The sequence below is a fragment of the Varanus komodoensis genome, unplaced genomic scaffold (assembly GCF_004798865.1).
Source record: "Varanus komodoensis strain SLA01 unplaced genomic scaffold, ASM479886v1 scaffold1, whole genome shotgun sequence".
Classification (NCBI taxonomy): domain Eukaryota; kingdom Metazoa; phylum Chordata; class Lepidosauria; order Squamata; family Varanidae; genus Varanus; species Varanus komodoensis.
Genome location: NW_025335268.1, coordinates 51656604 through 51728692, shown reverse-complemented (window position 1 = coordinate 51728692; position 72089 = coordinate 51656604). Strand labels below are relative to the sequence as shown.

The following is a 72089-nucleotide window of genomic DNA, read 5'->3' as shown; positions in this document are numbered from 1 at the left end:
CAGGCCACTGTAAGGTGATGCGATATTTTCTCCCATCTTCACAGCACCAAGCTCATTTGGATAGTCTTTTCAACTATTGCAGTAGCGATTTTGCAATAAGGAGGTTGGTGGCTATTTTGCATTGTAGTGACTGTTATATAAATCTCCAAGTCAGCGATCCGTCTCTTGCCCACTGGATGTGTTCTCTGAAAATCTGACAGTACTAATATAACCAACTATGTGTGTAAATCCCTTTCATCCTGTTCTCCCAAATGTGTTGCTGGAAGGCCAGGAACTAAGAATATTGAAGCGAAGATCAGCACAGAAATCCTGACATTATTAAAAAGAAGCAAGTCCTGCCCACATAGATAACAAGGGGATTTTGAACTATGCCATAATCTGTAAGCAAATGGGACTTGATGGGCAGCTAAGAAAGCCAATGTTCAGTGACCTCTCAAAGTGCACGGAGACCTTTTTCCATAACTAATAACGAGAATCCTGTGCACTTTAGCTCTCCTGGATAATAGCCAGCATTCTTCCAAGGAAGGTGCCGGTCAGCAAAACGTCTGTGCATGTAAGTGCATCATGCCAGGAGTTTTAATCTTAGAAAAGCACTAAAAGTCTCGTGCATCGCTTCTTTCCAACACATTTTACAAAATACCAGTAGTGCTGCGCTTGTATAGAATTGACATAAGTGAAAGAAGTGGCATGAGCTGGGCAAAGATTCTTGAGGCAAATACTCTGGAAAGCATTTTAATAAGAAATAGCATCTTTACAGTATCCTAACTAAGCAGGCCCAACATTTGTTTTCACTTCATTAACCTCCTTTTTGTGCGTGTGCCCCATGAAAAATCACAAACAATAAACTTGCCATTGCCAATGTCTGGTAACCATTAAGCGGCAGTAGTTCCGTTTCATAACTCTATAGCCAGTTAGCCTTAGAATAAAAGTGTACAGTTGACCACAAAAATTAGCTTTGTCCTCATAAAATCTTACCAAAAATGTTGATGGAGGAAAATATTTGACTGAAAACATTTTGCACTGAACTGGTTTTGTTTAGCGCCTCATCACAGTCTGCCTATGTAAGAGCACTTTAGGTTTATTTGGTGCCTTTCTCAGGGGTGAATAATCCTAAGACACACAAAAGTAGCACTACATGACTTGGAAAACCAAGCATTACTCCAGCTGCTTGGCCAAGTATGATAATGGCAACGTTCCCCTTGATAATAGGGAGAGTTCAGATCCAGCGAGACTCAGGGCTTCTCCAGATGAGGCGTTTACTCGGCTCTCATGAGTCCTCACTCATGGATACTTTGCAGGTACTTTGCATGGGTCTATCCCATACTTTTGCAACTGTTTCTGTGGCATGTTTTTAGATTGAGGAAAGTCTGGTATTATCTGGAAATCACATATGAAAGTCTGCTATGTTTTCACACATCTGAAATACCACACCGTCAGCTTGTGGTTGTGCACTGGAACATAAAGAAAGGCGGAGGGAGAAAAGACAGAGGTGGGGGAGCATGTACAAAGAAACTAGTCTTGATCCTGCAAAGAATCCAGCCACAGAAGCCTCGGTAAATAAGTGGGTTAAAAGCTCATGCGCAAAGGACCTGCTACTCTCTTCTCCACTGGAAAAAAAATGCTTATTGAAAGGACAATCTTAGAAAATGAATTACCTCTTGGGAACATTCTATCCCGGGTAGACAGCATGGCGCCAATAAGCATCAATGCTCCCCTGGACACTTTCCATGGTACCTACCAAGGTGCCTCTTCACCATTTCATCCTCATCAAAATCCATTCTCATACCAGCAGCTGGGAAATAGGTTTCTGTTGAAGCTGAAAACAGTGGATTCCGAGAGGTTTTCGGTATGTTCAGCCTGAGCCCCACCTTTGTCCTGTTTTCAGGCTTATGAGCAGGTTACTTGTCCTTTGCCACACATCCCATGGCAGCCCAGGAGAGTTTCCCAAATATGCACAGAGGTCCACACAGTTTGCCTACCAGTGCTCTAGACAGATGCATGTTCTGGAGTCTGGCCTGCTGATACATAAAAATGATGTACTGCTAATTTTGTGCATGACAAACATGGGGACAATATTTATTTATCATCTATTTAAAAGCTTTTCTATACAGCACATGCAGCTCTTATGGTAGTTTTGTTATGGCCTTCAAATTCTTAGGCTTATCAATTCTCATTTAAAAAGTCAAATTCTAGCTGTCAAGCAGAGAAACAAAGGCACATTCAGTTCTAGAGTCTCAAGATTTTTTAAAGAATACATGCAATAAGATTTTCCAAAGGTTAACTCCTGTTTAATGGAAGGGTAGAATGTTCAGTGTGTCGAATCAACTGTTCAATCATTCTTGGTAGTGATGCACTGGCATATCAATAGGCACATTACCTACTGTTCTCTACCTTACGGTAAGGAAATGTAAGGAATCTGCTGTTGGGTTTCAGGCTAGAAATTCCCTATTCTAGGCCATCTGGAAATAGACCTGGATCTACTTTGCCTTCAGAAATCTGTACTATTCAGAAACTGTGATACATTCACAGAAAAATCTGTTCAGTTAATGCATGTGTCTGAAAAAGTATGCAAAGAAAAGTGCATGCATGATAAGAATGTATGAAAACAAACTTTGGTCAATGGGTGGATGTTTACAAAAATGCATATAATCTGAAGAATGCACACAAAAATGCAGATTAGAAGTGGGAGAAGAGGACTTGGGATGCATTCAGTGTGGGGCTGTCCCCATGCTTGGTTTGGAAGCTGTAGCTAATCCAGAATGCAGCATCTGAGTGCTCTGTTGGACACCAAGTTGTGTCACATTATGCCTAAGAAGTGCCCTGGTTGCTACTGAGCCCTGTGGAAGGCTTCTTGTTGGCACAGAAAACCCTCAAGGACTTGGGAATGCTATACCCAGCTGTCCCTATACATCCAGCTGACACTTCTGATCTTCAGAGAAGGTCTTGTTGTTCATTCTGCAACGAAGAGGATATCATCATGCAACATCTCAGATGTGGCCTTCTCAATAGTGATGCCCATCCTGCCCCATGTGGTTCAGGAGGTAGAAAACTCCTCCTGGACACACAATTGTTCAAGCGGGCTCTCCCTAGCTTTTAATCAATCACTGATACTGCCCTTGTTCCATTTTATTGTTTTTCATTGCTCTTCCTGTTACTGCAGCTACAATTGTTTTTAGTATTGCTCAGTAAATTAAATTATAATTTACACAGTGGTTTCAATAGTTACATGTAAACTGTTCAGGGATTTTATTATATTTAGTAATATCTAAGTATTGATGGAGCAATTGATTGATAGATCATACCTCTAGGAAATTCTAGATAAATCCACTGATCCCTATGCCATGGTATATTTTGACTGTGTTCCCAGGAGCTAGTCTAGAGGGCTGTTCCTTCTAAAATCATAGCTGCAAATCTACTTCTGTTGGAACCTATAGTAGGCCAACATTGTAGCTTCTAGCCTGCCTTTATACAGCTGTGGAAGGCCTGATTTTAATGGAACCCTGCCCACACAGAGGAAGGGGAGAGTAACAGTTCTGTCCCTAGCTGTGAATTCACTTCTGCCCCCATGGGTTCATGAAAAAGGTCCCCACTGATGTATACCTGGGAGGGTGGTGGTGAGAGAGCATAAGTAAAATGTTTATCATATTATATTCCACAAGAAAAGCCTGAAACTAGGACACTAAAGCTAGAAAGAGTAGCATAACTCTCCAGTGTTAGTATTTGGGACCTGTCGGCATAGTTGCAAAGCCGAGTGCAACTCATTTAAAATGGAAGAGTAGCAATGGGGATCCAATTGGTCTGGAAACTGCAAGCCACTTCCTCTTTCAGCAAGACTTATTTTCCAACTGTTGGAGCCTGACAAGGAGAAATCTACCTGGAGTAAAGGAACTGCAGGAAGGGGGGAGAAAAGTGACCCATGGAAGAAGGGGTCAGCATCCACCTGCCATCCACTTCTGGCTTTTGAGTGGACCATCTCCTTTACTGTACATGGTATGGCAAACCTTGTATTGAGATTGGGAACACCACAGTGAAGGCTAAGCTTCTGGTAGGCTTCCCGGAGGTATATGGCCAGGAACAACGTGATTAGGCACCAGTCAAGTGTCAACAGATCCAACAACAGGAACCCCCTGGACTTGCTCTTCCTCTTCTCCATTGCAACCTCTTTCTCACCTGCCTCTTGCTCTGCTGCTGGTGGTGCTTGTGAGGGTGAGGAGCAGCGGACACCATTGCCAGCTTGCTCATGAGCTCCATAGCTATGATGTGAAGAAAGATGTGGAGCAACAGCAGCAGGTGACCATGGTGGTAAGAAGGTAGACTCACTGAGGAGGGGGGACCATTGAGGTTGTCTTGCCAAAGGGCCCTCAGAAATCTGGAACCAGCATTTGGTCAGCCACTTTGGAAAACAGGATACTTATTACATGGACCTTTGCTCTGATCTGGCAAGACTCTTCTAAATGAACAATCTGGCTTCTATCACATCTAGTTAGCGTCAAATGGTCAAAACTGAGAACATGTAGTTTCATGTCAGTGCACATAAGAAGTGAAGCCAGAAGTGGGATACGTCTATGAGGGTTCTGCATACCTTCTCAAGACTTTGACTGGGGAGAGTTTAGCCAATAATTGCTGAGGAAGGATGTACTAGAGAGGTTTATGAGGCAATGAAAGACAGATGCTTGCTCAGCAATGCTAGTGAGGGCCAAAATAGTCCTAACTTTGAATCTTTGTACAAGCTCTATTTTTCAGTTTTCTATGGTAGGTACAGCAGGTGTTTCAGAACAGGATTCTAAGTGGGGCCTCTAAGAACCAGCTCAGCCCCTCCTTGTCCCTACCATAGAGTAAAAATGGACAAGAAGATGAAGCTGCTAAACATAGATAAGGATTGATGCCTGTTGCATTTTAAATGCCAAAGCACAGAACAGAATGGGAAGGACCTCAAAGGAGAGGCTTTCTTTCACTGAGAGACTGGATGCTCCTGGTCTGTGTCACACTTGCTGTGCCATCCATGTTAGTCCTGCTCCACCAGTCCATCTGAATCATCAGCAGAAAGATCAGTGCAGACCGATGCAGCTAGAAGGTGCCAGATGAGGCAATACAGTTTGCTGGTATTTGCAAACTCTTCCACTGGGAAACAACCTGGAAGCCTGCTGCTCCAAAGCAATCATGGGCTGATGGGATATGCAGACTTTAACTGCTGCTTAGTTATTGTTGCAGCACCAAGAAGCAATAGCAGAAATCATGGTGGTGGCATAAAGTGGATTTATATCCACTTTTTAGTTTTATATTCTTCATTCTGTTATCTTTATTACAGTCTTCTCTGAATTTACATTACCATGGAAGGCAAATCTGGCCCATTAAGTTCAAGTGGGCTGAATAAAAAATAATAAAAACATGGGAGTACTCAAAGAAGATGGCACTGGTCAGATTACTAAGCAAGCAAGCCACTCATATTTGTATTCATCCATCATTTTTATACCACATTACATTTTATAGATATATTCATAATTGGAACCAAACGGCTAATCATTCATTCCCAGCATCACGAACTTTCAGTTCAGAAACAATATCTACTTCAGAAGAATGCTACCAACGCTTTGCGGATATATGACAATTACAATAGCACAGTAATATTCTTCTCAAGTAATAATAGATCTTTCCTTAGAAGAATGTTAGCTAGACACAGTGCTTTATGTCTGGTAATGTTTGTGACAAAATTGTGGTTGTTGATATCACAGCATAATAATTCCTTGATTTTGCAGATACCATGTTCAGTTTTAGAAGTTGCAGGCAGTGGAATCAAATACCATTATACTTCATTTCCATTTTGTTATGGAGGGTGGAGAACCTGAAGCTTGTAATAAAGGTAGGACCTCATAAAGTGGATGGTTCTTCCCAGTGAAAGTTCCTAATACTAGTACACATTCAAAGAGCTCTACATGTGCAGATTATGACCACAGTGAAGAAACTGAAAGAACTCATCTGTTTTGTTTTCTTCAAGTGCCAATAATCTAAGAATTCAGAGTTAAATGTCTGGCTGGAAGGGCTTAAAAATACTTAAGCCTGAAGAGTCATCACAACTAAATCCTGGCAATCAACCTACCTTTTGGTCTGTCTGTCATATCCTGGAATTGACCTGTGAGTTAGGGACATGCTAGCCTTTACACCAGCGCTCCCCAACTTAGTGCCTTCTAGATGATTTGGACTTCAGCTACCATCAGCCTGAGCCAACATGGCCAATTCTGCTGGAAGCTTTAGCCCAAAGCATCTACAGGGCACCAGATTATGGAAGTCTGCATGCACTCTCTCCCCCTTACTTTACACACACAGGTGTGTGTGCACTCCCTCACACACACTTTTGGCTTTGTACTAGCTAGCTACAGCACGGGCAGCAGTACAAGACAGGCTCCACACCATAATTCTGTCTGCAGGTTCTTCTCCCAAGGATAAACATGTTATAACTAAGCCACTGCCCACACACTTGTGGCATGCAGATGGGCTAGCCCAGAAGAGAGATGAAGCAACTTCCTCTTCTGGGACAGGCAACATTGGCCAGTTACTAGACCATGTCACCAATACGATGGCCTCAGATTGCTTCCCACTGAGTCATAGGCCGTGATGCTGTGCCGTCGTAACAAGGGATGGGTGGATGGATGGATTCATCAGGCTCAAAGCTTACTGAGATTCTTCCTTTTCCACCACCAAGTTACTGCCACCCCAGTTCCATGCTTGGTTTGTTTTTCTGCACAGAAATGTTTTTTGCACATCCTAATGGAAGCTCAGAAAGGAATAATTCTCAGCTGCAATCTGGAGGCACAGATTGGGTGAATTAGTAAAACACACACACGCACACCCTTGATGGAATGAATTCATTAACCACCCCTAGTTATGATGACACACAGTTGGGCAGCAACCTTGTAAATGAACAGAAATGTAGGGCTTATCCAAGTCATGAATTTATGCGTTACTATCAAAGTTGCTCCCACGGTGTGATCTAAGCATACATAACAGGCCCCCTTGCCAAAGCTAAGCAGATTTGAGTCTAGTCAGTGCCAGGATGGACCTGAGACCCCCACACATGCCATCTTGAGCTCCAGTCTGCCGAGTCACTGAGTTATTTGACAGCATGCCTCTAGTGGTGCCACAGGGATCTATGACCCAACTGGAGTCCACCCAGAGAAGAGCCTTCAATGTAGCCGCTCCATTTCTACCGAACTTCTGAAGGCCAGGCAGTCACTAACATTGTACTGTTTTTGGTTCCTCCTAAAAGCACTTCTGTTTCAGGAAGCTTGCCTGATCTAACAAGTCATGATTGTATTGCTATGGTGCTAGTGGCTGTGTTTCTAACACATTGTTTTACCCCTTTGTTTGTTTTATGTTTTATTGTTCAGTACTTCAAAGGCTTCCCTGGCCGCCTAGGGACTCTGCTTTGTGCCAAGGCGTGGGTCACTGTGGCAGGAAAGAGAAGGCCGTCTGGTGGTGCTTGTGCAGTTCTCCACAAGTGAGCATCCTGGACCCAATTAGTGGGGAGGGGGCTGGAAGCAGCTAGAGAGGCTTTCCCCCCAGTCTGCACTGCACCTACAGAAAGGAGCTCAGCCTCTCTCCCTGGATTTGCCCCATTTGAGCATGGGCTCACTGCTGTGGACATCAGCCAGCTGCCAGTTGGAATCCTACCTGGCTGCCTCACAGGGTTTTGGCCTTTTCCACAGCAGTGTAAGTTAGGAAGAAGTCAATGGCTGAGGTAAATTGTCCCGGCTTTTCTGGGTAGATGGCAGTGGCAGGGATCCAAAGCACAGGGGAAGGAGGTCAGGCCAGCAGGCTGCATCCCAGCTCAGGGCTGTATTCCTATGGGAGCAAGGAACCAAGCCAATGGTACACACTGGGACAAGACTATTTGTGCTCCAGAGAAACTGCTCCTTGTGGAAGGGACACCCAGCATACAGGCTTGGGTTCAGATAAGGTGGGCCGCCCGATTAAAGGATCCTTCCATAGACCATGTCAAACTCTAAGCTGTAACCTATAAAGTTGTACCCAAATTAAAACCCAGTACTGTCTCTGCATATTTTATGGTTGATTTTCCTGAAGGCCCTCAGACATGTGAAGTTACAAAAGGAACTAATATTCTCTTCTGCAATTAAATGAAGGATCCCTTAAATCCACAGCTACGAAAGCCTCTATTCAACCTCTAGTCTGTACGCAGCTGTCATTGAAATCTGGGTGTGTCTGGATTTTTTTAAAGGTATGCTCCTGATTGGTAGCTTCAATGTGGATGCTATCTCTTATGATTTGCAAAGAAAGTGTCATTCAAATAGAAAGGGAACTGCTTTCCTTATGATGGGATCTCTCTAAAAATCCTTATGGTATGCAACAGGATCTTACAAAGAATTAAAGCCATCACAACAAGAAAAACATTTGGTCTGAATAATTTTAATATCTAACAGGGCCACTGTGCCAGTGGGAACAACCACTACACAATGGGAAACTGTTTCTTTGCACAAGTGAAATTACCTGAAACTAGTACTTCTAGAAGAAGGCAAGTCAGCAGAAATTGCAGAAGGAAGCCCAGCTGACTTGTAACATTCCAGCAGCTGAAGATGTTCGCCAAAATATATTAGGCATTTTATTGCGCGCATGCACACGCGCACGCGCGCGCGCTCTCTCTCTCTCTCTCATATATATATATATATATATATATGTTGAAACTTTGCCTTTTCGCCCATTCTTAAAAAAACAATTTAGACAACTCTGGAAGGGAAATCATTAATACAAGCTGTTGTGCAAGTACTTAACAGATTAATTAATCCCAGTGAGTGCTTTGGGTTGCTCAAGGGACAAGATAAACATAGCAAGCTGCATTGCTTACGGAAACATTGCATAGCATGTGTCAGATGGGCAGAGTGTGTGTGCGTGTGTGTGTGGGGGGGGGAAGAGAGATTTAAAATATTAATACACCTCCTTTTATTACAAACTCACATGGCACTGTACAAAGTTCATTAAGGTATCAAAACGGAATATAAAAGATAAAAACAGAAACATATGTTAAGCTAAGTGTTTAGGGAAATGTAAACAGATGAGCTCTTAACAGACATGGAAACTCCACCAAGGGTTGCTGCCAGTCACACTGCAGCAGGGAGAGAATTCTGAATGTCACAACAGAAAAGGCCCTCCTGCTGGGTGTCATCAGATGTCCTTGTGTAGGCAATGGAACAACCAAGAAGCTCTGGTTGTTTAACAGAAGTTAACAGCACCCCCCAGAATAGGCAGGTGGCAATCCAAAGAAGCAGGCTCTGGGAGATCATATAGGTACCTGATGGCACCAAGCTTTCTGATGAGGTTCATAAAAAAAATACAAGAAATTAAATTACTGCTATTGCTTGCAATTATAGCTTTTGTAAGCTATACAAATAAACTGGCAAACGAGAGAGAGCTTTATATACCATTTGCAATGTAATACCTCTTTGCGGTTTTATCCTTCAAACAGCTCTGAAACAGAACCACAAATGGGAACTAAAACCATAAGGTGATCCTGCTGCATGGGCAGAGAGCAGCAGTGCAGGCTCCTGGTTTTGGAGAGTCCTTGGGAAAGGTCCTTGTGCTCTGGTCCTGGTACCTGATGCCATGGTTCCGCATCCTCTTTCTCAGCAGGGGCATCTACTGTGCTTCCTTTCCACAATCACCAGGACCAGAGCACAAGGCAGGAAAGTGGCAAGAGTAAAGAGAAGGACCAAGTCCTGGGGGCTTCTGTTCAGGGGCCCCTGCTGAGGGATGCTCAAGGGACCACAGCAAGTGCCCTTCAGACCAGCCCTGGGAGAAAAGGCATTTGATTTTTTAAAACAACAACATGGAATGGCGTGAATGGCTGCCTTGGTGTTTCTGAAAGGTATTTTTAATAGACTGCTGTGGGCCTAAAAGAAATCAATAGAGGAAAAAGTTAAACTAATTGTACTTTTATAGTATCCTTGTATAAAAGGAAAGATATCTAGTTAATGGATTTAACCATATTCAAACCTGAATAAGGGCCAACATCTGGTGTTTATTGGATTATTTTGAAATTGATCCCATTTGGAGAAAATACATATAAACGAGCATGGAGCTGAAAATGCACTTAACTTTGCAACTGATGAATCTCTGAATAAGATCCTAAATGTCTTTTGTGTGCTGTTTAAAGATTGGGCTTCAGATATGGCACATGGATAATTTGCTCTAACCTAAAATGTCGATACATGTTATGCAATCAGACAAAAGCACAAACGCCCTACCTTTTAGATTAACAATCAGTTTTTTCTCAGCATCAGGTCTTGTTAAATTGGCAACATTGAAAAGTACTTAATGGCTAACAGCACTTAGAACCTTATCAATAGTGAAAAATATACTGGCTTTTATTTGGACAGCAGGACAAAACAGAAGTTGCCAGTATAAGGGAGACAATTTTTTAAGAATGTAATTTTCTTCTTTATGGTTTTTGTTTTGTTGAAACTTACAATAAAAATCAATTTGCAAAAAAGTGAGATCTTCAAATGCTTCCCTAAAACAGCACCATAAAAAACCTTAAATTGGCTGCATGTTAATTTCAATTAAGCACATATTCATAAAGCCCAGTATCTAATGAGCATCTCAGGTATATTTAATCTCTCCATCATCCCAACCCAGCCATACAAAATCTAATCAAGTATTTGAACTTGAGAATTATATCATGCACATATATATATTCAAGTTTGATTCCCATCTCTCAATGCTCAGAGGATATATTGCATTGCAGTGTTTATGCTTGTTCTAGTCTTTCAAGGCCTTTATATACTTCCTTTCATAAACATCTATCTTGGTATGGTTTACAGTGAAGTTTAAAATCAAAACAATATAATATACAGTTTAAAAATTCTGGCAAGGGTGATCTCTTGCTTCCTTGGAGGCTCAAGGGAGAAAGAAAGACAAACATGGTGCACTCCTTTTTGGCACTGAACCTGCCACTGCAGGTTTGGGACCCACCCACAGAGGGCATGTAGCCCACAGTGTATTACCCCTCAGTGCAGCCTAAACAGAAGAAAGAGAGAGAGACAGAGAACCATTTCTCCCCTGCCACCATGTCTAGAGATAGATACATGCCCCACACCAAGCAGCCACCAAGAAAGAGGACACACCACCATCTACATCTGGGATAATGCAAGATGCCAGGTTCTACCACATCCTGGAGAGCAACTGCTCTTTTGGACATTCTGGGTAGACAGGTGTGTGGAGCCTGCCCTAAATCTAGTTATGGTGAATGGAAGTTGTAGTCCAAATCACCTGTAGGTGGTCTGTTGGAGAAGACTGCACTTCCTGCATCTCACTGGTCCCTCAAAAGCTGCTCATGAAGTTTGGGGGAACCGCTGGAACACTGTAGCACAGGAGGCTGCAACAGATGGAAGGGATGGCAAAAATGCTCCAGTTTGTGCAAAGAGAAGCACTTTCATGTTGCCTGGCCTTCTCTGCTATGGTGCCTTCCAAGCACATGGCTGCAATATCCTGGGGGTTGTAGTCCAACATACCTGGAGGGCACCAGAGTTAAGAAGGCTGAGGAAGTCCAACACCATCACCAGATACAACTGCTTGAGTGGACCACATCTCATACTTCAACTAAACCACATGTTCTGCAACTGAACAATTGGTTGGTAGAGCAAAGAGACCAAAAAGAAAAAGAAATAAACAAATCTTGGTGAGTCTCTCTCAACAATAATTTAGGATTTTCCAGACATAAAATCTCGACTAGCAATATTCTAGTCTTAAGGAGAGAAAGTCAGGGAGGAATAAGTTGGATTAGAGTAGTTTCCATTGCACAGAGCCAATTCTGAATATTTGTGGGATAAGAACCATTGGTAGATAAACCAAGATGTAAACTGGGAAGGGTCAGGAAATCTTTCTTGGCCATCAAGAAACAGTCAAGAGCAGGAATAGATGAAACGCATTGAAATTCCATTGCTGATTCCAGGTTTTTATGCCACAAGCAACAGTTTTCTGTGGAAAATCCATCGCTTTAGCCAGCTCACTACAGGTTTCAATTGTTCACAGCTTTCTGAGTAAACTTTCTTTGGGCATTTTTTTTTTTTTTTTGGCCTACAGTTGTAATGCATCACAAATGGGGTATATTCACAGAATCCCATGCATGTCTATTCAGAAGTAATTATCAGTGAGTTCAGTGCATCCCAGGTAAGTGTCAATAGAATAGCAAATACTGTGCAAAAAGGGACTGCACAAAGAATAGCAAAATGCAAAATGTTCGTGCAAAATGTAAAAATACTGTGAGAATAGAGTTATCAGAAGAAAACAATGCTCTGAGATGGTAAAATTAATCCCTTGTTCAGCATGAATCAAAAAGGTAATAAGGATTTGGGGAAGGCACCTTATAATTTGAAAACAATAGCCTGGTTTAAGAGAACCACAAATTTCAGTTTGAATTCTGCTGTCACCAGTCACAAATCCACAGCTGTCCTAGTCAGTATGATTAAAAATATGCTAATTTATGGCAGTGTCAGAAAAAATTATGATTGCCATACAATTAATCATCTTTGTACACCAACTTAATTCCTGTTTATGTTTAAATCAGACATTAAACCTGTTTCTCACATTATCCCACACTGCCACTCTGTGGCGAAGTTTTTGCAAAGCACCCAGTGAGTGTATGTGCACCACTTGCTGTGACACTTGGGCAGGAGGGGCTGTTGCACTCAGATCCTGCTTGAGGGATCCCCAGGGCAGCCGGGTGGCCACTGCGCAAACAGAAAGCTGAGCTAGAAGGTCTGGTCCAGCAGGGCGAAAATCAAATAGGAAAGAAAGTCCCACAGAGCTTCCATAGCAAACTGTAATAGCCCTGAGGGAAATATAAATGCAAGTAAGCACATCTCAGGAGTGTTATTATTTTGCATTTATATCCCACCTTTCTTCCTCTTGCAAGGCACCCAAGGTGGCTGACTAGGTCCATCTCCTCTCCATTTCAGTGTCATATCAGCAGGTAGGTTAGGCAGAGAGGCAGTGACTGGGCCAAAGCCACCCTGGAGGGCTTCATGGCTGAGTGAGGACTAGAACCCAGATCTCCCAGGTCCCCAGTCAAGCACTCTTAAGGACTACTCCACACCGGCTCTCTCCACTCTGCGTAGTGACCTATATTCAGATATACATAGGAAAAATCTCTCACTTTAAGAAAAGGAGGCTTTCACGCTGAATAAAAGGAACACTAGAAGAATAGCATGAGAACTTCAAGAGAAAGAAACAAGGATAACACAAGCTAAAATACAGGACTAGGCAGTTTGTTCAAGGGGGTGGACTCAAGACTTAGACAAACTTAAATTTAGTCCCACTGAAATCACTGGGATTCACATGCGTCGTGACTATGTGACTGTGTCTGCACTGAACACAATAAAGTTGCATTAAAGTCTCATTTTCTCAGTACTTATGACAAACATGGGATTGCAGATTGGCAGCCTGGCAGCAAGATTTAGCTCAAGCTGCACTCAGCCTTCTCATGCTGAGCTGAAAGCTGCCAGAAGAGCCGAGAACCTCCAGGGAAGCTGCATTAACAATTTGATTCCTGCACGAGTGCATTGGGATTAAGCAAAAACAAGAACAAGACCCTGGCATTGAACAGTATGTCTAAAATAACCGCCTTTTGTGGACTTGTACCATCCCAATAAGATGTGCAGGCTTTCAAATATCACCTACACTTTGAACACTTTCTTCAAAATAGGTGCATCTCCTTGCTAGAAAGCAAGTAACATGTAAATCAGACCTTTACATCAGGGCACCGGCAAATGCGTTCATTAAGTCTGGGCTGAGCGTTTCCTTTTTTCGAGGAGGAGGAGCAAAGGGCAGGTGCTGGAGACAGCCTGCATCTCCTTCCCAAGCCCCAGGTGGGACTTGGGAAGGGTGCAGGTGGGACCTTCCCCGGCTCCAGGGTGGCAGCAGCCCGCAGGAGCACGACATTCGGTTTGCCTGTCTTGGGAAGAAGGCGAGCAGCACCCCACAGCACCCCTGGCCCCACCCCATCTCAGCAGCAAAAGGAGAAGCAGGGCAGGCGGGATAAGGAGCAACTGGGCCAGTGCCTGTCCGTGCCACCATTCTAAACCCCATCACAATTTGGGAAGGGAGAGTGACAGCCTCCAGCTCAGCCCAGAGGTGGTGTGGCATCCACAGGCACCATGCCATCTGAGCATGGGGGGGGGGGCATGAGCCAGGGGGGCATGGTCATTTGGGATTCCTCCCAGGGAGACCCAGCTGAATGCACCCCTTCCTGTTGTTCAGCTGTGGTGAGTCGTACGTAGCTGAGCAGGATGAGAGCTGCCTGTGCCCTTTGTGCAGTCATCCGTTGCAGCTGCCCTTGCCCCTTCCTGCTCAACCCTTCCCTTTTCACCCCACACTCCATGTTCCCCATCTGTTGGAGGAGGAGGAGGAGGAGCAGGAGAGCTGGGCAAGGACGCTGATGTCAGTGGCTGAAAGTTGGGACAGGGTTGGGACAAGCCTGTCATCCTGTCCTCTGAAGTGCTCCTGCACTATCCCCTGATATACTGCAAGAGGACTGAGGGGGAAGGCGATGAGGAAGGAGGGCAGAAGACTGCGGAGGAGGCATTCCGCCCCCCTCCCCACATACACACACACAGGGCCTGATCATCTGTCAGGCACAGGAGAATTTTACCCGCAGTGTAAGGATGAAATTCCCAGGGAGGTTGATGTGTCATGTGATTCCACCCACTGTAACATTCCTCTTTCGAAATCACTCTAACTGCTCTGAAGATCATAAGAAAGCAACCAACAGAGAGATATAAATGGTACAAGAATAGCATAAGAATTGCACTGAAATCCATCAAAGCAATTTGAATGGAGAGTATTCTAGATAACACACCACCAGCAGACTTTCACATTAGCTTACTAAATATTTATGTCACTATATATTTGATAGCTCATCTTTGAGTGGAAATTATCTATGTTAAGCCTTTCTATTTACCAACCAGAACTATTACATTTGTTACTACCAAAAATTATTTTCTTTGACATTAAATGTTTCTTTCACCACAACTGGGAACATTGATATGACACTGGCTCCACCTATGGGTTGAATGAACAGCCTGTTGAGAATTTTGTAACATTACTTCACATCAAGGCTGAATATTGTAGGAGTTTCACAATCAAATAACAAGCACAGCCAGTGTTCTTCTTCAAAAACAGCTAATTGCCTCTTCGTATTACCCTTGAGCAAGATAATATGTCCAACTATACATTAACAGTGCAAATCCTACAATCCTAACTATGTGAACAGCTGCTAGAGAAAGGTTGGTGCTGTTGTACAGAGCTTGTGATCCACCAGCAGCATAACAGAAGCTTAGCAATAGCAATGGAAGCAAACACCGATGTAACAAGACCAACAGACACAATCAGTTCCCTCTGCTTACTCTAACAATCGGATATATTCTATTGTGCTATACAGAGGGCACCAACCAATGAAGCAAGGGGATGGCTAAACAACCCCATGATACTACCCAGCTCAATACATATACTCAGTGCTTTTTTTGTAAGAAAAATGGTGCCGGAACTCATGAAATTATTTACCTTTCGCAAGTACTCAATCACTGTACACACACCCACACACATCAGTTGTGTAACGAAACATAACAGCCGCCGCCCACAGTAAGCACTCAGCACGTGACCACACGACCAATCACAAGCCGAGCAGCACCATCACAACCAGCGCGGACAAAGTACGCATGCATCGGATTTGACACACAAGCAGCCCGCATGCACCATTTTAATGATTTTGCCGCTGACCTGCTATACTCAACAGGGCAATTCAAATCCACATGGACCAAACATCAAATTTTCAAAAGTTACTTCTAAAACTTGAAAAATCTGTTGAAAAAAGGTGCCCGAACTCCATTCCGGTGCGTCTATGACAAAAAAAAGCACTGCATATACACACAGAAGGCACAAGTGAGTGACCAGCAAGAAAATAACACACTCACTAGTCCAGAACTCACAGCACAGAAGACAACAATTGATACCTATACTCAACTACGTCATTATATGTTTTCCGGTGCCAGGTCAAGACCTTTTTATTTAATCAATATTTTAATGTTTTAATACTGAATTTTATTGTTGTATTTTATTAATTTGCAGCCAGAGTGGATTGTCAATTTATCTATGTTGTAAGCCATCCAGAGATGCAAGTAATTGGACAGCATACAAATTTTATAAATAAATAAATAAATAAAAACTGTACAACACCTCATTGGAAATAGTCTGCAAATGCATAGACAAGGCCAGCTTGCCAACAACCATCTTTTTACCAAGCCAAAAAATGGGCAACCCCACATATAAAAGGAAAAGCTGCAATTTAGGTAATCCGTTTTTAAAGTTTTATCAAAGACATTGCACTATAGATGGCATGTTTTCTGAATTTGGCGGTCGTTTGGGGCAGGGAGCTATAGACTGCGTAAAATGACCCTACACTTGCAAGCTCCCGTCACACGATCATGATCTCTTTTCCCCATAAACAAGCAAAAGGCAAAGACAACATCCAGGCTACTTCCAGACAAGGCTTTTCTCTCACTTGCCATTGTCCCGCATTCATGGATTTTTATAGGGGACAAGAAGACAGTGACTGGTTTTGGATGTTATGACAACTTGTCCCAGAACAATCCCCCCCCCCAAAAAAAATTGTTGCCATGGGGTTGTCAAGTCATCTGATCTCTTATTTCATTGTAGGTAAGAAGAAATCAGCTACAGAGCTGCTAAGCTAGAGTGGCAATCCACCCCTCCACTCCCCGGCCTTCTGTTTGGGAGAAATTCTTCTGACTGAAATAGTGTGAGTCTGCAGCCTTGAGCCAGTTGGTGCAATACTTTGCAGGGAGCAAGCAAGGTAAGCACCTCTGGTGTCAAGAAAATGATTTATTTGGTTGTGGGGGTAGGGACCTGGAACCACCTCAGCTGCTTAGTTCCCTTGCTAATAATCCACAACATGGAATTTGCTCTTCTCACTGTGACTGCACACAGGGCGTGCTTCTAGATAAATTTTTTGCAAGCAATTGCCCAGCCCAGAATTTTACAAGTCATTGACTGGAAATCCTCCCTTCCCCCACCTCCCCACTGATTATCTTTCTCTTACACAGAAAATCCATTAAGGAAAAGAACCTATGCTCCTAAAGATTGTGTGTGTGTGTGTGTGTGGGTGGGAGGGCGGGGGTCTAACTTGGATTCCAGTTCCAAGGTTGGAAAAAGGGCTGTGGCCTTGGAGCCAGGAATCAGAGCTCTGCCCCCACCATGGACCATGACCCTGGAGAGGAGTTAAAGGGGAAGAAAGGAACCTGAAACAGAAAGGGTATTGTGAAGTCACTCTGGCTTTCCCTCTAAAACACCATCACTATATGGCTAAAACTGGTCATCTAATGATAATGTGCTGCACTAAATAAGCTTAAGATTTCAAATGTGAAGGCTCACACTCATTTCCATATGAGTATTTATTTATTCAATTTATATTCTGCAATAACTAGTCCAAAGACTCTCTAATCAGATTACAATTTTAGATAAATTAATATCGTAATTTAAAGCACATAAAAACAACATACAGAATATGCAGTTGAGGGGTCACTTTATAGATTATACCCTATAGATGCAATATTATTAACATTTAGAAAGTAAAAACAAAGTCATGGTATTCTCCAGTCAGCGTGCTCAAAGTTATAATCTTTCCACTTTTTTATTGCATTATATTTTTATCCCACCTTTTACTTATTGTGAGGATCTCTGCACAGCTTACATTATCCTCCTCCTCTAATTTTATCCTCCCAAAAGCCCTGAGGTAGCTTAAGCTGAGACTCAGTAACTGGGCCAAAGGTATCCAGTGTACTTCACGGCTGAGTAGGAGCTAGAAACTAGATCTCCCAGTTGGTCCCCATCCAACATTACTAATGCATCTTCCACCAATTTTCACTTTTAATCCAGCTTTCCTTATGATATATTTTGTGTACAGAATCAACAGATAGGGAGATAAAACACTCTTGTCTGAAGGCTTTGCCATTTTGTTTCTCCATATTCTAGTATAACAGTAGCTTCTCGTCCACAGTTCAGGCTACCCACCAAGTCTATGGCACACTCATTTCTTTCTTGTGATCTACACAGTTAAAACATAGACATTCTTCTGAAGTTCTTTGAGGTGCTCCAGTAGCCAGAGTATATTTGCAAGACAATTTTGAGTGCCTCTTTCTGTTTGGAAATCTGCTTGAACATCCCTTGCTTCATACAGGGTAACATTCTTGCAACATCTTAAGTATCACTCTGCTTGAATGGGAAATTAGTACAATGATCCTATAGCTGCAGCACTTCTTAGCATTTCCTTTCCTGGGGACTGGAATATATATTAAATGTTTCGAGTCTGGGGCCATTGTTTGCTTGCCCTGTTTGTTTTCATAGTCTTGTTAGGATTTAGACTAAGTCTCTGCAGCTTGGAATAGTTCTGCTTGTGGCCTGCCTATCTAGTCTAGGTTCTTCATTTTCTTCAAGTGTTTTCACAGCAGCTTTCACTTCACTTTCTAATATTGTGGGTTCTTCCTCATAGATTTCCTCTTTGAAGGAGACTGTCTTCCCTTTATCTCTTCTGTACAGTTAATCTGCATATTCTTTCCACCTTCTCTTTATTTTATCCTAGTTAGTATGCTCCTCTCTTGGTCTTTCTGTTTGATTTCTTGGATCTTCTGGATTTCTTTTGGTGCTTCCTCTTTCGTTGTTCTATTTGTTTGCACTGGTCCTTGCAACATTTCTTTTTATCTCTGTGAAAGTTGACAAAAAGCTGAACTGAGGATTCTGACCCTACTTCTGTCACTTTTTGCTTTAGCTTCTCATCTGCTTTTAGCAAACATAAGTGTTTCTTCTGTCATCCATCTAAATCTTTTCTTTCTTTTTGCTACAGGAGTTATCTTCTTGCATTCTTCCCTAATAATGTTTCTGGTTCATGGTCAATTGAGCTCCATGATGCAAATATATTGTTTATATGGATTTCAAATTCCTCAGGAAGGGTATTTAAGCTGTATTTTGGCACTATGCTTCTGTTACTGATCTTTTTCAACTCCATGCTGATTTTTAATATTAAGGGGTCATGGTTGCTACAACAAACGGGCTCCTGGACTTGTTTTGGCAGCAGGAACACAGCTTCTGAATTTCTTACTTCTGATTATGTGCTCTGTTTGATTTATGTGTTAGCCATTTGGTGATGTCTCTGAGCACAGTCGTCTGCCCTGTTGTCTGGAGTATATATTTGTAAAAGATTGTTTCCTTGACTTGTTCTCCTGCTTTGTTTCTGTTCCCAGACCAAATTCTCCCACAAGACTGTATTCTACTTTGTTTCCTACTTTTGCATTTCAGTCACATATTATGAGCAGTAAGTCTTAGTTTTAGTATGTCAATTTTCCCATGGATGCTTGAATAAAACTTCCCATTTCTTCTTCAGCATCTGTTGGTGGAATATAGACTTGAATTATGGTTATGATGATACGATGATAAATTTTCCAAGAAGTCTGTTTGATATTATTTCACTGGACTTGTCATTGATATATCTTGCCTCACTATAAGAAAGCCACTCTGTTTCTTCTGATGTTGTCCTTTCCAGAGTAAAACACTTAAAATGTCCCATTCCGGCCCACTTTATTCTGCTTTTTATTCCAAGGTCCAGCTATTCTATTGCAAAACAGTTTCCAGTTTGCTTTGATTCATACTTCTCGTGTTCTACGTTCCAGTTGTATGTATTGTGCAGCTCAGACTTTCTTTTTGCTTCTGTGCATGTCAGCCACTAGACTTCCTTTCAGATTTGATCTAGGCATATCATTAACAACAGCATTATTTGTATTTCTCGTTTGCTCTTCCTTAGGAGCTGACTGAATGCCCATCTTCTGGCATTATCACTTGCTTCATTTTGGATTGTTTCATCTTTTACCTAGTGTCAAGCTAAGAAATATTCATAAATTGCCTTCATCTGTGCTAACCAGCATTAGCTTGAAGCTCATTGCTGTTGGTTACTGTCTGCCAGTGTTGCCTTCAACTACTGCTGCTGCCCAGTAGCTGCCCTTCCCAGTTTCTCTGCCCCCATCATGATTAGAGACATCCGTTTTCTTATGCAGATGTGACTGTTACTCCTGAAGAGGGTGGATGCATCTTAATCTGCCCTCTCAGCCCTGACCGTCATGTCTTGGCTGACTCTGTTAGGAGACCAGCCTAGTGAGAGACTCTGGCCTCCTGGCAGCATTGCTCTTGGCTTCTCTGGCACTATCAAACCACCTCTCTCCCCCAGCACATCCCAGAGGGGTGGGAGGTAGTTCTCAACACCTCCTATTCCTGACTTTCTTTTCTGTCTACAAAAGCATCATAACAAAATCAAGAGGTAATGGAATAAACAAGAGAGTAAAACATTTTGGAAGAATATAAATAATAGTTCAGGCAATGCACATTCTACCTGCAGGAAAGCATATGCTAAGCTGATCTGTTTAAAGCCTTCCTTGAGTGGTGGGCTCCAGTTCTGGCCAGAGTGTTCTCACTGATCAATGAAACAGGTCAGATCCCGCCTGGCTGAAAGGTGATTGTTGTAGCACCCATCCACAAAAAAGGGGATAGAATGGATCCGCATAATTATAGACCAATACATTTATTGGATGTATCGGCAAACCTTTATAGTAAATAGCTGTTGTCAAAATTGGAAGATGTGGATAAGAAGCATGTCTCAAAACAAGCGGGTTTTGAAAAGATCTCACAACTCTCGACCACCGTCAAACATTACACCAACTGGCCCATATAAACAGGCATACAAAGGCATTCTACTATTTTGCTATATGCTGATGAGATGGTCCTGATTTCTTAATCTAAAATTGGCTTAAGAAGGCTATTACAGCAATTAGGAGACTATTGTAAGGAAGAGGATTTTAATATAAACTACACTAAGACTAAAGTAATGGTTTTTGGGGGAGAAAACCCAGAATGTCATCTTGGAACATCCTTAGTAATTCAATCAAGCAATGTCATTTATTTAAATATTTGGGGGTTACTTTCAGGGGTAGCTTAAATTGGAAATTCTACTTGGAAACAGTCAAATCCACAGCACTTAGGATTGTAGGCTCAGTTTTGCATTTCTTCCATACTTAAGGGGGACATTTGACAGATCCAGCATTGAAGTTATTCAAGAGCAAGGTAGTTCCCCACCTCCTATATGGAATCAAAGTATGAGGATGCAACAAGGACTTTCTATCTAGCCTGGAAATAATTCAAAATCTCTTTTTAAGGCATATTCCTGCCCTACCTAGGGGGTACCTTGGCTGCCCTGTTGAGAGCGGAAATAGGATTTCCCTCTCACAAGGCTTGTGCATACCTAACAATGATAAAGCACTGGAATAGAAACAGCTCCTCCAGTCTCAGTTCTTTAGAGCATAAATCATTTAATTTGTTATTATCAAAAGATCCCACCAATACACCAACTGCGCCCGGCAGCCTACGCCGGAGGAGGGCCGCCTCCTCGCTGTGTAAGACCGCGCCGCGCCGGAGGGGAGCCGCTGCCTGGCCGCGTAAGACCGCGCCGCCATCCACCGCCCACTTGGCTGCTCCGCCACGCCCCAGCACGTGTGGCAGGCGTGCTTCGGACGAGGCGGGGGACGCAGGGCCGGCGGCTACAAAGCCCGCGGGAGGAGCGCGCCAACAGCAACACCAACTGCGCCCGGCAGCCTACGCCGGAGGAGGGCCGCCTCCTCGCTGTGTAAGACCGCGCCGCGCCGGAGGGGAGCCGCTGCCTGGCCGCGTAAGACCGCGCCGCCATCCACCGCCCACTTGGCTGCTCCGCCACGCCCCAGCACATGTGGCAGGCGTGCTTCGGACGAGGCGGGGGACGCAGGGCCGGCGGCTACAAAGGGCGTCGGCCAAAGGACGGTCGCCACCGTTCGGGTGGCCGAGCAGGGGGCGGGGCTGGCCAGGGGCTTGCGCTTGGCGATGGTAGGCCCTCCTGCTGGGCTGTGAGTGAGGGGTGAGTGTGTGTGTGTGTGTGTGTGTGTGTGTGTTTTTAGTAGTATTTTAAATCTTTTTATGGAGTCGTCCTTGGCCATGCTGCCGCTTATGTTTCCTGGGGAGCGCACGGGTGCCGCCATTGAGGTGGTTATGGGCAGGGGACGTAACAGCGTTGGGAGCTTAACGTGTCCGCATAGAAGAAGGAGGGACAGATGGCTGACACCTGTCCCTACTTCTGGTTTTGCTCCCAGCCAGAGGGTGCCAGGGAGTCTCGTCAGTCGCCCCTCGGGCCTGACGGTGCTGTTGCTTAATGCCAGGTCGGTCAATAACAAATCTGCCCTCATCCAGGACCTGATTGTGGATGAGGGGGCCGACCTGGTCTGCATAACGGAGACCTGGGCGGGAGGGGGGGGGGATGTTGCCCTCTCCCAAGTGTGCCCGCCCGGGTATCTGGTCCAGCACTGCTCACGGCCGGAGGGGAGGGGAGGGGGGGTTGCTTTGGTTTACCGAGCCTCCATCTCCCTCACGGGACTTCCGGTCCCTTCGAGACCAGGGCTGGAGTGTCTCTATTTGGTGTTGGGCGACCGAGACAGACTGGGGATTCTGTTGGTGTACCGCGCACCCTTCTGCCCAACAGTCTCCCTGCCTGAGCTGACGGAGACCGTCTTGGACCTGGTGTTGAGGACCCCCAGGATGTTGGTCCTGGGGGACTTCAATCTCCATGCCGAGGCTAGTCTGACCGGGGCGGCTCAGGACTTCATGGCCTCCATGACGGCCATGGGGCTGTCTCAACATGTCACCGGCCCCACCCATGAACGGGGACACACTCTGGACCTGGTTTTCTCGACGGGGCAGGAAGAGGGTGGTCTGAGGGTGAGTAAATTATGCTTGACTCCCCTGTCATGGTCAGATCACTTCCTGGTGAGGTTTATGCTCGAGAGCGACTTCTCCCTCTGTAAGGGTGCGGACCCGATTATGTGGGTCCGCCCCCGGAGCCGGATGGATCCAGAAGGATTCCTGAAGGCCCTGGGGGAGTTTCCGGCTGACAAGACGGGTGCTCCTGTCGAGGCTCTGGTCGAACTGTGGAATGGGGAGATGACCAGGGCTGTAGACACAATCGCTCCTAAGCGTCCTCTCCCACCGGGCAGAGCCCGCTCTTCCCCTTGGTATACTCCTGAATTGAGGGCGATGAAGCAGGTTGGGAGACGACTAGAGCGTAGGTGGAGGAAATCACGAGATGAATCTGACCGAACACACTTACGAGCCCACTATCGGGCCTATGCTGTGGCGGTGAGGGCGGCAAAAAAGAGATTCTTTCCGCTTCCATTGCCTCCTCACAATGCCGTCCGGCGGAGCTCTTTCGAGTGGTGCAAGGCCTGGTCCGTCCAGGTCCAAAGGAAGACCTGATTCCACCCTCAAAGGCCCGCTGTGACGACTTTGCCAGGCATTTCAGGGAGAAAATCGCTCAGATTCGTCACGAGCTGGACACCACTATTGATTCAGAGGTTTCAAAGGCGACACCAACGCTGCCGTCTGGTCCAGATTTATTGGATGAATTTCAGTTATTGCGGCCCGATGATGTGGACAAGGTGCTTGGGCGAGTACGTCCAACCACTTGCCTTTTGGACCCTTGCCCGTCTTGGTTAATAAATGATTCCAAGCACGGGATTGGAACCTGGATCTTGGAAGTGGTTAACGCTTCTCTGAGGGAGGGTCGGGTGCCTGCCCCTTTGAAGGAGGCGGTAGTCCGACCGGTCCTGAAGAAGGCGTCACTGGATCCAGAGATGGCCACTAATTATAGACCAGTGGCCAACATCCCGTTTCTGGGCAAGGTGTTAGAACGAGTGGTGGCGGGACAACTCCAAGCACTCTTGGATGAAACTGATTATCTGGACCCATTTCAGTCTGGCTTCAGACCCGGGTACGGTACTGAATCTGCCTTGGTCGCCCTGTATGATGACCTGTACAGGGAGAAGGACAGGGGGAGTGCGTCCCTGTTGGTTCTGCTGGACCTCTCAGCGGCTTTCGATACCATCGACCATGGTATCCTTCTGGATAGGCTTGCGGGATTGGGGGTTGGAGGCACTGCTTTGCAGTGGTTCCGCTCCTATCTCAATGGCCGGTTCCAGAAGGTGGTGCTGGGGGACTATGGCTCTGCGCCATGGCAGCTATGCCATGGAGTACCGCAGGGGTCCATTTTGTCCCCTTTGCTGTTCAACATATACATGAAACCGCTGGGAGAGGTCATCAGGAGGTGTGGGCTGCGGAACCATCAGTACGCTGATGATACCCAGCTCTACCTCTCGTTTTCCACCAATCCAGGTGAGGCAGTGGCTGTGCTGAACCGGTGCCTGGCCGAGGTAATGGGCTGGATGAGGGCCAATAAACTGAAGCTCAATCCAGACAAGACGGAGGTCCTGTTGGTTGGCGGATCGGGCTTCGGAGAGGGTGAATTGAACCTTGTCCTGAATGGGGTTGCACTCCCTCTTAGGGACAAGGTCCGCAGCTTGGGAGTGCTCCTCGACCCAGAGCTTTCACTGGAAGCTCAGGTAACAGCAGTGGCGAGGAGCGCTTTCCTCCAGCTTCGGCTAATTCATCAGCTGCGCCCCTATCTGGAGAATGACTGCCTTGCGACAGTGACACATGCGTTGGTGACTTCCCGTTTGGACTTCTGTAACGCGCTCTACGTGGGGCTACCCTTGAAGACGGTCCGGATACTTCAATTGGTCCAAAATAGAGCTGCCAGGCTGCTGACGGGGACTGGACGTTATGTTCACATGACTCCAGTTCTCCGTCAGCTTCACTGGCTTCCCATTGAAGTCCGGGCCCAATTCAAGGTGTTGGTTATGACCTATAAAGCCCTAAACGGCTTGGGTCCTGGTTACCTGAAGGAGCGCTTACATCCTTATATGCCCAGCCGCCCCCTGAGATCGGCGGGAGAGGCCCTTCTCCGGGAGCCCTCCATGGAAGAAGTTAGGAGGGTGGTTACTCGGAGGAGGGCTTTCTCAGCGGTGGCGCCTAAGTTATGGAATGCGCTCCCCAGAGAGGTCCGCCTGGCGCCGTCATTATTTGTTTTTCGGCGCCAGGCGAAGACCTTTTTATTTAAGCAGTATTTTAAATGTTAATATTATTGAATTTTATTTGGCCAGGGCGGCTTGTTTTATAGTGTATGTTTTATATTATATATTTGTATTTTATTGTATGTATTTTAAAATGTTATTTTATTTTTTGTTGTAAGCCGCCCCGAGGCTTCGGCGAATGGGGCGGCATAAAAATGTTTTAATAAATAAAATAAATAAAAATTCAGGTTTCTAAACTCTATCAGTGATAGATATTCCATCCCTGATTATCTTCTAGGGGCTACAGCCGAAAATTCCCATCTCAGGGACTGCCCTAACAGATCAAATATTAACTTCAAATTCCAAAGTCGCTCTTTGGTTTAAATTAATTAAACATGATCATTTTAGATCCAATTATATAGTTAATATTCCCAACTGCAACCTTAGGGTGGTCTTTACAGCCCTTCACTTCAAAACCATGCATACAGCTCTTTTGTCTGGCCAATATTCTCAAATCCCAATGGTGCACCATGTCTGTGTTTGTGGATCACTTGAAGTGGAGAATCTTTTGCATTACATCATTCATTTTTTTATATAGTGAGCCTCGAGATAAATTTTTGACCGGCATCCTACCTGCATCTAAAACTTATTCTGACTCTGCGAAAACAGTGATCTTGTTATCAGACGTGGTTGTACATTCTTTATATAGAATCTCCCTTTTTTGCCTTTGCAGCTAAGAAGATAAGAGCTCGGGAGGCTCTGAAGGGGATAGGGTCTTGATTTATGGCTGGTCCATTTTTAGTATCAAGTTTTGTTGCATTAGATCTATGGTTCTACCCATTAAATTGTAGTTTTGGCTATGTAAATTTGTAGTGGCCTAAGGGCTAAATACAATAAACTTACTACTACTGGTAGGTATGAACAGTTGACAGAGCAAGTAGCTTCCAAGTAATACTATCAATGAGTTGAGAAGGATTGGCTGCAAGGCCTTTTCTGTGGTGGCTTCCCATCTGTGGAATACTCCCTCCAGAAAGCCTCACCTGACACCTATTTTACCCTCTTTTCAGTACCAGGAGAACACATTTTTATTCTCCTAAGCATTTTAAGAATTCTATCTGTGCTTGGGTCTCAGCACTTTCATTCTGCTGTTGAAATTTTACTTTACAGTTTTGTTCCTAATGCATTGCTTTCTTTATGGCTGGCACTGCCACGTGCTGTTTCTATCAGTTATTGGCATTTTCTCTTTTTAATGTAATCGCTTATTATCCACACAACTCTAATTACTGGATGGTATACAGGTGCATAAACAAAATACACAATGTATAAATTAATGACAGCATCGTTTACAAAACTAAATATAACTGGAAATATTTCTAATTACATGCGTACAGCAACGCAGCGCCACAGTACAATCGTTTGCATGTCTCCTTAAAAGAACCACAGAACTTTCACTTAACTATGGCTAGGTCAGCGCCCATATTAATATCAAGCAGATAGTCCCTTTCTTGCATTCCTTCGCAGTCCACCTTTACCCTTTGTTACTATAGCAAAGTCTTCCCCTACGAGATCGCCTTCGTCACCTCCCCGCCCCGCCCCAAACAGGCGAAGCTGCACGACGCTGCCTCAAGCTTCCATTCTTATTAGGATAACCTTTTCCTGATTGGCTAGCGCTGTTCTCTATTTTGCATTTCACGTTGGTGGAAATTTCCGTCTCACTTTGTGCCCAGGCAATAGGTACCCTACAAGCTCTTCCTGCCTTCTTCCAATGAAAGGGAAGTGTTCTCGCTGTTGTGGCACGTGAGGTCTGCGCACGTGGATCCGTTATGTAAAGGGCGGGGCGAAGGGCTCGCGGCCTTGCGCGTGCCTTTCGTCGCGCATGCGTGGGGGCTAGAGGGGATCCGTGGCTGGAGCGGAAAGGAGAGTGCTGGCTGAGGTTGCCTCGGCTCATCACGATGAAGCAGCAGCCGGTCGCGTCGGCGGCGAACGCGGGCGCCGCCACCGCCGTCCCGGCCTTCCTGAGCAAATTGTGGGCTCTGGTGGGCGACGCGCCTAGTAACCAGCTCATCACCTGGAGCCAGGTAAGCGTTCCCAAAGGAGGCCCAGGCGAGGCGAGACGAGGCGAGGCTTTCTTCGTGCGCGACGGCGAGAGGAGGAGGGAAGGACTCGGCCTCTTGGCTGAGGGGATCGCGTTCTTTTGATGCTCCTTTCGCCGGCACCCATTTTTTCTTTATCGTCTTTTCAGTCGGACAAAAGGCCCGGAGGAGGGAAAAGCGAGGAGCCGCCGTGTGGGCGAGGGGGGCGTGGCCAGGCAGTGATTTGGCTTTTATTTTATAACGAGGAAGAGGCGGGTAGCAAATCCTCGTGGGGTCCCCGCCGACGTCTGTAAAGGACATCGTGGCCTGCGATCAAACCACCCCCACACTGTGCACAAGCGGACGCACATGGGCGTGAGGAGGCTGGGGCAGGAAGGCCTCAACAGTCACTGGGCCGCAGCATGGGGATCCTAGGTCGCCCTGACAAAACTCTCCCTCTGGAAAAGGCCTGCAGAGATACTGGGGCGGCGAATGTGTGCGTGTAAGCCAGATGTGCCATTTCAGACGTCATTGGTATTAGTACGCCCTAAGCTGATAGACCGCATTTCGAGAACGGTGTGCACGTACGGCCCTTCTCGGTATCTTGCTAAGGGGCTGTTCCCTTTTAGGAGAAATGGTCTGTAGGCAAAATTCACACCCAGCACTCATGAGGATACAGGGGTGTTGAGATTCTACGCAAAGGCCGGGGCACCAGTTTCGTCGTGAATATTTACTGTATGGTTTTAAAGAAATTCGAGAATTGTGTGAGTTTGAAAATGCCTGATTCATGCCTTGTTTTAGGAACTCACTGAGTTCTTGGCGAGTTGCTCTTCTCACCACACCTCTGTCCATTACAAGGTCGTTTTAAAGCTCTAGAGGAATGCAAAAACAACAAACTTGTATCTTAGATACTGGTCTGACTAAGTATTACAGGAAGCTGGCTGACCAGTAAACACAGTGAGGACTAGGTGGATTCTTTTTCTCCTCTAACATGACTTTTCTAATGTTCTACTGTTGGTTTTAGCCTCTCTCTTTCTCATAGAAATCTCAGTGCACTCACATGAGCAAAATTCTGTGTTGTAGTACTACCCCATTTGCTATTCCCTGCAGTGTAGAAGAGACTCTGTTTTATTAGTATCATTATAGTCTTGGGACTTGTACAGATAGGGAAGCTACAGTGATTGATGCTTCATACATAGTCTTTGCATGATTAAGACTAATAGAACTCAGATCCCAAGAAAGGCTCAATTTCTACATTGCCTTTTGTGTTGTGCACCTGCCTTGCTAACAGTGGCATTTTATTTTTAGCATATGATGTGTTGGGTATATAGTTTCTTCCCTGTTTCTAATGTTTGAGTCTAAGCTTAGGAACTGTTTAGTAAGTAAAAATAGGCTGTTTAATCATCAGTCCGAAGGCAGACTGGGGAATAGAAACTAATGGGAACATGTTCTGTGTGAGACTACTTTTGAAAACTGCCCAAATATGTCAGATGTTCTGGCATGTACGGCCAAATCATCGACCCAGGGCTGGTTACAGGCAACATGGCCTTGTTACAACAGCTTTACTGGCTGTTGGTATGTTGCTGGTTATAATTCAAAGTGCTGGTTATGATCTATAAAGCTGCATTGGGACTAGGCAGGCTGAAAGATTGCTGAAACCCTAAAAGCCTGCCTGGGTTTTAAGATTTTCTGGAGAGGTCCTTCGGGTACCACTGCCTTCAGAGGCATGGTAATACAAGAACAGACTTCCTTGATGACAGCTGCCAAGCCATGGAACTCTGCTTAAAGAAGCCAGGCTGGCACTGTCTCTGACCTTCCACAGCAGGGAAATGCTTTCATTCAAGCAGGCCTTTGGCATGTAAGTGGTTCTCTTGGGCTAATTGCTGTTTATATTCAGTTCTGCTTTTGTGTGTTTAATGCATTTTGTGGTGTTGTTTTATTCAAGTGTTTATTTGTCTTTCGCTATTAGCAGCTTTGAATGCCAAAGGTGGAGTATAAATCAAATTAGTAATCATCATCATCTTAATGTGTTCTTACTACCTCTAGGCTACAGGGCCTGCTGACTGTCATCTCAGCTTTCAACATCAGTGAGCTTCCCTGCATGAGTTTCTAACCATTGTGACCAGGCACATTATCAAAATTCACAGAAGATGATGGCATTCAGACAGTGTCCTAAGCATACTGATGTTATATTTCTTAAAACCTCTGCATTGACCTTGCTGCTGCCAGTCTATTCCATTTTGAACAGATGGCATGTTAAAATGAGACTTCGCTGTGGAAGGTCATAAAAATATGAGGGGATACTATTAAATGTAGTTACATTTAGCTAAGAGATCAGAATAATTTTGCCATATCTATTTCCTGTAACAAGAAGCCTTTTCACATCTGAGTCTTAACCCAGGGCATGAGCTGTATCATGTGCATTCATACTGCATAAGTTAAACTGGCAGCCAGTAAACTATCTTGTTAAAAGACCTATGTATTCTACCTTGAGCTTCATTAAAAAAAACCAGGACATTGATACAATTTCCCCTTAATAATTAAGGAGTTAATATTTTTGTGACCAGTTTCTTAGTTATTCGGGTAAGATCTATAAACCAGAATGGGACATACACAGTTTATTGGACAAGTTAAAAAGTAGAATGTTAGTTCTAGGCCCTATCAAAGATGGAAGAGCTCCCACTTTTTAACTTAAGTTGGTTTGTTAAATTGGTTAATATATATATTACAGGTTTTGTGGTATTATTGGCAACTTTCAGCCATAGAATTACAGTACTGCTTGGTCCTGACAATTTGTATACAAATGAGATATTAGACTTTCTCACATAAGTTGTATGCCATTATCCCCTGCAAATGGTTTGGTGATGTTCACTGGCTTGGAACTAGCTTTGTGTACTGGTCAGCAGAATGAATCCCCCCCCCCCCCGGATCTACTCCAGAGAACAGATCTTTGGAGCAGATTTGGGGTGTGTGTGTGTTCTGCCAGGGAGGAGGAGAGGATAACGAAGTCCACTTTTGGACATTGGATCGAACACACACAAAAATAGTTGTCTTAAACACCTAAGAAAGTTCTACAGATATCTTAATTTTAAACCGTAAAGAGTTTTTGAACTACATCAAATTGAGTTTTTATTTGCAGTAGAATGCCTTTTCCATTTCTAGTCATATTGTTAGTTGGTGTGTGTGTTTTCTTAATTTCAGAATGGTCAGAGTTTCCTTGTGTTGGATGAGCAAAGGTTTGCCAAAGAGATTCTGCCAAAGTACTTCAAGCACAACAACATGGCAAGCTTTGTGAGACAGCTAAATATGTGTAAGTTTTATAGCAACATGTTGTACTGACTTAAATCTATACTTAAAATCTTGCACTTTTGGAAGATCTAGTCTTCAGTTTGTTTTCCTTTTTGGCAGTAATGAATTAGACCTGTTACTCAGATTTAATTAGCTCTACAGTCAATGGATACAAGCAGGATGATCAGAGTTATAAAGCACTTTCTGGCTAGAATGCATATGTAAGAAGCAGGCATAACACATGATGCATGTTTAAGCACTCACTGAACTGAGCATCCCAAAATAAAAAACTGGGTGGAAGAACACTTGGTGCTATGAAAGTTAATTCTAAGCAGGGAGCAGTTGTCCTAACTTCAGCCCAATGAGAATCTGTTTTTCTGAAAGTAAAATCTGTTTTGGTTTTTGAGGATACAACAAAGGAATTGTCTATGTGTTTAAGAAGTCCCATGCTGGTAGCATTGCCAGAAAAAATGCTGTTGTACTCATGTCCTGACTATGGGCTTTTTAGGAGGCACCTGATCAGCTACTGGGGAAGCAGGATAATACACTGGATAGAGCTTTAATTCAATCTAGGAAGACTATTCTTATGTATGATATAGGAAAGCTTTTCTGCTGACTCAACAGTTGAGGTGATCTTCAGTGATTATTATTATTACATTATATTTGCATTCCAGCATTTTTCCTGTGAGGAACCTAGGCAGCTTATGCAGCTCTGTTTTATCCTCACAACAATTACCCTGTGAAACAGGTTTGGCTGAGAGTCTGTGACTGGCCCAAAGTTACTCAGTTTCATGGCTGACTAGGGACTAGGACCTGCATCTCCTGGGTCCTCAGTCCCACACTAATCACCACACCAACTTTTCCTCTCCATGCAGTTTTCCATCTCCTGCAAAATATGTTCTGCAAGTTTGGGTGTGTAAAGGAGATGACACTGGAAGCTGAAGTAAGGGGGTAGGGTTCATCAAAAATGACCTTCCTCTCCCCCGTCCCCACTTTTTGCAGTAGAGCTTGGCCATGCTCACACTGAATAAATAACTTTGTAGCCTATCCACAGTAGCAACAATATTTGATTTATTTGTGCATATAAAGTATTTTTTCCACACTCCCCAAACAAAAAGTATCTCAAGACAGCTTACATGTAATCAGTAAAGCGATACAACCATTGTCCCACAGGTGTAGTATCTAAAAAGATATGAAACACAAGAAAAAAGGAGATGGGAAAGGGAAAAGAATGTTTTTGTCAGTGAATGGTACTCAGTATAACCAAACTGTTATGGCAGCTGTACAGGTATGCACAACAGTGACTTGCAGTAGAATGGATTGCATTATGAATACTGCTTGTGTTCCATTCACTTTCTAAGGTTTAAGCTACTGATGTTTTAAGCCACAGTGTTACCCTGTTTAATATATTATGAAGGTTGCTTTCTCATTCTCTTCCCAGGTTTAGAGCCCTTGGCTTTAAGCTGGAAGGAATGATAAATTGTGCTTGCTTTCATAGCAGTTCTCTAAGCAAATGGCAGAATTATAAAAACTTCATGTGTGACTGCTTGGTTCTCTCTTGGTAAAATCTAGAAGGAAAGCAAAGCAGAACACTGCTTTATATGTTTATACTGTTTGATATGCTCCTGATCTATCACAGAAGCTTGTACTAAGAAGGGCAGCTTTCTAGCAGAATAGCACTGGGAAGACAAAACATGGACAATTGAACATGAATGGAACTTACTTAAACAAAGCTGTGGTAGAATTTTGGAGTTTTTTATTGAATGAAGTCTGCAGCCTTGAATATTCTAAAACAATTTTGCATAACTGATGTTTTGTTTTGTTTTTGTTTTTTTAGATGGTTTCCGTAAGGTAGTCCATGTTGATTCTGGCATTGTCAAGTTAGAAAGGGATGGCCCTGTTGAATTCCAGCATCTCTATTTCAAGCAAGGGCGAGAAGATTTACTAGAGCATATTAAAAGAAAGGTTAGTGAAAGGTTTTCTAGAACCTTTGAACTGTCTCTTAATGTTCACAAAGTGGGGCAGAATGTCAGATGTCAAATAATCACCATAAGAATTTAGTTTCTATTTTTGAAGGACAATTACCTTTTCTGTACATAGAACTTATAATTAAGATTACTGCTCTACTTTTGTGCATTTTTTAGAATACTCAGTGAATTAATGTAATCTGGGATGATCATAATTTTAAAGGATAAAATAATATGCTATTTTAATTTGAAAGATAATATTTGTGGTGGTAATTTTTACAGGTTTCATCTTCAAGACCTGAAGAAAATAAAATTCGCCAGGAAGACCTTTCTAAAATCATAAGTAGTGCTCAGAAGGTTCAAATTAAACAAGAGACTATTGAATCCAGGCTTTCTGCTCTGAAGAGGTAAATGTGGTGAAAGCTAATGTGGCAAAACTTTGATATTCGGAGGGGGGAGTAGCAAATAGAGAAAGATAGACTTTCATCTAGAATGTTTAGATTTGAAATATAACTTTATTCTAAACTCTTTAATTACTTGATTGCTAGAGTGACTGTGTAAGAAACTTTTCTTAGTATTTTATTGAGTTAATTATTCTTATATTGAGTTTAAACATTTTAAAACAGAGAAAATGAATCTCTTTGGCGGGAAGTCGCAGAACTGCGAGCAAAACATCTGCAACAGCAGCAAGTGATTCGTAAGGTAATTATGCAACTGGTTTTGTGATTCATAAATCAATAATTAAATTTGGGGGTGGGGAACTAAATGTAAAACTACACCAGCTACTCCTCTAACAGTAAACTTGGGCTGTTGTAAAGGTAGAGACGTATTTATTGTAAACTTATGGCTTGAACAGTTTCTGATTTGTGCATCATGATAAGCCATGGCTGCTCATGTTGTTCTCCCTGCAGTCAAGAGAGATTAAGCCCACAGACTTTCAGTCTGTGTTTGATTTAGTTTGATGCATAAAACAGTTCTCTGGTTTGTTTCCCTAGCAAACCAGAGAGACAACACCAAAACAAACTGTAGGCTATTTTTTTGGTTTGTTGGGGATGAGACAAGCTAGAGAACTGGTTTTCAGGTCGCACTGGAACCATGAACATAATGCCTATGGGTTCTTTAGCCACTCCGTCTTGCAACTACAGCAGTCAGTGCTTACAAGCAAGTGAAATTTCCCATTATAACAACAGCATTTTTGAGTGCACAAATACAACCAAAACTAGGGGGTTGGAAGGGAGGGTATGATCATCTTCAGAGCCACCTTAGAAAAGGGGCAAAGAAATACGTGATTTGAGGGCATGGTTGTGTGGAATTGTAAAGGAACTATTTTCAGTTTTTTCTGAGTTTTTTTATATATACCAGTTTTGACAGTATAGTTAAAGGAGTCAGGTTTGTGCACCCTGAATATAAAATTGGAAGAAGGGTTAATATATGTAATTTATATTCAAAATGGTTTTTTAAAGTCTGACTACATTCATTCACATTTGAAAAAGAAATTCTCTTAATAAACTTTAGACTTAAACAATGCAGTGTTTACTTTGCTATAGCACCCTCAATCTAAAAATAATTAAGGGTGCTATCTTGTAGTGGCTGGGGCATGCAGGGAGTTTGCATGCCTTTTTCTGTTAAACTATGCATAAAGCTGTGTCTAAAATTATATATTCAAAATTAAATCCAATTAAATTTATAAAGTATGTATAATTACCAGGAAAAGCCAATAACTGAACAGTGCAGCATGTTTAGTGCTTGACAGGAGCTCAAGAGACTTGGATCCTAGTCCACACTCAGCCATGCAGCTCACTGGGTTACTCTTGTCCAGACACTGAATCTTAGCCTAATCCACCTCACAGGGTTGTTGTTGATAAAATGGAGGGGACCATTATGTGAAGACCACAGGAGATGCATTGGGTTCCTTGGTGGAAAAATGACAGGATATAAATAGAACAAACACCTTAAAGAAACATGTAACAATTAGTTGCTCAAAAACCGGTGGAGAAATGGTTTGAATTCCCACAAGTAGTCTGTTCATAGTCAAATCCATCCAACAATAACTTTACCCAAGAAAATATCCTTGCCCAGTTAAAAACTGATTATGAGCTTCACATTTGCCAATATCTGCTGAAGGGGAAGGCACCAGCATTCTGTATTCCCTACATCATTCCGCTCACTACTAAACATATTGCTTAATTTCTGTTAAGTGTTTGCTAAACCTTTCTGCAAATCAGCTCTGCTGGCTGTCCTCTTCTAAAGACTCAAAAATTAATAAGACTTGGTTATGCAGTAGAAGAATTTTCCTTGAAATATACTCAAGTGTTTGACACAATATTGCTTTATCACAAAATCCCTGATATTCCCAAAACACTTTGGTGATTTTCTGAACTAAAATCAGTGTTGTGTGAGTGGAAGTCTGCTTGGTGCAGCAGGAGTTTCCTCTTCCTTCCTGCACATCCCTGATACCTGCTGCAAAGGATTTTTTCAAAGTACTACAGCAGGAATAGATAATTTAATCAACCAATAGTGTTGTTTGGACACATCTGTGTTTCTGCATCTTTCAATTATTTTAAAAGATTAACTTTGGATTCTTCAAAATGCATATTTCTGCATCCTCACTGAATTTTTGCTCACTCCCCCCCCCCCCAATAACACTGGAACCCCATGTCATCCCATGAGGCTTATTGGTGGGGTGTTTAGGACAGATAAAAGGAGATACTACTTCATACAGCATATAAACTATGAAATTTGTTGCCACTCTGGAAGCCTCTAAAAAGAGACTAGACAGACTGATGAGGGAGGAGGCTTTCACTGGCTGCTAACCTTTCTGGCTGTGTGCAACCTCCTTTACCAGAGGTAGCATGCCTGTATACACCAGTCGCAGAGGAGCTTGGGCAGGAGGAAGTCTTGCATTCATCCTGCTGGAGGGATCCTGTGGGGAGCTGCTTTGCCACCAGCTATATGGAGTGCTGGACTAGATGAGCCTGACCCAGCATAACATTTCTTATTTTCTGTGTACTGGAGCCTTTCATTTTGAGATATAGGTGGTTGGATGTTCATATTGTGTGCAAAAATGGTTCAGAATAGTCTGTCTAATCCTACTACCATCTCACTTTATTTGATTTAGAAAGTGAAGACTTGTTTGAAAAATTGTTATGGGTAATTTTCCCTTTTTTTTTTTTTTTGTAAAAGCACTTAGTGAGTAGACATGCAAAGGATTACCCTAAGTTATGTTGAGCTCAGCTTGACTTATTCCCTGATGTGCCTTCAAGATTGCAGATAAAAACAATATTCTCTTTTGTTTCTGCAGATTGTACAATTTATTGTTACTCTTGTTCAGAATAATCAGCTTGTAAGTCTGAAACGCAAACGGTAAGTATTTGAAATTTCTGAAAATATAATCTTTCATGAGCATGTGCCATTTTAGAAACTTTTTTCTCAATGTTTTTGTTTCTTTTCTGGTTTAGCCCACTGCTACTGAATACTAATGGAGCTCCAAAGACCAACTTATTCCAGCAGATAGTTACAGAACCAACAGAAAGCAAACATGTGAGTTAATTGTGAAATATACTTAGGTAAGGTAATGAAATGTTGGATTGGACAATAACCACAAGAAGGCTGTGTTGACAGGTGAAATGCAGTTTAAAATGAGAATACAGAACAAAATCAATCCTTCACTGTGTAATGAGACAAGGGCCTGGTGAGTACAGTTCCAAGCAAACACTTCCATTATATTGAGCCAGTTTCTGCATAGGCTTCTGAAAGGGCAAAAGATACACCCAGGCAGCTTTCTGATAAAAATTTATTCTGGTCCTTGTGTGCACATCAACAGGTTTCCTCTTCATTGGTATATAATTCAACATTTGAGTACTCTTATCCAAATATGTCAGCTCTATCTGAAACTATACTGCTCAAATTCAAAATCAAACCAAGTAATGATTAACACATTTCCTAGTTTAGAACACAAACTCTGACAAACAGTTGTTTATAGACCATGAGGTAAGACCCAATATTGTGGCTTATTTTCTCTTACGTATGGCCCTGAATCTTGGATGCCCAGGCCTCAGCAGTGGCCAGGGGCCTGTTTGGACACTGAGGTCAATGTACCAACTGCATCTGATCCTAAATTGTCCAGTCTGGCCATGATCATGAACGACTTACTTACATTCCATTTGGACAACTGTAACACACACTTATGTGGGCTGCCTTCAAAAACCTTTCAGAAACTTGAAAATGTTGTGGCCTGGTTAAAGGGAACTACATTGGTGAAGCAGCTTCCCTGGCTACTGGCCTGTTTCTGAGCAGAATTCAAATTGTACTTTAATATATAGTTTCAATTATTTTAATTGAACATACAAGCCATCTTTATTACCATATTTTTTTTAGTAAAAGTCAGATTACTGATAAAATTATTAACATCATGGCAAACCTTTCCTGAGATTTAGTGTTTGTTTTTAAATGCCAGTGCCTGTGTTAAAATGGTGTACAAAGTAACCCACAGGCTTACCCAAATGAAGCCAAACTATCCCAGTTAATGCTCAAGCCAGGTATCAAGTGACTAAGGTTTTACTAGGGCAAAATTTTGCTCACCCCATCTTTTTTGCCTTGCTGTTAAATGTGTACTACTTCCTCATTCTGCATAAAGTGCCTGGACAGTCAGCAGATAGACATAAAATACGTAAGAATAATGACATGCATTATTTATTTTATTTATTAGATTTATACCCTGCCTTGTTTTCTTACAAAGAACTCAGTGGGTTACATAATTTTCCTCCTCCTGCTCTCAGTCTTATCTCCACTACAACAACTGTGTGAGGCAGGTTGGTCTGAGAGTCTGTGGCTGGCCCAGAGTCACCCAGATGTCTCCATGACTGAGCAGGAACTAGAACCCAGATCACCTGAGTTCCAGTTCCACACTTTTAACCACTGAACCCCACTAATTCTCTTTAATGGGAAAATCATGTTTTTTAAGTGAGGTATATTTGTATGATTTACAAACTACTAATTTATACATCTAGTTCAAATACGTTTAAGCTTGAGTTCACCAACTTTGGTACCTTCTAGTTTAGCCTTCCCCGTCCTGGTACTCTCTGGATGCATTAGTCTACAACTGCCTCCCAGCATTCCTGATGATTATCCACACTGGCTAGATCAGATGAGAGTTGACATCTAAAATATTTGGAGATTAGGAAGGCTGTTTCAGTGTTTGTGATCCGTTTTGAGGAATGGATTAAGGCTGACTTCTAAATGTTGCTTGCTATGAAGCTAGTTTCTAACGCCTTGTTTAATATGCAGGTACCACACAGCAGAACAGATGGTTTAAAGCAGAGAGAGCAGCTGTCAGATGATATTATTATTTATGACATCACGGATGATATTGGTGATGAAGAAAAGGCTCCAGTTACTCCAGAAACAAATGAGGACACAGCTTCAGACTCAAAGTAAGGAGATTTTTTTTAGGTTGTAAGTATAATTGGAATTAAATTTGCTTCTGCATTCCTATGTCTTGCTTTAATGCCTACTCAGGATGTACACCTATAAAGTGTGCTGCCGCAGAGACACTGTAAGCAATATTTTGTAGGTGCTAACAGATTTTCTCTCAACAATGAAACACTCCTCTTAGGCCCTAACAGTTAGGGACAACAATTGTTTTGTAAGTGCTATTGTGAAGGCAATATATTTAAACTTTGTCAGCAACTCAATGCATGAAGTGGGACATGGCCCTCGTTTGGTCCTCTCTCCCAGTCATGAGATGAGTAGTCTGAAAATGGTGGTGGCAGGGTGGGGGAATGTCCAAATAATTGTCAGTCCAAGGCATTGTCAGACCATTTCTTGATAAAGTTTGAACTCATAACATTACTTCCCTACTTCACGGGTGTGGATGGGGACACACATTCAGGTGATCTGCCCCAGGTGTCTGATAGAAATCAATTTTGGAATGTTCTTGAGGATTTCCCAGTGGATAGAGCTGCTGTGATTCAGTCAAGACCCATAGTACAGTCAGTCAGTCAGTCAGTCAGTGAGAGAGAGAGAGAGAGAGAGAGAGAGAGACAGAGGACCATCGTCTTGTCACCCTCCTGCACTCTTCCACTGCTATAGAGGCCGTTCTGCTCTTTGGTATATTGGGGAGTTGCAGTCAGGGAAACAGGCTGGATATAGGCTAGTGCACAAATGGCATAAGACTCAAAGTGAAGACATTCGAGCACATTGTGTCTATTGCATGGTGGTTCAGGAAGCAAAGAAGTAACTTCATTACCTTGGTTGCATCCTTGAGTAAACATCTAATGGAGCTTTTCTAGGTGGGCCAGGGCCTGTTAATACTCTTCTCAGCAAATAAGGTCCTTCCCCCCTCAAAGACCCGCTGGAACCTTTTTGCATTATATTTTGAGGATAACATTTCTGGTCTGTGCAGCAAGCATGATGCAGGTGCCAGCACAGCTCCAGACAAGATGTCTGATACAAGTACCTGCCTAATTTTGTGTGATCAATTTAAATTATTATAGCCCAATGATATGGACAAGGTGCTTGCAGTAGTGTGACTGGCTGCATGCTTTTCTGCTTATTTTTCCTGGCTAATAAAAGTTAGTTGTGGGGAGGGCATCTAACTGAGTGGATCCGGGTGTGGTGAGGGCATCTTTGCAAGAGCAGGTGGTTTCTTCTGTCCTTGAGGCAATAGTGCAACCCCTCCTGAAGCAAACACTCCTGACCTAATGGTATTTGGTACCTACTGCCTGGTAGCAAATACCCTTTTGAGGTTCTTGAGAAGGTGGTGGGCGGCAAAGCAACGGATGGAGTATACCAGTGATCTAAACTCTTTTCAGTCTGGGTTTCAACTTGGCTATGGGACTGAATCAATTTTGGTCACCCTGAGGGATGACCTGTATCTGGGAATGCGATTCTGCTAGTGCTGATTTCTCATTGCCTTTTGATATCATTGATCATGATATTCTTGATTGACTCTGTGGGTAGAGGCACTGACTGCATTCGCACAACATGACAAGCATCTTTGCATGCTTACCTTGCTTTGTATTTTTTTTTTATTTGAACTACCTGCCAGACAAGTGCTTTCTACTTAATCATAATTTCCATCTTATATGCCAACAGTAGGAGAATTGAACATATTCCATTAGCCACTATGCTTGAAATTCAGTCCCAAGGTGCATCACTCCTGCCTAAGTTGTTTGCCCCTTCCTCATTGATCCACACAGAGGCTGGATGGCTTGCATGACTCCTGCAGTTGCCACCCTTTCCAGAGGGCTCTGTGCTAGCTACATGCCAGGTCTGTGGAAATCATGATCCAAAGTTCAGATAATATGACAGGCCACAATGGTATGGTGAAACCATAGAGCCAAACCATTGTTTCTTCTTGTGGTTTTTAAAGGCCAAACCTACCATGGTGAGATCCATGTCCAGGTTTGGATAACAGACTAGCAGTGGTAAAAATCACCATGGCTTGTTGTGTTATCTGAACCCAGCCATTGTGTTGGTAGTTCCTGTATTACTTGTGAAGCCAATTCCAGAGAATAACATTGGATGACTCTTGATCAAAGCCCTGGCAAGTGAGCTGTGGGCTTCCTTAGGGTGCCATCCTGTCCTCAATGTTATTTAACATCTATATGCAGCCACTGGGGGTACTCATTAGGGGATATGAAATGGTGCCATCAGTATGCTCATGTTAGCTATATTTCCCTGTGACAACTGAATCAGGAAGCACTTATGCCAGTTTTACATCAGTGTCTGGACGAGAGCAAATACACTGGAATCCTAGGAAGACAAAAATCCTCTGCGTAAGTGGTTCCTGAGTCTAGGAAATAGGTTTATTACCTGTTTTGGATGGGGTTGCACTCCCTACTGAAGGATCAACTTGGTAGTCTCTGGGAACTCCTAGATCCATCACTGTCACTGGGGTTCCAAGTGGCTGCTGTGGCTTGGAGTATCTTTTACCATATCAACTTGGTTAGCCAGCTGCACCCACTCCTGGACAGGATAGCTTGGTAACCTCAGGATATAATCACTAGTAACCTCAAGACTGGATTGTGGTCCATTTGGGGCTTCCCTTAAACCTTCCCTAGGAAGCTGGGATTAGTACAAAATGGAGTAATTCAGCTGTTGTTATAAGCTGAAAAGAGGCGGTTCTCAACTACTTTGCTATTGGACCAGGTTTAAGGTTTTAATATGTGCACAAAGGTTTGAATAACTTGAGAGGAAGGAACTTGAGAGAACATCTTTTTTCTTACCAACCTGTTCAGTAACTGCGATCATCAGAGAACAGTCTTCTAATGGTATTACACAGACTCATGGCCTGACTGGAGCATACTAGGATAAATGCCTTCACTTGTGGCAGCCCAATTTCTGTGGAATTCACTGCTTTGGAAGGCCAGGCAGGCACCAATACTGTGCTGCTTTTGGTGTTTGCTAAACACAGTCATATTCTAGGAAGCCTTTTCTTGCTGACTAGCCAGTGTCTTAATGTTAATTTTGTTTTGAAATATATGGTCTGTCTGTCTGTATGTATGTATTTATTTAGAAAATTTCTAGGCCGCCCCATTCGCTGAAGCCTCGGGGCGGCTTACAAATAAATAAATTAAAATACATAAATAACATTATAAAATACATGTAACTGTATAAAATAAGTTGCCCTGGCCAAAAAAACCTTAAAATAAAAATAACATTAACAATTAAAATGACGCTTGAATAAAAAGGTCTTCACCTGGCACGAAAAACAAATAACGACGGCGCCAGGCGGACCTCTCTGGGGAGCGCATTCCATAGATTGGGCTCCAGCGCAGAGAAAGCCCTCCTCCGAGTACCTGTCCTCCTAATTTCCTTCACGGAAGGCTCCTGGAGAAGGGCCTCCCGCTGATCTCAGGGGGCGGGCATATATGGACGTAAGCGCTCCTTCAGGTAGCCAGGACCCAAGCCATTTAGGACTTTATAAGTGATCACCAACACCTTGAATTGGGCCCGGACTTCAATGGGAAGCCAGTGAAGCTGATGGAGGACTGGAGTCACGTGAGCATAACACCCAGTCCCTGTCAACAGCCTGGCAGCTCTATTCTGAACCAATTGAAGTATCCAGACCGTCTTCAAGGGTAGCCCCACGTAGAGCATGTTGCAGAAGTCAAGTTGGGAAGTCACCAACGCGTGTGTCACTGTCGCCAGGCAGTCGTTCTCCAGGTAGGGGCACAGCTGATGGATCAGCCGAAGCTGAAAGAAAGCGCTCCTCGCCACCACTGTCACCTGAGCTTCCAGTGAAAGCTCTGGGTCGAGGAGCACTCCCAAGTTGCAGACCGTGTCCCTAAGAGGGAGTGCAACCTCATTCAGAACTAGGTTCAATTCACCCTCACCGAAGCTCAATCCGCCAACCAAGAGGACCTCTGTCTTGTCTGGATTGAGCTTCAGTTTATTGGCCCTCATCTAGCCCATTACCTCAGCCAGGCACCAGTTCAGCACAGCCACTGCCTCACCTGGATTGGTGGAAAACGAGAGGTAGAGCTGGGTATCATCAGCGTACTGATGATTCCGCAGCCCACACCTCCTGATGACCTCTCCCAGCGGTTTCATGTAGATGTTAACCAGCAAAGGGGACAATATGGACCCCTGTGGTAATCCATGGCATAGCTGCCATGGTGCAGAGCCATAGTCCCCCAGCACCACCTTCTGGAAACGGTCATTGAAATAAGAGCGGAACCACTGCAGAGCAGTGCCTCCAACCCCCACTCCCGCTAGCCTATCCAGAAGGATACCATGGTCGATGGTATCAAAAGCCGCTGAGAGGTCCAGAAGAACCAACAAGGACGCACTCCCCCTGTCCTTCTCCCTGCACAGGTCATCGTACAGGGCGACCAAAGCAGATTCAGTACCGTACCCGGGTCTGAAGCCAGACTGAAATGGGTCCAGATAATCAGTTTCATCCAAGAGTGCTTGGAGTTGTCCCGCCACCACCCGCTCCAACACCTTGCCCAAAAACGGGATGTTGGCCACTGGTCTATAATTAGTGGCCATCTCTGGATTCAGTGAAGCTTTCTTCAGGACCGGTCGGACTACCGCCTCCTTTAAAGAGGCAGGTACCCGACCCTTCCTCAGAGAAGCGTTAACCACTTCCAAGATCCAGATCCCAATCCCGTGCTTGGCGTTATTTATTAACCAAGACAGGGAAGGGTCCAATAGGCAAGTGGTGGGACGTACTCATCCAAGCACCTTGTCCACAACATCAGGCTGCAATAACTGAAATTCATCCATTAATTTTGGACCAGGCGGAGGCATTGGTATCTCCCCAGAAACCTCTGAGTCACTAGTAGAGTCTAGCTCGTGACGAATCTGAGCGATTTTCTCCCTGAAATGCTTGACAAAGTCGTCACAGCGGGCCTTCAAGGGTAAAACCAGATCTTTCTTGGGGCCAGGATAAACCAGGCCATGCACCACTTGAAAAAGCTCCGCCGGACGGCATTTTGAGGAGGCAGTGGAGATGGAGAAGAATCTCTTTTTCGCCGCCCTCACCACCACAGCATAGGCCAGATAATGGACTCTTAAGTGTGTTCGGTCAGATTCATCCCGTGATTTCCTCCACCTACGCTCTAGCCATCTCCCAGCCTGCTTCATCGCCCGCAATTCAGGTGTATACCAAGGGGAAGAGTGGGCTCTGCCTGGCGGGAGAGGACGCTTAGGAGCGATCGTGTCAACAGCCCTGGTCATCTCCCCGTTCCACAGTTTGACCAGAGCCTCAACAGGAGCACCAGTCTTGTCAGCCGGAAACTCCCCCAGGGCCTTCAGGAATCCATCCGGATCCATCCGGCTCCGAGAGCGGGCCCACACAATCGGGTCCGCACCCTTACTGAGGGAGAGGCCGCTCTCGAGCACAAACCTCACCAGGAAGTGATCTTTATCTGTTTTAACCTACTGTTCACAATCTGTTTGGATGTGGAGTGGTTTAGAAGTACTGTGAACAGAGAGATAGATAATCCATACTTCCAGCTAAGCTGCAAAGATAAGGTGGTGATGGTTTCTTTAACTGTAATCCTATAATTTGAATTGCAGCTATAGTCCTGACATTGTTATAGTAGAAGATGATAATGAAGATGACTATGCTCCAATAATTCAAGAAAGTACAAATGGTGAACCAGTTTCCATTCCATCCAGTGATGCTGTCAGTCCTTCCACTGATAGCACAAGTCCATTAATGTCAAGTGCTGTTCAGTTGAACAGCCAGTCAGCTTTAACAGCAGAAGATCCTGTCTCAATGATGGATTCTATACTCAGTGAGAATGGAGTGATCTCACAAAATATCAACCTCCTTGGAAAGTGAGTAACCGTTTCAAGTCATCTTTAAAATTCACGCTTTTCTTTCCTTTAAGAACATGAAGTTGAACTACAGGAGTATTTAAAATTTTCATTTGTACTGTTTTGCTCGTTTCTGGAACAGGTATAATGGGAGAGATGCATTCTGTCTTCAGTGTTCCTCTGAATAATGAATTCAGTTTATTGTACAGGTAGTTCTAGCCTAGATTTGCTGTTTGCTTTGTTGTTTCAAATGTCAGTCTGTGTTTTAAACCCTTCTAAGAGACTGAAGGTCTTCTATAAGATCATTTTGCATGATCAGTGTGTGTCCCCAGTCCTGACAGACATCATGAGTTATTAGCAGGCACCTAGAAAAACATACCTATTGAATTTCAAGCTGTCTTAATGGTTGTTCTTTGAGCTTTCTATGGTTATATTTATACACTGTTCTAGGTATCAGCTAAGGATAATAAATGGCAAGCTTTAGATATGGGCAGGAAAACTATTCAGGATTTTGGGTATTGAAAAAATTTAAGTTACCCAAATGTTACCTTGAACCTATTTGAAAAGCCTGTATTGCATCAAGAGACTTTCACTTTATCTGATTCAGGGGTACAGCATATTACTTTAAAAAATTCATGGGCTGTTCTTACATACTTTTAGGGTTGAACTCCTGGATTACCTTGAGAGCATTGATTGCAGTTTAGAGGATTTCCAGGCCATGCTTTCCGGACGGCAGTTCAGCATAGATCCAGATCTTCTAGTTGATGTAAATATTTGACAATATTTTATTTTTATGTTCCAACTATTTTGTGAAACAAGTAGTAGATATTTGCATTTTTTTCTTAAGTATTCATTGAAAGTTCTGTATTGATATCAACTACAAATCCATAAACTTTCAGAGAAATCTAACAAAATTGTGTGTTGTACTTAGGAGTTTTCTGCAGAGTATTTTTCCTATAGAAAATTTCTACAGATCAGTTTACACTTTACAAATCACTGACTTTATATCTTGAATATAGTATCTTAAAATTTGATATATTTTGTCTTCAGCTTTTTTCAAGTTCCGTGCAGATGAATCCCACAGGTCATATCAATAGTACAAAAGTAAGTTTTAAATTAGCACAGCAATCAAAAAAATGGTGTCATTTGTTAATGGCTAAATGGTCCAGTTAATGGTTTGTTGGCATTTTCTTTTGTTAATTGTCTTGAAGTTATGATTATGACATTATTTAAGGAAATAGATTTCTGGCTCCTTGTGTTTCCATTCTTCTGAGTGCTTGAAATTTGATACCTATTTTGAAAAAAAAAATACACATGTACCTCTTAAGCTTTCAGTTCTGTCACTGGAGTGGCTTATCCTGGCAGGAACAGCAGTAGAGTATGAGAGTTGTCACAGACAGTGTGTTATTAAAAAGTGGAAGAAGCACAAGCTGAGAATTGATTGAAACAATGGGTTTGCATTACTTTAGAATGATTGGCATGCAGTTACATGGTTTTGTTCTAATCGGACTTCAGTTTTACTGGGAGTGTGGGGATTTGGGTAAGGAACACTATTTCTGGACGCTAATAGCTAGATACATTCATTAGCATCAGCTTGTTGTGCTTTTCTGTTGGCTGCGCAGCTGCCTGATCATTCAAGATACATAATTCATTTTGTATGTTCTTGAAAACCATAGATTATAGTTGGTCAGGTTTTAGCTGTTCCCAAGTTTAATATACAGTTAGATGTGTGTAATTATCTCTTCATAGGTGGAAACAAAGGGAATTGAAACAATGAAGACCAATGGTGCACAACAAGTTACACAAGAGGTGCCTAATTCTAACCCCAAAGCAGGTTAGTACATTAGTTCTGATAGTGTAGAAAGTGTTAGGTTACATACTTCCATTTTCATATTTTCAGTTTACCTTTAGACGTGAACAGAACAGCACAAATCTTGCATTTTTGAATAAAATGAATTACAAGGTTCAGTCATTTTCTACCAAAACAATAACTTTTTGTTGGTGAATTTGGTTAACTGTTTTGGTTTGGCTTGTTTCTTCTGCTATAGATAAGCAGCTCATTCAGTACACTGCCTTCCCGCTACTTGCATTCCTTGATGGCAATCCAGGCTCAGCAGCAGAAAGTATGAATGGGACATCTGAGTCAGTGTCCTCTGTAGATAAACCTTTAGAAGTGGATGAACTTCTGGAAAGCGGCCTGGATCCTCAACCAACCCAAAGCAAACTTGTTCGACTGGAACCATTGACAGAAGCAGAAGCCAGTGAAGCGACACTATTTTACTTGTGTGAACTTGCTCCTGTGCCAATGGACACTGACATGCCCTTGTTGAATAATGAATGAGAAAGCTGAAACAGTATTTATTTAGGTTGTTGTTTGGGTTCTCTCTTTTGTAATGGCATTTTGTGAAAGCAGCTAATGTGGAACCTGAACCAGTTTTATCACCTTCCCTCAAGATTGGTCAGAGAGCAGTTTAAATATTTATATAAACCATCAACAGTTAACACCAATTCATTATACTTTAGTGCTGTTGTATTTTGAATTGTATGTATTCAGAAAACAGCAGGTAATCAGATGCTCTGTATTAACTACTTATGGTTTTCCTTGTTCACTTTGGTCCTTATGTATGACTTGACAAGTAATTCATAAGTAATTCTGGATGGAAACTGTAGCACATTCAAGTTTTATTCTTCTGTACTTGGTTTTCTATTTTTACAACTTTGTTTAAATAAAACTATGTTAGGGGACCAGAAGTTAACATGGTGCTTTATTAAACCTAATTTTATAGTCATGGAATATTTATGACATTTGCTATAGTTCGAGTATGTCTGCATTTCATCAGGGCATAATTCCTATAGATATGGGAGGTGTTAATACTCATTTCTGTTATGTTTTTGGAGTGGTGTACTTGTGTTTTTTAATTGTTCTTGTGGTTTGCTGTGGGCAAAGAATCTTTTCTAGGGGAGGAATTATACAAGAGAAACAGCTTGTGAATTTCGTTTCCTTCTGTATTAATAATGGGGAAATACTTAAGGGGTCATGCTGCCAGCCACCTTCAATTAAAAATGCCTGTGCTGCCATGAGTATGGATGAACAACCCTGCCCATTTGTTCGTTTTTCTCATCTTCAGTCCATTCTGTCCCATTTCACTACCCTTTGTAATTTTTTCATGTGCACTTCTCGTGTGTATTAACCAATTTGACTCTACCACCATGTCAGATAATGTGTCATCACGAATAACTGCTAGCCCAAAGAACATACCCTGGAAAAACCATGCCAACAAATGCTGAGAGATTTTTTATGATTGTGCTAAACTTGTTGCAGCCCAAACATGAATTTTTGCATGCTATTTTCACTAATGCATTTTAGTGAGTAGTTTCACTAATATAATGCTTCTGTTTTCTGATACAAGAGCATTGTAAAATGCAGTGTGAATTCCAAAAAATAACTATTCCTGTTTATTACTGTCAACAAGTTTGCTGCTGTGCCTGAGGGACAGTACCTGGGAAGGAAGCTTTAAGCACCCCTCCTACAGTATCTATGGCTCTGGGAACATTTTACCTTATTCTTTGTCTAATGTATCCATGGTGGTTTGCAGTCTGCATCAGTAAAAACAGTCCATCTAAAAACATTCCTTATTACAGAAAATATAAAGAGATGGGAAGGCAAAGGCTGCTGCCTAAATTATACAGGAGTACTTAACAGCCAGCTGGAAAACAGGACAGCAAGGAAAGCTTCAGTGGTTGTGCTTCTTGTCTACCTGTGCTGCAATGGAGATTGCCTGGCAATCATTTGATGCTATAATGGAGAAAGCAGGGAAGAATCCTGTTTTGGATCAGCTGTTTCTTCCACAGGTGGAACGATTTTTTTCCATTGTAGGAAAGGTCTGAGCATCCAGAAGAGGTTCCCGCTGAATGAGGAATATAACTATCCCTGCAAATCCTATAGTCTTTTCTCCCAAGTGTGCCTGAAGGTTGTCTAGCTTTCTAGACCAGTTCCAAGGATTGATGAAAAGGAGGAATTGTTAGAAATCACTACTACCCTCCCTGTTTCAGTAGACGCATTTCAAGGCTTAGACTTCGCATGGTCTGTTTTTGAAAGTTAAGTTTCAAATTTGGCTAGGACATTGCTTCTCTCATCCATTTTGGGACAATGGTGATTCATTTCAAAAAATGGAGGCAACACAAATGCTACATTTGGACTCCACTATTGCTAGCTTAGTAATAGTAGAAATGTGGGAAATGTCTCCAAGTCAGCAGGGTAGCAAAATGATTTTGATTGGATGAGAACTTGTTACCAAGGGAAACTGAGCAAGAGTGAAATAATTTCACACTCCCCCCCCTTAACAATTTACAATATGTAGCTATAGTACAGAAAGGAGTGTTTAACATTCCACATCACAGTGAACAATGTGATGAAGAACAGTAATGCTGTATTTATAACTACTCAAAAAGTACTTGCTACTAGGACAAATGGTATTGCTGTGGCATTTGAATTACAACTCCAGTTCCAGGTACTGCATGGAGATGCTGAGCAATTTGTAAATACAATCAAAGCAGAGCTTAATTGGGGGGGGGGCAAAGTAGGTTTTACTAGCTGTCCAATACACTGTCTCAAGTCACAGGATTGAATAGACAGACTCAAACTGAAGTCACTACCCATGACACTAATACATATGCAAGCTACAGATCAAGCAATAACAGCCATCTCGTGAGAAAGTTTTATTGGTTACAGCAGACACTCAAAATGACTAAATATTAAATCTACCTCCAAACTGCTTTCATGTTTAATTTAAATCAGCCTTACAGTATATATTACAGCATGTTCTGAATGTATTTAAAATAATAGCATTAGTACAGGAAATAAACATTTCCAGGTTTGCAGTTTTAGGATTTTCCACGAAGAAATCCACTGCCAGCAATGCACAGACACAAAGGACTAGCAGCAATACTAAATTACCATTAAAAGGATTTTGTAATATTCTGGACAGAAAAAACCATAGTATTCTTGTAGAGGATATTAACCTGTAAATAAAATACCTGTCAACCAGTCAAGTATTACTGGAAAAGAGGCATCAACTTCTGTCTTGCAAACTAAGCTACCAAATACCAAATCAAGGAACATTTGGGCCAGAATGGTACATAAAAGGCATTTGATTATTGCTTTCTTCACCCAAAACAAAAAATCTGAAATTTTCAACATAGGGTATACTATACTACAGTTAGCAAGAGCAGGAATGCTAGCACATTTCATGCCTCAGGTCTAATACCTTTGAATGTTGATTAAGTTAAAAAAACACTTGATTTTAGGATTTAATTGATACGAAAACTGAATGTAAAGTCTAACATGCACTAATAAAACTAACATTCCACTGCATTCCACTGAAAAAGCAAGCCTGGTCAAAATTGGCGCTATTTTTCATGTCCAAAAATTCCATGCAAGTTTCTCACCATTTTAAGTTTCTAACCTTAAACATTTACAGCTGTGCGTGTCCTTTAAATACAGAGACACATTTACAAGTACAAAACTAGTCCCTTCAACAGAATGGAAGGGACTGGTTTCTTGTGTTGTCACAGTGCAGCATGACATCAAATTTGCAACAGAAATTCCCCATTCTTGGCTTAAAAAATAATCACAAAAACTGGCTGCTGCATTAGATACATTCCTTTCCTCCTTACTACACCCCTCTCCTTGCACTAGTCTTTAATCAGCTAAGATTCATTTAGATCTATCATCCCTTTGTTCCTGCCAGTCAATGGACTATTCAATTTAAAAAACTAGTTCTGAGCTCCTATAGCTCAATTAAAACTAACCTAGTGCTGTATACCTCTGGTATCTGACTTCATTCAGTTCAGTATCAGCCTCTTCTAAACAACCATACATACTTGCAGCTTGAGATAATACAATCACCTGAAGTGGCCATCAACTTGCAATCCTCCTCTCTCTTCATAGCGCTAATTCCCTCACCTTTCCAGAACACACATCATAGATACAAAGGTGGCATGAAATGTTCAGACCAAAGCAAATACTCTTACCAAATGCACTATTCAAAGTAATCTTTGCAATCAAGGCCAAGAAGATAGTCAAAGCCAACCCTAGCTTCATAATTCCCAATCTGATTATAGGTGCAAATATTTAGCATTAAAATACTTTTGAAGTTTTTTAAAAATCTTCTCAGTCTGAGATTGAGAAGTGCTCCCAAAGAACTCAGCCAAATATTTGGGAAATTTATTTTTGCAGTTAACAGTGACATTTCATGGCAAGCAACTTTCAGAAAAAAAACCCTGCTTCCCAAGTGGGGTAGTCTATCACTTTTCTGTGTAAAATTGGAATCCAGTTTTCTTTGCAAAACACTTTCTCAAAGTAGAAGACGATGCCTGGCAGACTGATGCTTTTACAACTGGATGCTTCAGACATGTTAAGGAAAATAATTTAAAGTAATAGGCCCCAATCCTCCCCTGCTCAGCAAGTACTTGCATGTACTAGCTGCACAGTAGATAGCTTTCCTAAAAGTAGCCATTGCCCCTTAAATGAGGCAAAAGTTAAAGATTACTGAAAAGGGAAGGGGTAGCCCTGTCTGAAAAGCCCAACAAGCTTCTCCATTTTATCTCAATCCTACTACACTGAACTAGCAAAGGCCAAAGTAGGTAGAATTGCCAGCATTCTCATGTTTAAAACTGTGAACATGTTCCCTTCATATAGAAAATGGTAGTGGGGACCCAATTTGAAAAGCACAAAGACATGGATCTGGTTTACACAGAACCACCACCCTCAAGAATTCACAACCTAACAAACCATGGATTCTCATCAGGTGTCGTTCATTATTAAAAGCCCCTATTTCTTCTAAAATTCCAGGTTTGCATGTAATTACTATGCATGATTCTACAAGTCACACTAACAAACCATACTTGCGTATTATGTGTAAACATAGTCATACATGAGTGGAATGGCATCCACCTCTGTCTGTGATTTATCTTTAATCATTCTGAGTGCATGTTTCTCTCTCTGAGGTTCCCTTCTGCTATCAGAGGCCTAGCTGGAAGAAAAAAGCCTGAATAAAGGGGCTACAGGGAGATACATGGAGAATTTTGCATTCTTCATGTAAACCCATTTTGCTTTAAAAATCAGAATTCCCACTCTTTCTAGAAAACTGGGGAAGATGTGTGCTAAGACACATGTGGAACTGCATTCATAAGTATCATTATACTAGAGCAAAGCTTCTGCTGTTTGCAGAAACCCCTTTTTTCAACCTTGCAAAAAGAAAAATTCAGTACTTTGATTCCACTTGTGCAAGCTGTTACATATTTCACAATCGATTATGATTTTGTCACATTAGATGTTGCTGATCTTCACTGTTCTACTACCAATTGAGAAAATGCTAGTGAGCTCTTATACATCTGCTGCTAGCATTACTGTGCAATACATCCCATGAAACCACTACCATTAAAGCGGGTTTGGCCCTAAATCTAGTAGTAATCATTATCAACTGAATTACAACTCAAAAGTCACTAAACACCAAGATAAGATGATCTAAGAATAATCATGCAGAACATACACAGTAATTTGCACAGATAGTATAAACATGCACACATATTTACAGTTACATCTTAGTATGGAATACTGTTAGCTTCAAATAAGCAACAAAACAAAATAAAGCTTTTGGAAAAGGTGTTTCATCTTAGTCAAAATCACGGTTTGTTAACACAAGTGGAGCCACCAGTGTCCACACATAGAGAACAATGCCAAGCCAACTGGAAGATATCTTCACCCAGACAGAGGGCCACTTACTGGTCATTAATGCAGAGGTGGGGTCAGGACTGGGAGAGAAAGATAAAAAAAAAAAAAAATAAACAGCTTACCAAATAATTTCTAGCACAAGAAAACTTTTCATAAAACTTTTTTCCCTCCTAAAAATAGAGGAAAAAAGGGGAATCTAGTAAGCCAGCCTGTACAAATTGACCCCAGAGAGAAGCACAGAAACAGAACGAGTCAGAAGGGGCCTCCCAGGTCATCTAGTCTCACTCCTGGCTCCAGCTGCCTTCACTCATGACATACCTACCATGTGCATGTCCAGCCTATCCTTGAACACCCTCACCGATGTACCTTCAACCACCTCCCATGGAAGCTCATTCCATACCCTGGGGTCCTAACTGTCAGGAAGTACCTCCTGGTATCCAAACTGAACCTTGTTTCCCTAAGCTTTGCTCCACTGGAATTCATCCTGCCCTCCTCTGAAGGGAGACCACATCTCTACCCACCTCTGTATGACACCCCTCATGTACCTATATGACACCAACAGATCCCCTCAGTCTCCTCTTCTCCAGGCTAAAAAGACCCAGTTCCCTCAGCCTCATATGGCTTTACCTGCAATCCAGCCACCATCCTTGTGGCCCTACACTGCTCCGATTCTAACCTGGCTATATCCTTCCTGTAACATGGAGCCCAGAAATGAACACAATACTCCAGTTGCGGGTGCACCAGAGTCATACAGAGTGGCAGTAATACTTCTCTCAGTCTAGAAGCCACACTCCTGGTTATGCATTCGAAGGTGGCATTCAACCTCTTGACTGCAGCATCACACTGCTGGCTCACGTTTAGTCTGTCTATAGAAGTCTCCCATAACTTCTGTGAGATCTACATACCTGTACCAATTGGTCAAAGTCATCATGATGTAAAGTGAAGCCAGAAAAAGCATGAAGTGAAAGAATGAATAACTGTAGGTAACACCATCTTTCTCATTATCAACAGCACGGTGGACATCATCTCCATCATCAAGTGAACCTTCACTTCTAGGAAGTCCATCTTCTATCAAAGTTGACTCATCACTGGTTAGAGTCAGTTTATTTACCTGACTGTTATTGGATGTCCGGATGCTGCAGTTGCAAAATTCAGAAGTGCAATTAGATATTCAATGTGGCTATTTGCTAACAATGGAAAACTTGTTGAAGAATTTCCAAATGGTCTGCTTACCTCGAGTAGAGAACACAGAGTAAAAACAAGACAAGTCCTACAATTCCTTGGGCATCCCACCAGTGGACAAACTGGCCCTTGCTTGAAGTGCTTGTGGAGTTATAGCCAATAATGCTCAGCAAGCTTGGATTGCATTGTCTGTCTAGATCAGTGAGGACAGAAGAAATTGAAAGTCAGATTATTCTAATCTATTCAAAGAATAAGAGTATCTCACTGAAGGCAAATCGGTAACTTGGAAGCAAGACAATGCCTTAGAAGCAATATCTAATGCATATAATGCACACATGCCTTTAAGCAGTCAGACTAGGTGCCAGCATTTTACACACTTCAAAGCTGCACTTGTTGGACCACTTTTTACAGAACTAACTCCAACCAAATGAGGGCCTTTCCAGACATACATACATGTTTCTGTGTAGCACCTGTAGTAGCATTAACCATATGGTCAAGCAACATGCTCATTCCCCTGTAACAGAACACTGTTGGGTCACTTCTACTACTATGCAGTGATGATGGGGCAGGCATTTACTCAAGCCCTGCAGAGGACAGGTGTACAGAATACCAAAAGGAGATGGGGACAGGAAGAAGAAAGTCTGCCGTTTCAGTGACTACTTTCAGGTTCAATCCCTAGCAGTTCCACACAGGGACCAGAGGCCTGCCTAGACCCCATGTCAGCCACCGCTGGACTCAATGGGCCAATGGCTTGACTCAGTAGAAAGCTGCTTCCTATGCACCTAACACCAAATTGGTAAAGCATTAAGTTTTCTGACATAAAGTATGCCTCTTAAAATAGAGGATTATGGGTAATTGCCAATATTCTGGCACTGGCTAACCCGCATAATAATTGAACTATGACATATGTAAGAAACAACAGATACAGAAGACATAAAACTAAACTTATTCTTTGAAATTTGGTAGACCACCCCACTCCCTAGCTTCCTATAAGGAGTCCTGGCTGCTACTGACCTCCCTCACATAAAGACTGGATGTTTCAAATACCACTAAGTCTACCATGAAGTTATTATTTATTACTTGCATTTATATGCTGCCCCACAGCCCTGAGGCTCTCTGGGAGGCTTACAATAAAACACCCAAATCAGTTAAACAGCAGCAACTAATTCAATTCATTAAAACCACATAAAACCAGTAAGACAATGCAATGAAATATAAAATACAAGAACTAAGACTATAAAACTGGCAGTGCAAGAAAAGACAAGCCACCGTAATATTAAAATTGTGTTAAAAAAACAGCTATTAAATGCCTGTTTGAATAAAGAAGTCTTCACCTGGCATCTAAAAGAGAACAATGATGGTGCCAGGTGCACCTCCCGGGGGAACATGTTCCATAAGCAGGTGCCACTCACTTTCCCTTTGCCCTGTCACTTCTTTGGAGGGTGGTACACAGAGAAGACCTCTACTGATGATCTTAATAAACGGGCAGGGACATACTGAGAGGGGCATCCCCTCAGATATCCTGTCCCCAAGCCGTTTAGGGAGCATATTACACAAAAAATCCAAGGTGGGGAACAGGCCTCCCTATACATGTCCTGATTTCCTCACTCACAAGTGAAAATATTTCCCTTATAAAGAAATGTAAATGTTTGCTTCAGAATTATTTTTGGACATTATTGCTGTTCACAAACTGTGGGGATGGATTTTGGTTTTTGTTTACCTAGGCTACAGTCCCAGACATGCACACAACAAGTTCTTCTCAATAAACATGCATACAGTTGTACTTTAGAAATATTTTAGATACCCATGGGGGGTTTGTTATCAAATATGGCACATGACTTAGAACTGTTATATTTATTTGAACAAGCCTTATTTTTGCTTAACCATTATTTGCCTCTTGCTTAGACTAAACCAGAAGCATCATCTGATTAAATACATTATGTTTGCTATAACACAGAGTAGAAAAATGGGATGAGCAGTAAGTCATCCCTAGAAGTACAGCCAGGGTGTCTGTCCAAAGCCCTTTGCTAGGTAACTCCAGTGCACAATGGAATCTGGCTGGGCTGACCCTGATGCCATGCTTTAATATGCCCCAACACAGGTCTGAAAGTAATAAGCAAAGTAGTATTTTGAAGCCCACTTACCTGGCTCATTAGTCATTGCTGCCCAGGTTAGATACATTGTGTAAACTGTAATCACAGATGACTGCAACAACCCAGATCTTGGCTGTGATTCCTACATGCAGAGATACAGTAAAATAATGGTATAGGAATCTGTCAAAATTGATTAAATTCTTGCCATATTCTCAAGCAAATACTAACCCTAACCTCATACCTGAATTTTAGGCAAAATTGACATTATTGATGCTCCAATACACAGCAACATGTTGACACTTATGAATGCCTTATTTTCAGAACAGCCTTCTGGATGAGTATAATATACGTAAAACAGGACAATTGCCACCAGAGAGAGAAGATAGTTCAGTGCTGTGGCAGACAGTAATGCTGTAAAGAAGCAAATGAAAGGAGATTAACGCCTATTAAGTTTTTATTAGCACCTCTGAAACTGCACAACTTTTCTAGTGTTCAGCTTTTAGAGGAACTGCTGCAAGGGGAGTTACAATGGCAAGGGCACCCCCTTAACATCTTGTCTTTTGGTTGCTCAGGATTCTTGATGGCAGGGGAATTATTTCTTCCCTCCTGCAGACCTGAATATACTTTAGAAGGCAGACATGGAACAAAGTGAGGAAATTGGGGGGGGGGGGATTAGCATAGAGACAGGTTGAAGGAAATATGACATCAGGAATTCAACTAGTCAGGTAAAGGAAATACAGTCCAGAAAGTTAATGCCAGTGTCATGTCCTGGACCGCCTTGCACCTGTATGCCCTACTAGCATACTAATGGATGAGGCAGCTGATCTGGCATGCACCACTGGAGGGGGGAGGTAGAAGAGGAAAGAGTTAATCTCTTCTAGCTATGCCGAGCAGGGTACTGGGTTCAGCATGAAGAACACCTGAAGTTGAGTATGGTATGTTGTCATCATCTCCAGGCTCCCTTTCTGCCTGACTACTGCTCTGGACTGTTTGCTTCTGATGTTGCGCCAGTGAGATTAGGGATTCTGGTGCACTACCCACACTGCTGCTCAAGAGATTCCTTACCTAAGCTGACAGAGGTAGCCTCAGTCATGATGTTGACTGTTGGCCTTGGGGGATGGTAGCATCCATGCTGAAGCCACCTTATCTGAGGCACCTCAGGACTTCATGGACTCCAACTGCTGGATTGTCCTAACATGTCACTGGCCTAACACACGTGGCGAGGCACACTCTGGATGCGACTGTTTCAGCCAGGTATGGGAATAATTAACTGAAGGTGGGAGGCTTTGAATCAGTCCCCTTGCCACAGGCAGATCAGAGCCTATTGAGATTTACACCAACAACATTTCCTCTTTTCAAGGATGTGGGTACTGATAGCCATATTCATTTTCAAAGGGTGTTGTGAGATTTTTCAGCTAACAGCTGAATCCCTGGTTGATCTCTGGAATACAGAGAGGACCTGGGAAGTTCACATGATCGCTCCTTAAACTTTCAAGTGGGGCTCATGTGTCTCCCTGGCATACCCCACAGTTGAGGTAGATACAGGAGACAGCCAGAAGGCAGATAGAGGAAAGCCAGGGGATGCACTTGAGCCCTGGTAAGTGCCTACATCTGGGCGCAGTGATGACAGGTTAACTTCTCACTGCCACTACCCACTCTTCTATTTCCTGCCCAGAAGAGCTATTCAGGTTTGCCTAGGGACTATTACCCACTGCTCACAAGAACATCTTAAACCTGTCTGAAGCCTACTGTAATATATTTGCTAGGCACTTCCTGGATAAAATATCTTTCAACCACTGGGACTTTGATTCAACTGTTACAATGCTGGAGTCTATGGAAACACTTCGAGCGCAGCCAGGTCCAGTTTTATGGAGTGAGTTTCAGCTGACTGAATTCAAGGATGTCAATAAGTTGTATAAACCTGTCCAGACACCTATGTTTGTATTGATCTTGCCCATCTCAGCTTATAAAAGCTAGCAGGAACAGGTAGCTGGGTCGAGGAGATGATCAATGCTTTCTGAGAGGGAGTGGTCCCATGCTGTCTTAAAGAGGTGGTGATGAAGCCAATCTTTAAGAAACCATCTCTGGACCTGGAAAATCCAAACAATTAGGCCTGTGGCAAATGTCCCTTTCCTAGGCAAGGTCATTGAGCAGGTGGTGGCCAACCAGCTCAAGGTGCTCTTGGATGAGTGCAATCCATTTACGTCAGAGTTCAGGCTGGGCTGTGCCACAGAAACAGCTTTAGTCACCCTGTGTCATGAGCTACATGAGAAGAGAGATTGGGGAGTGTGACTCTTCAATCTCTCAGAGGTTTTCAGTACCACTGGCCATGGTTTTCTTCTGGGGCAACTATCTGAGTTGAGAGGGGGATACTGCACTGCAGTAGTTCTGCTCCTACTTAAAGGGTCAGCTCCAGAAGGTGCTGCTTGAGGAATATTGCTCAGCCCTGTGAACTCTCCAGCATGGAGTTCCTGTGTGGTCGGTCTTGTCCTCCATGTTATTCAACAACTACATGAAACCATTAAGTGGAGTCATCTGGAATTTTGAAATGCAGTATGCTAATGGAACACAGCTCCATTTCTATTTTTCCTTTTCAGAGGTGGCACTGTAGATGTGCTAAAACATTGCCTGGCTGAAAGAATGGACTGGATAAGAGCTAACAAACAAAAGCTCAGTCCAGAGAAGAATGAGATGCTGATGGTGGGTGGTTTCCCTGACCAGATCTGAAACTGTTCTGAATGGAGTTGCCCTCTCTTTTGAAGAAACTGGTTCACGGCTTGGGGGTGCTCCTTGAGCCATCTTTGTCATTTGAAGCTCAAGTGGCCTCAGTGCCTTCTACCAGCTTTAGCTGGTGGCTCGGTTATGCCCCACCTGGGCAGAGATAGCTTGATGTCAGCAATCTAGGCTCTGGTAATCCCTGAACACCATTAAGATAACCAGCCTGTTTCCTCTTAAAACCTGGCAAAGGGGTAAAATTAACCATAGGTATCATGCACATTAGCAAACAGGAAAGTACAGAAGCGAGAGGCACAGGATGGGAAACCACACTGAGCAGCAGGAAGGCACCAATGGGGTTCCTGCATGTGTATCTCCAACCTCAGCAACTTAGCACTGTGACAGCTAATACACTCATTCTCATTCATTCATTCATTCAGCGGACTTATATGCCGCCCCATTCACCTAAGCCTTGGGGCGGCTTACAAATAAATACTCTTATGAGCTGGGGGGAGACAATTATTATCGCTTCATTTCTTCCATCCCTTGTAAGCAATATCAATATCATGCTTCTGAAAATGACAATCTCCTGTTAACTCCACCCATGCCAGCAACTATGGTTTGAAAAGCAACAGCACAGTGTTCTGGCATGTAGAACTGGAATTTGAGCATCACACATTTCAGTCATGCTGCATACCTGCATACCAGCATCTTGAGTTGCCTTCCTCCATTTTTTCAACCCAGGATTCATTCCAAGAGTGGGCAAAATCAATAAGTAAAACCAGCTGGATAAGAATGAAGCAGAAAGCACCAGCCATGCCTACATAAAACCACACTAAAAAGAAAAATAATGGACAGCACATCATTTTTTCATAAAGAATTTCATTTCTTAGTTTCATTTTTTAAAATTACTAGCTGATTCAAAGCCATCAGTATTAAGTAACTTAAGAAAAAATGAGATACAAGTCCATGCCCGAGGGAGCTTACCAAGTAAATGCAAGAGAAGGAAAAACACAGGGAAGAGATTGAGACAAGAAAATGGCAGATAAACATGGGTAAATGTAATTATATTAAAAAAGTAAGAATACTGAGAATGAGAATTAAGAAGTCAAAACAAAAGGTCTACTGACTTCCCCTAGAATGAAAAATACAGTTTCTGTCTACACTTCACAACAGCCCACCTTAGCTCAATCTACTTGTGGGGCCTGCCACACTGTGTGGGGTGCTCATGAGTGTCTGACTCGACCTGGCTTGTTGCATCATGCAAACCCAGGTAGCAGGGGCTGTTTTAGGGTTCTTTGAGCTTTGCCCACCCTCAAATAGCCATGGGTTATTTGAGGTTGTCTAATCCTCAATCAACCTGAGCTATCTGAGTGCACATAACAAACCACAACAAGCTGTACAAAAATGGCACCATGAGAGCCTAGCATGTGACAGTCCCCACTGGTAAATTAAGCCATAAGTGGCTGTCATGTCATGCAAATCAGGTAAATAGTAACTAAATATTTCAGTACCATTGAAAAAAGCTATTGAACATTTTATGTTTGATATACAGGGTGCAATCATATGTATGTTGAGACCAAAAAAAAGTCCGACAATTTCCAGAATTCTCCAGCCAACCATTTCTGGCTTGGGAATGCTGGAAGTTGTAAGACTTTTTCCAAACTGAACCTGCATAGAATTGCACCTTAAATGACTCAGTGAATTCTTACCTGTTGTAAAGGGTCCCTCTGGAATGAAAAATGCTCCAACTGTAATTGCAACTGCTATGACAAATTTAAAGAACCAGAATCTGAGAGGAGAAAAAAAATCAGCATAGTCTCAAACTCAGGATAATGCCAATATTTTAAAACTTTTTAAACAAATATTCAAGATACTCATTTTACATTATTTCCATTACTTGAATTGGAAAATTTCCAGGAAAATTAAGCTAGAATACATCAGGACATTTGCATCTGCAAATTTTCAGTTTATATCTAAAGATCACCCAGGAGTAATCTAATGTAGCATGTTTACAAAATACTAGTAAAATAAACAAAGCTCAAAAAGTATTTTAATATACTTTTTGTCACAGTCCACTATAGGGTAAATGACCTGAAAAAAAATTAAAATACTAATAATGGGAATTTAATATTACATCACACAGCTAAATCTACTTGACTTCTTGTAAAAATGTAAAGGTAATGTAGCACGCATTTCCTTTACATTCTTTAACAGTAGAAAAGAAACAGTGAGACTGAAAACAGTTGACACTAATTCAAAATTCCCCAGCTTGGTGCTCTCTAGCTGCATTGGATTGTGAGACCTAGCATCCTCACTAATGGCAGGGCTATATTCAGATTATGCTGCAATGACTGATGTATTACGCAAAGCAATATATTTATTTTAGCCATCTTGAAACACTTATCCATTTCACTTGAGAACTTAAGAGTTCTAGAGTTTTAAGACTAAAAAAAATCATGCTAGCAAGGTAACTTACACTGCATAGGCCAGGGGTGTTAGGCAATCAACCCAGTCTGACCTCCCATATCCTTCCAAGTAAAAACTGAAGTGCCACCTTCATCTTTAGTGCTCTTAACAGCTTCCCATTTACAAGGCAGTATCCTCTCTGTGGCTCCAACAAGAAGGTCCTCCTAAATACTACATGATCTCACAATATAAATCTATTCTCAGATGCAGTCTTAGGCCTGCTTCATGAATGGGATATTAACACTTCCTTTGCAACACCTTTTATCCTTCACCGCTCACTATCCCAGCCATGACCAATGGGAGTTATAGTGAAACATATCTGGAATGCCACATGTTCTTCATCCCTGCCTTGGAGACTTCTCCAACAGTTCATGCCAGCAAATGTGTGACCACACAGGAGAAGCCTTCAACTCTACCTTCCTAACCTGTTGTCTAGCCAGGCAGAATCAATGCAGTTGGCACACTCTTACTGGAGGAATACGCTATGCCAGGATGCACTGTGCCCATGCAGTGGCATCCTCTCCCACAGAAAGTGCAGCACCTGGTCTCTTAAGTATCAGTACAGACGGTGGCTCAAAGATCACATGGCTGATGGGTCTCCTTTGCCATGCCTGGGTCCTAATATTGCCGAAGAATACTACTTCTGATGGGAACTATGTTCCGAAAGCCTTACTTTCTTCCAGTATTGATTTCAAATAGTTCCATTAAAGGTCTCCTTTTTAGTTGCCAGAATGAGTAAATTAAATGTTACAACCTGATCTTGTTAAGCTATTTCTCAAAATATTTATATGGTTGGAGCTTATGTTTCTACTTTATTATTTGTTTTTGTAACTCTCTAGTTTTCCAGGATTTCCTTTACTCCAGGACTACTCAAAGGTAAGACTGTATAGAACATATTATACAATCAGGGTATTGTTTTTCTTACCCATTGTGTACTGCTGCCCTTGGATCACTGCTGCTCTTTACCTTGATCATCAATAGGGAGAAGAGGAGGAAGAACATGGCCATACCGAAGCATACCCTATACACTGCTCTGTACCCTACTAGAACATCACAATTCACATGGCCATCACAAAACCCAGGAATCTGCAACAAATAGCACACAATGCATTGACACATATTAATGAAATATCTTTGCTTTGTTTTGCTTTGTTATAACCATTACTTGAAATCTGTACAGAGTAGGATCTTCAAGCCTATAAATAAGCCCAGTACATTTTAAAATATTAAAACATCAAAACCCTCCCCCTCCCCACAAAGAAAATCAGAGGCTTGCTGTTTTGAAAGCCAGAAGAGGAAAGAAACTTTGGGTAAACTCTGAAATGTAGTAGTTGGCACACCAATCCTATCATAATAACGTCAAGAATAAACTGACCTTCTTTAGTTGCTCTTCCATTCCTGGCATTAACATCACACATGCAACACTCACTCCAAGTAGTAAGAAAAATGCATATATCAGCCTTGTTATAGTGGAGTTATTTCCACTAGGACAACATCGACACAGAAGGCATGGGGCACTGCCACACAAACATGGTATCTGGTGAAAGAAAGAGCAAAAAAAAAAGTCTGAGAAGAATATCAAGAATGATGCTTGGTGAAATATTTCTCTATGCACTGATTCTGATATCACAATATTGAGAACCGTATCCCTATCAACTAAATACATTTTGTGAAAGCGTATCCTATGCTATTTCATCCTGAATGGTCATTCATTCTAAGGATGAAATTTCCGTATTAAAACATGCTCAGTGTATTCAGCTTCTGATACAATGCTGCCACATTAAGCTAAAAGCATGGAAGTTCCTCTGAAGAAAACAGATACGATGTTGCAATACTGCTCCTCAAGTGACTCTATAACAGCACCAACATACAGTGAAAAAAGCAGCATACTATTTATAAACAGGTATTAATCATTTTCCCAACAGCAAGCTGGTCTCAAGTCATACACAACACCTAGCTAGCAAAAAAGTTGCAACATCAGCACTGTGTAACTTCCAGTTTAGGCCAGATATGCTCTTATTCTATCCCTGTTTTCAAATATACAAACTGAATTCTAAACATTACTTTAATATCTCCAGAATTAGAGAGTGCCTTGGAAAGAGAAAGAAAGAAAAGAAAATGAAACTAAACCCTGAACTGTTCAATCTGTCATACATTTTAGTTAAGGTAATCCCAAATGCAACTCCCAAATAAGTATATATTAAGTTTTTACTCTGTAATTCCACTACTGATTACAGAGTTCATTACAATAAAATAAACACATTTGAGATGGTTTTCAACTCAGGATAAGCTTTCATTCTAACTGGACAATTTTCCAGATTTTAGCAAGTGCAGAAAACTAATGACTACAAACAGTTAAACATTTTTTTTTCATTTCTCAATCTGACAGTGTTAACTTCACACAGCAAGAGCTTATTCAAAAGTGCAAGCAGTCTTTTTATACTTATTTCGCTTTAACTAGACAAGGAGCTGATCTTCTACAATTACTCAAGATAATTTTGAATATATTTCCCTCCTGTAAAACCACATTTACTCAGTATTGATTTGGCTTTTGTCTAAAAGAGGCTTGTCAAGAAGAACCAGAAATCATACTGACTGTTTCTCATTATCATGCACCCTCACAGCTGTTCAGAAAATGCTGACTTTGCATAAATAATGCTATGAGCTTAAAGTTGAACTGGATGCCTTTTGGGAGTCCTTCCAATCCCATGACTAAATAATGAGGACTGTTTAAAGGTATTCTGCCCAGATCCACTGTGGGTTATCCCAAAACATAAGGGACAGTGCTTACTCCTATCCAGCAGACACTCTTCTTGTTAAGAGGAGTTAACCCTTTATCAAAAGATAGTCCATCATGGATAGAAACTCCTCTGGAAAGGGAAAGCTGTTATAGAGAACATCTCTTTCATCTGGAGATGAAGTCACCAAGCTGTGGATTTGGGTGCAAAAGCTTAGAGTATCAGAAAAACAGTTGAGAGGGCTAAAGTTTTTGAGGAGCCCCAGGTATATCTTTGAGATATTATATATTGCCTTAGAAATTTTATGTGGAAACAGTGAACTTTGAGGCATTTGTCTGTTGTTAATTATGTACTTCCAGTTAAGCTCAATATGTTTATTTGTAATTAAACTCAAATATTACAAAATGCCATTCATCTCCAACAATCTCCATCCAAAGAAAATCCTGAAACTTATCACTACTCAGAGAATTGGGACCTGTATGACAAAATTACTCCCACCTGCAGTAAGATGGTTCAAAATTTTGCCAGTCACCCTGGCATAAGATATGAACCTACCAGAATTCTGAAGCAATGCAGCTCCACTAGGAATACCACCCATACTACAACACTGGAGCCCCTTTAGTTTTAACCCGGCGACATTACAAAAATCTCAAGCTTTTGGAAAGCTACAGATGCAGATGGCAAGAGCAGCAGCCATCACCGCGTGTTCCAAATATCTGAGATGATCACACAAATTGTGTCCAAACCCTACATATTAATTCACTGAAAAAGTCAGCAAAGTGGTCAATTAGTCAATGTCAAAGGACCAATACGAAAGGGAGGCTGCTTCATCAATCAATCACTTTTCATTACTAATATGACTTGCATGTTTGCATTGCAAAAAATCCAATGCAGAACAATTGGGAAGCGCCTATCAAGGTCGTGGGCCCATAGTTATCTGGGGAAAATGAGTCGGAAATGTTCGATTTGCTATTTAAACAAAGAGGACACGCCATAACCGAGGACTGGGGCATCCATCTCGTAGTACAATAGAAGCAGAGCGCAACCGAACCCGTCAATGCGCCTGCGCCTCTGGAGGTGCCGCTGCTTCCAGCCGCCGCCCAGCCCTTCCCTTCCGTGCTCTCCTCCCCGCCCCGCCGCCTGTACTCGGCCCTAAGGAACAGAGGAAAAACGGGACACGCCGCGAGTCCGGCACATTACCCAGCTCGCCATGGAGCAGAGGCCCAGCACTGCCCCCATCTCGGTCCTCACAGGACGACGAGTAGCACGGCGGCCCTCAAAAGATGGAGACGACGACGGCAAGCAGCCGAGGGTTGTTTACTTTCCAGCTCCTCTTACTCACTACTGTGAGCGTCGACGTCAAACGTCACTTCCGGGTTGACAGAGGAAATAACGTCATGGCCACCGTACTCCGTTTGACCCATAGAGTTAAGAGATAGACTCGCACAAGCTTCGCGTTGTGGGCTCTTTGTTGTTCATGCGTCGTTTTATTCTCTCCGCGAGGGAAGCGAAAACTGACCCTTAAAAATAATGAAGTTGGGTAGGCAGCGAACACAATGTTCCCTTCCAAAAGAAAAACGTGGCAGTAAAGTGCAAGGCATGTTTATATGCATTCCGTTGTTAGTATTCCACTCTGCCTCTGAATCTCTAGCTGGCTGATGCAAAACAGTGGGTTTGAGCGCTGGATTTGGATTGCAAGAGGTTAGAGTTAGAACACGAACCCTTGCTACAACTTGAGAGTACCTTTGTGTATGGCCCGACATGCAGTATGGCTATAATGGACTCGGTGGGTGTCACTCTTTCCAAATACCCTGCAATGGTTAACAATGTACTCTTGGACATGCCCACTCAGCAATACGCAGCACTGAGTTGAGTGTGACTCGCTGCCGGGGAAGAGTGATGGATTGGCAGCCTTCTCCGTGGTGGCTCCCAATTATGGAATGGTCTTCACACTGATGCCTACCCGGCACCGAGTGGGTCAGATTTTGGATCCAGATTAAGGCAGCCTCCTCCTCCTGAAGGAATTTAAGGGGTTTGAATGACATCATGGGGCATTTCTGTCAGCTCTTTTAACAGGTCTAGTTTGTATTATTTAGCTGTTAAACTATTTTAAAATTTTATGAAAATTTATCTAATACTTATTGTACGTATAGACTGCATTATTGCTGCAAAGGTTACCGAGCGCTTCAACCATAAGGCAGTACAGAAATGAAATAAACAATATCATCCACGAAAAGACCAAGGAGACGGAATTGCCCCACTGAGGAAGAGCTCAGTTAGGAAGACCGTGACTTCTTTTTTGCGTGTCTACCTGTCCCCGCCCCGCTACCCCGGGGATGTGTGTTGCTGCCAAGCCACGGGAGGGAGGGAGGGAGGGAAAGCATCAAAGCTTTAGGAAGTTCTATAGTCAAACAATGGCACGAGCTATTGTTGCGCATCTCTGTTTTAAGAATCACTTAGCAAGACTGCCCGAGGCCAGGGAGAAAGTCCGGCAACGGGCGGAGCCTCCGTGGAGTGAATCAGGCGGGGCGCTACAGGTCGCCGCTTGATCATCGGGTCGAAGCGAAGAGAAGGTGCAGGACGCAACACTTGAGGCACACTGCTATTTATATTGAGACCCCAAAAACAAAACAGAGCTGTTTGACGATTCCCAGCGTTGCCTAGCCAGTAAGGCTGCACTTTGAAAGTTTCCGTGTGGCCCAATCGTGATGACGGTAAAGCACAAGGGAGTTAGCATGGCCCTGTGGGACTTTATGAGACTTCTGAGTAGATAGCAATAGGATTCAGCATAGCATTGGTAAAATGAGAAAATGCATCACCAAAAGAGGGCACCGTTTTGCTTAAAATTCGCACATGCTAATTTATAGGAATAGCTCCACATTTGGAAACAATTGCTGTAATTTGAATAGAAAAGTCATATAGCTATTCATAATGACTCTGACCAGGGAACCTGTGCTCCTCCGTAGTCTGATGTCCTGAAATTAGCAGTGCAGCAGCAAAACACACACAAAACACAGTGTGTTACCAAAATTCATCAGCAAACTGCCACAGATACTGTGGCTTTTTTTAAAAGCTAGGAGCTGTTTTAAGCTACTTAGAGCACAATCCAAGACAGGTTTAAACAGAAAAAAGTGCTCCAAGACCCAGCATTCCTCCAACCAGTCACGCAATCGTACATACTCACCTGGGCTTAAGCTCCACTGAAAGTGGCATTTACTTCAATTAAGACAAGGAGGATCATGTCGCTAGGCGGTGGTTGTTAAACCATTTTCATTCTGGGACAACTGTGGGAGGAAGTAGTTTATACAAAATGGCGCACAGAGGCATGAATTCTGTGATGTGCGTGTGGGACAAGACCAAGCAAATGCATTCTAGAAGCATTAAGTAAGACGGAATTACATGTTAACTCTGCAAAAATATGTTCCCACACTTGCATTTCTCAAGACAGCATAGTATAAATGCAAGAGAAGGAGGGTGTGTATTTCTGGGAAATGGAGGTGGCAAGATTTCTCATCCCTGCCCACCCCTACACAGGCTTTTTTCTGCAGCTGGGTTTATTTTAAACCTTGGAGCCCAGCTGGGGAGAAAAGATTTCAAACAGTCTAGGGAGCAGCATTTGTTAGGGGACAAATCAGACCAAGAGAATCTCTCTGATTCTCCCTTTCAGACGTGACTCTGCCTACCATCTCTCCATTGACTTGGTGTTAGGAGGCAAGTGCATGCCATGCTTTCCCCATCTGCCCTAACACCTAGAGGTCAGAATAACCCAAGAAATGTATGTTCACTTTGCTGACCAACTTCCAGCCTGAAACAGACTCCCTCCCGCCCCTCCCAATAATCTGAGAAAGTGAGATGCAATAGAAAGCTGACCACCTTTATGTAAGATGTGTTTGTGGTACTAAATGTCATTTCTTTATTCTATTCATATCCCACATTATTCCCTTCCAAGGAATTCAAGGCAACGTACATAATTCCACTCCTTTCAGTCTAATCCTGACAACAACCCTCTGAGGCAGGGCTGAGAGTCTGTGACCAGCCCAAAGTTCCCCGGTGAGCTTCATGGCTGAGTGGGGACTAGAACCCAGATCAAGTTCCTGAGTCCCAGTCCCACACTCTTACCCAACAACTATGGTTTCTCAGACTATGTTTATATTGTGAAAGGAAAACATGGATGCTTGAGCTGCAAGCTTGTCCACACTTATCTAGGAATAAACCCCATTGAATTCAGCATGTATTTATTACATTTCTATGCAACTCAGTAAGTAAAGATTATTACTCCCAGAACAAGTTAAACTCTTATCATATGCTGTCAGATACTTGGAAGTGAAGGAAAGTCTTAACCTAGTGCCACAGGGATTTATTGCTCAGAAAACATATTTAGCATTGTGATGTCCAGCAATCAATGTTCCTCTTAAAATATAAATGAAGCCACCTGTTCATTATTTAAATGGCTTCAGATATTGATGTTTTATTCTAACTTGGAAGTCCATGCAGTACATAGGAAACCATCTATATGAAGAGATAGCCTTGTGTAGGGGAACATCTTACTAGTTGCTGTACTTGGAAGGACATTGCTTTTTTCTCTTACTGCCAAACTACTTGGGATTGCAGGCAGTTGCCCAAAATATAAAAGATGTACAGCAGTATGTGTTTATTTAATAGCTATATCAGAAGCCATGATTCAAGTATACTTTGTATGCCTCTTGGGGGGAAGGAAGGAAGTGACCACAATAGATATAATATAGTTCCTTAATAGACCATGCAAAACCGCAGCTTAGACCCTCTTCTGTACAATCTTATTTGGAAAATAATTAATTTATTCATCACACTTACAGCCCATTCTTCTTCCATGAGTTTCAGGAAGAGACACTTCCCTTGCCTTTTTTTAAAATCTCAGTCTGTGAAATAGGTTACGCTGAAAGAGAAATGGGTTGAGTCTGTCTAGGGAGCTTCCGGTCCGAGTGAGGATTTGAACGGATTCTGTGGTCTGACTGCAACACTTATTTAGTGTTGAACTTGAAGACTGGGATGTTTGAAATCGTAAAATTCCCCCACTGTACCTGATTTCATCCATTAAATACTTGGTGGCAGCCATTGAAAGGAAACCAACATAAATGATGGGGAACAGCAAACCAAACCTTTTAGCCTAAACTAAGACACCATACCAAAAATGCCATTGCACTTGGAAGATACTTGCCAGTTTTCTGAGTGATCAATAGAATCAGAATTGATTGTGATGCAAGCATCGCACATTCTTCTGAGCTATCTCTGTTTACCAGAGACAGTCCCTATTTTCTGGCCCTTAACGCAAGTAAATAAGGATTTTCTTTTCGTGCACAAATCTTGGGAATAAGTTCCATAATCAATCCTGAATGTAATCAGAAGATCTCAAAAATGCTGCAAAATTCCATTGGTTGATTGAATTGGTTTGCATTAGTTGATGGGTGGGGGGAAGTGTGCACTTTCTTCATTCAAAATGCGCACTTGTCCAGTTTGAACAAGCTGAAAAAAATGGGTCAAAAACAAAAATGTGAGTCAAAAAGATTTCTGAAGTGTTTTTTGGAGAATTCAGGCAAATTTTAAAATTGCTGGATCTCCAATCTCTACTAGTGAATAACTTCCCCTTACTTTTGGCCTTATTAAACTGCCGTGACTGTGCATTTCTAGCACTGTCATTCTTTAAGGTTCAGCCCCTTCCTTGCCTCCAGTGACTAGCATTTTGGGCTGCAATCCTTGATACATTTCCTTGGAAATAAATCCCAATAAATCCAAGAATGTTTATTTATGAGTAGACATGGATAAGATTGTATTTGCCCTCCCACCCCTTGAGATTGGCAGCAGGGGCTCTCTTCTGGGAGCCTTCCATATGAGATATCAGGAAGCAAAGTACCTGGAGGAGGGCTTTCTCTGTGGTGGCGCCCCATCAGTGGAATGCTCTCCCTAGAGAGGTCCGCCTAGCGCCATCGTTATCTGTTTTTCGGTGCCAGGCCAAGACCTTTTTATTCAAACAGTATTTTAATAATCTTTAATATTTATAGTTTTATTTATGCAGCCAGTGTGTTTCCAAGTTTTAACTGTAATTGTAATTCTATTTGTTTAATTTATTTGTTGTTGTGAGCCGTTCTGAGGCTGTGTAGCAATGGGGACCGCATATAAAAACTTTAAATAAATAATAAATAAATACTGTCAGTCTCTGAATGGGAGAGGATTCATATATGGCATGCGCTCACATGTAAATATAAACATGTAGCCACTAAGACATCATGTAATGCAGTGTGACATCTCATGCACAACAGTTGCTAAATATTGTAACACAAGTAGTTTTTTTCTGCATATCTTTAATTCAAGTTCCAATTCATATGGGAATTTTAAACTAGGGAAAAGCAGGTGCTTTAAGAGCAAGTTAATACAGTGTAGAAATGACCAAGGTAAAGGCTTCAACAAAATGCCATGTTGGCAACAGGAAGGCCTGGAGGAGAATCTTTGGTAGTGGAATATACAAGTTGCAAGTGTGTCCTAATTTTCATCTTTCAGAAGTTAGAAAGTATGCAATTTTATGGTGTTTAGCAATTTATTCCTCCTTGTGGTATTTAGTAGCCTAAATGTTTTTCCTTATCTTGTGCATACTTGTGTTGAGCAATGGCAGAAACTTCTCTTTATCTAAGTGGTATCTAAGTTTAAGAGTGTTACACCTAAAACACTGATTCAACATACTTTGGGGGGCCCTTACCCCATCATTTAACGTGGTACTGTTGTCAATAAATGGGTTTTAAGGTTGCTTCAGATTTATTAATGGGACTAAACCTACCCAAATTTGTCCCAATAATAAGGCATTATTATGCCTACTGAATTAACAGAGCAGTAGGATATTGATGTATCTTGACTGGTGTGATTTGTCTTTTTCAATCTACAGTGGTACCTCAGCTCACGAACTTAATCCGTTCCTGGACTCTGGTTGTGCCCCAAATTGGTCGTGAGCCAAGTTAACTTTGCAGTCAACACATACACAAACACACACCTAACTCCTAACATCAACCCTTTATAGTTTTTATATTTTATCTTCACCAAGTGGTCCTCTGTAAGGACAACAATGGTGGCACGTTAACACTATTCAGGTCCATTGTGTTGTGTCCTTTTTCATTTAGCAGGCCACTCCTAGCTTTGCTTTGATTTTTCCCACCTTGCTGCTGAAGCAGTAGGCCAACATTTTAGGTGGGCATTTTGTTGGCTTTTTAACCAATGTAATTTTGAACATGCTTCACATGAAATATTAATTCAGTTTGAAAGGTGGCGAAATCAGTATAGATCTGTATCCAGTATTATCTTTGTTGGGAAAATTTGGATAAATCCTGTCAGAAAAACATTACTTCTGTGTGCGTTTGAATTGTGGGATCAAAATCCTGTACTCCTTCTCAAAACCAAGCTGTCACTGTTTAAAATGGCATTCCCCTGCTCCTTTCTCTCACCTTTAGCTATAAGCTACAGTAGACAGGCCATTCAGTCCAAATATACATTGTAAATAATCGTTGTTGGAAGTATCTTCCTAGCCCAGAGGGCTCCATGTGCCCTGGTTAATTCAGAATGTTTAGAGTCTAGATAAGAGTCTTGAGTTCATGCATAGTTTCTCAGTAGCTTGAATTTACATGTCTAAGCAGACCTGGAGATGGGTTCAAGTTACTCAGCTAAAATGTCAATACACTGCAATTTGAAATATTGTAATCTTATTGTCACTGTATGATTGACTGACTTTCCTTTATCTGTTCTGTATTGCTCAGAATCTTATTGTAATGTCTGCATTCTGTCATCAATTGCCCTGTACCTGTGTACCTATAAAATACCCTGCACTGGTATTGAAGCTTCGCAGCAGAGTTCACCTCTGCCTGCCCGGTAGTGCATGCATTATCGTGAGTACCGTGGGAACCTTGGGTAAATACAGTAAAACCTAGATGGTCGGGACGCTTGATCTTTCCCACGAACCCGAGTTCTATTCCCTCTTCTCAAATGAGATTCCGGGATTCTGACATATTGCAAAACGTGGAAACCCCAAACTCTTAATTGTATCTAACATTCTAATGGGAAATGGTTACTTCATTATACACATTATACTATGTGCACATGTAGGCACCACCTTTCACTGGGGATGCTCATCTTGCCACTAGATTTGGTAATGAAAAACACATGGCTATGGATATAAGAATGGCACGGTATGAGCGCTTCCAGGTAGACGGCTACTGTCACTACCAATGAAAAGGCATTGTGCAGCTAATACACCTTTTCCTCCTTAACCTGATATTTGCATAGAAAGGAAAAAGACAGAGGATACTGTAGGAAAACAAGCAGTGGTGGGGGTTACAAATAGAAGTCACATTGTTTGGAGCCCTCATAAAATTCCATGAACAAGAAAAGGCCATTGCACAGTAAAAGCCTTGTCTGGAAATACAGTACGATTGTGAACTATTCTCAGTTGGCATAACTTTGGCAAGAGATATTTATGACTTGTTTATCCTAGCTGAGAATCTAGCAACCTGCATGTGATAACATCTGCTGCATGATTATTTGTATCTTATGCACAAACAAGCTTTTTATTCAACTAAGACTAAAAATAGATTATGGTATCTGCATATTTTTGGCTTAATAGGTCAAATTTTAGCCAAGCCAGTTAAAATCTAAATGGCCTTGCAGTTTTCTGCCTGATCCCCAAAGCTGAGCTTACACACAAATACCAAGTCTATATGATACTGAAATTGATTTTTTTCCTGGATACTTTATCTGTTCCAGTTGACTAATCAGATGCTTACAACACTCACTGCTAATTGTATATATTTTGAAAGTAACATTTCCCCGAAAAAATCTACACATGCCAGTAACAGAACACTACAAACAGTATTTACATATTTCAAGTGTAATTCAAAAGGACAAACCCAGCAAAACATTTGACTTCTGCTTTCAGGAACTCTTCCAAGTTCCAAAAGCAACTTGCTGTGATGTGCAGGAGGTGGAAGATAAAGGATACTTTATGGGTCAAGAGGGAGAATGAAAAGCACTGCTAGACAAAGAGTTGAATAAGTACTTTGTACTGTGGCTGCTATCATCATCATCTTAAATTCTAAGTCACTAGCTGCGATAGGAGAGTTTTTTATTTCTTTAATTTACATTTTAATCAAATGATCCATAGGGTGGCTTACAAGGCATTGTACTGATATACACACATATACACAAACCCCACACCCACACTGTTTATGAGCCCTTAATCTCCTGGTCAAAGAAGGGGTCAAAGAAAGGGCTTACTTTCAGTTCTGCAATCCCGTGACAACTGGAGTATTTTTCCAGGCAGGGAAGGGAAAGCAAGATCCCTGGAGCTATTTCTTCCAGTTCTGATGGATGAGGCCAAACTGAGCTTGTGTTTGTTGTGATGTTCTTCCTGGGAGACGGGGGTGCAATTTTCCAGTGGCCTTTAATCCTCTGGCTGATGATAAAGGCCAGAGAGTGCGTCTCTTCATCTCAGCCCCATCT

At 42.4% G+C, this 72089-nt stretch overlaps 2 protein-coding genes across 3 annotated transcripts; one reads left to right on the top strand and one right to left on the bottom strand.

Moving 5' to 3' along the window:
- The first annotated feature begins 26911 nt into the window (after positions 1-26911).
- HSF2 (heat shock transcription factor 2) lies at positions 26912-46395 on the top strand. 2 transcript variants are annotated; one of them, XM_044425547.1, is made up of 13 exons: positions 26913-27124; positions 30320-30428; positions 32244-32371; positions 32656-32780; positions 33000-33075; positions 35675-35736; positions 35832-35913; positions 37660-37805; positions 43402-43665; positions 44305-44410; positions 44695-44748; positions 45394-45478; positions 45693-46395. In XM_044425547.1, the coding sequence occupies exons 1-13, from the start codon at positions 26999-27001 to the stop codon at positions 45983-45985; spliced, it is 1656 nt and encodes a 551-aa protein (XP_044281482.1). In that variant the 5' UTR covers positions 26913-26998; the 3' UTR covers positions 45986-46395. The 2 variants fall into 2 exon arrangements, with proteins under 2 accessions (XP_044281491.1, XP_044281482.1); XM_044425556.1 differs by lacking the exon at positions 44695-44748 and having other exon boundaries at positions 26912-27124.
- A 1955-nt stretch (positions 46396-48350) lies between these two features.
- SERINC1 (serine incorporator 1) lies at positions 48351-63931 on the bottom strand. Its single transcript, XM_044425568.1, has 10 exons — positions 63777-63931; positions 61214-61375; positions 60764-60924; positions 59082-59161; positions 58067-58204; positions 54896-55065; positions 54706-54796; positions 52613-52754; positions 52285-52515; positions 48351-51459 (listed from the first exon to the last, which is right to left on the bottom strand). Exons 1-10 carry the CDS (start codon positions 63813-63815, stop codon positions 51321-51323), a joined length of 1353 nt encoding a protein of 450 aa, XP_044281503.1. The 5' UTR covers positions 63816-63931; the 3' UTR covers positions 48351-51320.
- Between the last annotated feature and the right edge of the window lie 8158 nt (positions 63932-72089).

What these genes read in the sequence shown, in the direction of transcription:
- HSF2 (XM_044425547.1), top strand. Translation starts at nt 26,999, where the DNA reads ATGAAGCAGCAGCCGGTCGCGTCGGCGGCGAACGCGGGCGCCGCCACC. An exon ending in GACACAGCTTCAGACTCAAA is followed by an intron (nt 37,806 to 43,401) that starts GTAAGGAGATTT and finishes TTTGAATTGCAG; the next exon opens with CTATAGTCCTGACATTGTTA. An exon ending in GTCATATCAATAGTACAAAA is followed by an intron (nt 44,749 to 45,393) that starts GTAAGTTTTAAA and finishes ATCTCTTCATAG; the next exon opens with GTGGAAACAAAGGGAATTGA.
- SERINC1 (XM_044425568.1), bottom strand. Translation starts at nt 63,815, where the DNA reads ATGGGGGCAGTGCTGGGCCTCTGCTCCATGGCGAGCTGG. An exon ending in TCTGCTCCATGGCGAGCTGG is followed by an intron (nt 61,376 to 63,776) that starts GTAATGTGCCGG and finishes TTCTTTCACCAG; the next exon opens with ATACCATGTTTGTGTGGCAG. An exon ending in AGGGCAGCAGTACACAATGG is followed by an intron (nt 59,162 to 60,763) that starts GTAAGAAAAACA and finishes TTCTCCTCTCAG; the next exon opens with ATTCTGGTTCTTTAAATTTG.